The sequence below is a fragment of the Delphinapterus leucas genome, chromosome 20 (assembly GCF_059928025.1).
Source record: "Delphinapterus leucas isolate spDelLeu-1000000601 "Yukka" chromosome 20, BTC_Dleu_Yukka2, whole genome shotgun sequence".
In the NCBI taxonomy this organism is placed as follows: Eukaryota; Metazoa; Chordata; class Mammalia; order Artiodactyla; family Monodontidae; genus Delphinapterus; species Delphinapterus leucas.
Genome location: NC_143148.1, coordinates 22,649,768 through 22,719,869, shown reverse-complemented (window position 1 = coordinate 22,719,869; position 70,102 = coordinate 22,649,768).

The following is a 70,102-nucleotide window of genomic DNA, read 5'->3' as shown; positions in this document are numbered from 1 at the left end:
CCTACCCCAGAGACTCACGGTGCGCAGCCCGATCGGTTGAGATCAGCCCCTTCGGCGTTTCCACGGATGGGACCAACTCGGGAAAGAGCCGTTCAGAAGCTGGGGACCATGGTGGCTTTCACTAGTCTTCACAGCCGGAGCACCCTGAAGGAGAGGAGCTGCTGAAGTCCGCTAGCAAAGTCTTCTAGTCCGGAGAGGAGCCTTTCCTTGAGAGGGGCTTCCGAAGGCCTCGATGCACTTTCGCCGTTATCTAGAGTGGAGGCCTGTCGCCTGGCAGACTCCCCCACGGGCCTGCTTCCCTGGCTGGGATACGGACACGCCGCCTGCTGCAGCCGAAAGGGGCAGCTTGGAGTAAAGATAAAAACCCAGTGCGTAAACGTTCTTGCCTAGCCCTCGCCACGAGCACAAGCGTATAGGCCTCTGGTCAAAGGCTTTCGCCACAAGCCGAACACGTTGGGTCTCATCTAGCCTCTGAAGCCCGAGTTTACCCAGCTACGAATCAAACTTCAGGAAAGGTACTCGGGGTGATGCGGACTGCCAAGCATGTAACCAGGCAGCCCGGATCGAGTACAAATACTTGTGTTTTAAACGGGCAGAAGAAATGGTGTCAAGAGCGCGCCTCCATCTGCCGGGCGACGTACACATTTTCTCCGTGAGATAGATGCAGGCCCTTCCTCCAGTGTGAAAGGCCTCTACGCCTCTTCGCGCTCGCAGCGCAGAGGTGCCACCCGCCCTGAAAACCCTCCAAAGGCACAGGGTCACGCAACGTGTGAACCACCGAGAGCGGGTACAGCACACACCTAGGTCTTCTCGGTCGGCCTGAGAACACCCACGGCACAGGGCTTCTTGGGTGCACACACGTGGTCGCGGTCGGTGATGCCTTCTGCTCCGTGAAACCTTCTCGCGGACACATAGAGTGAGCGCACGTCAGATTAGCCCTACACCTCAGCCCTGTTTCTTGAGTGAGTTGTACTGCTACAAGGCAAAACTCCCTGCTGGAACCTCGGTGTGGCGTAAGTATCCTCCGGGAGGCGATCTCTGCTAGAGACACTGTGCTGCTATCTAGGATAATGGTCTGTGCCTCCACTGCGCTCGCTTGCTGTTGTCTCCAAGCCGTTGGCGAAGGCTTTTCGGGAGAGGTTGCTCACAGTGTCCTTTCTGTAGAGTAAGCCACAGGCGTGCGAGGATACCTGTTCTGTGAAGTTAAATGCTAGGGCGCAGTTTTGTGCAGGAAAGGACCCTCCGCCTTGAAGGGTCTTCCTTCCGGATTGCCACTTGCACTGGCGATGTCTCCTAAATCTCGCAGGCTTTCCGTGCCGTCACAAGGTCCGTATCTCAGGCCTAGAAGGGCAGAGCGTCCGGCAGCCTTGGAAGAGACCTTCGGCGTTCTGGCCTTTGGGCTCCCTCCATGAGGAACCAGCTCCTCAGCACCACGCGTCTTTAGTTCTTTCATGTCAGAACCTCTGCGGGCGACCTCATTCCGCCCCCCCACGTGAGAGGCACACAGACTTGCCATTAGGGGCGGAAGGCTTCAGAGTCCAGAAGGGAGGCTGGCGCTCCCACTCAGCATTCCAACAGGGAACTGAGCCCGGGTGCGTGAGACCGTGAGAGGGGGCAAGACAGGCGTACCGGCGAGCTGTTCACAGTGTACTCTGACGCGTCACCCTTCAAGCTCGCGTTCATCTCATGGAGAGAACACGAGGCCTTGATGCGCTTTCCCGTGGTAAGTAAACTTCGGTTGCGTCCCCTGGTGGGCACATCGGCACAGGGCTGCCCTGTCCCAGAGGCTCAAGGCGTGGAGCCCGATCGCTGGAGATCGGCCTCACGTGGATCTTTCACGGATGAAACCGGCTCGCAGTGGGACCGTTCACAAGCTGGGGACCGTGGTGGCTGTTAGGAGTCGGCACACCCAGAGCACTGCGAGGGAGAGGAGCTGCTGACGTTTGCCAGCACAGTCTCCAATTCCGAATTGCAACCTTTCCCTGTAAGTGGCTCCCGAAAACCTCGACGCACTTTCTCAGCTATGATGGAGGCCAGTCACTTGGCGGACTCCCCCAACGCCCTGCCTCCCAGGCTGCGATACAGACACGCCGACTGCTTCAGCCAACAGGGACAGCTTAGAGTAAAGGTAAGAATCCTACGTGTCAAAGTACTTGCGCGACGCTGGCCAGAAGCACAAACGTTTAGGGCAGGGCATCAAGGCTCGTCGCCGCACGCTGAGCAAGTCTGTTCTCATCTCGCCTCTGAACGCCGAGTTTAACCAGCTAGGAGGCAAACTTCAGGAAAGGTACTCAGGGTGCCAGCGATTCAGAATCCTTTCGCCAGACAGCCCAAATCGTGTACGCCTCTTTGTATTTTCCGTGGGCAGAACAAAATGGTGTCAACCTGCACGCCTCCAGCTGGGGTGGGGTGGGGGTGTGGGTGTGGGCGACGTACACTTTCTCCCTGGGAAACCAGCCCACGCCTTCAGTGTGAAAGGCCTCTACGCCTCTCTGCTTTCGCAGCCCAGGGGTAGCCTCAGCTCTGAAAAGCTTCCAGAGGAGGAAGGTCAGAGAACCCTTGAACCACCCAGCAGGTGCAGCACAGAACAAGGACTTCTCTCTTGGCCTGAGAACACCCACTGCCCAGCGCTCCTTTGTTGTACACACGTGGTGGAGGAAGGGTGCTGGATTCGGCTCCGTGAGAACTTCTCCGGGCCTCGTCGTGTGAACGCAAGTACATGAGCCCTACCTCTCATGCCAGTTTCCTGTGCAAGTTGGACAAGGCAAACTCCCTGCTTGAATCCCTGGGTGGGTTAAGAACCCTCCGGGGAAGGATCGTTGCTTGGGACACGGGGCTGGTATCGAGGTGACTGCTCTGTGCCTCCACTTCGCAGCTGTTCTCTCTCAGCGGCTTCCGAAGGCTCTTCTGAAGAGTTTCCTGAGGGTGCCGGAAACAGGGAAGTAGCCGTCAGGCCCACGGGGACACCAAGCCTCGCAAGCAAGAGGCTGCCAGCCTCAGACGCTTGGGCTCGCTTTCGTACATGAAACCACACTGTGCTTTGAAGGTTCCTGGCACCCAGCTTGCGAACCGCACTTCCACCGTGTCTTAGGGTTCCCAGGGTTTCCATGCCATGCCGTCACAATGTCCAATTGTTAGGCCTCAGACGGCCGGGTGTCCGGCAGCTCTAAAGGAGACCATAGGAAGGCGGGCCTTTTGGCTCCTTCCACCGAGAAACCAGCTCCCCCGGAGCCTCTGTCATCAGCCAGTTGATTTCAGAATACCTGTGCGCACCCTCCATTGCTCCTCGACGTAAGAGACAAACAGAATTGCCATAAAGGGAGGAAGCCTTCTGAGTCCAGCACAGTGGCGGTGTCTCTCACTCAGCATTCCCACAAGAGCTGAGCACCAGGGTATGGGCCCGAGAGAGGGAGAAAGAGAGAGCCGTAAGACCCAGCCTTTCCACAATGTAGTATAGGCATCACCCTTCAAGCCCACGTAAATTTCATAGAGAACACACCAGGCCTCAGTGTGCCTTCTTGTGGGTAAGGAAACTTGGCTTTTCATTCCTTGGGTGGCACACTGGCTCAGGGCTGCCCTACCCCAGAGACTCACGGTGCGCAGCCCGATCGGTTGAGATCAGCCCCTTCGGCGTTTCCACGGATGGGACCAACTCGGGAAAGAGCCGTTCAGAAGCTGGGGACCATGGTGGCTTTCACTAGTCTTCACAGCCGGAGCACCCTGAAGGAGAGGAGCTGCTGAAGTCCGCTAGCAAAGTCTTCTAGTCCGGAGAGGAGCCTTTCCTTGAGAGGGGCTTCCGAAGGCCTCGATGCACTTTCGCCGTTATCTAGAGTGGAGGCCTGTCGCCTGGCAGACTCCCCCACGGGCCTGCTTCCCTGGCTGGGATACGGACACGCCGCCTGCTGCAGCCGAAAGGGGCAGCTTGGAGTAAAGATAAAAACCCAGTGCGTAAACGTTCTTGCCTAGCCCTCGCCACGAGCACAAGCGTATAGGCCTCTGGTCAAAGGCTTTCGCCACAAGCCGAACACGTTGGGTCTCATCTAGCCTCTGAAGCCCGAGTTTACCCAGCTACGAATCAAACTTCAGGAAAGGTACTCGGGGTGATGCGGACTGCCAAGCATGTAACCAGGCAGCCCGGATCGAGTACAAATACTTGTGTTTTAAACGGGCAGAAGAAATGGTGTCAAGAGCGCGCCTCCATCTGCCGGGCGACGTACACATTTTCTCCGTGAGATAGATGCAGGCCCTTCCTCCAGTGTGAAAGGCCTCTACGCCTCTTCGCGCTCGCAGCGCAGAGGTGCCACCCGCCCTGAAAACCCTCCAAAGGCACAGGGTCACGCGGCGTGTGAACCACCGAGAGCGGGTACAGCACACACCTAGGTCTTCTCGGTCGGCCTGAGAACACCCACGGCACAGGGCTTCTTGGGTGCACACACGTGGTCGCGGTCGGTGATGCCTTCTGCTCCGTGAAACCTTCTCGCGGACACATAGAGTGAGCGCACGTCAGATTAGCCCTACACCTCAGCCCTGTTTCTTGAGTGAGTTGTACTGCTACAAGGCAAAACTCCCTGCTGGAACCTCGGTGTGGCGTAAGTATCCTCCGGGAGGCGATCTCTGCTAGAGACACTGTGCTGCTATCTAGGATAATGGTCTGTGCCTCCACTGCGCTCGCTTGCTGTTGTCTCCAAGCCGTTGGCGAAGGCTTTTCGGGAGAGGTTGCTCACAGTGTCCTTTCTGTAGAGTAAGCCACAGGCGTGCGAGGATACCTGTTCTGTGAAGTTAAATGCTAGGGCGCAGTTTTGTGCAGGAAAGGACCCTCCGCCTTGAAGGGTCTTCCTTCCGGATTGCCACTTGCACTGGCGATGTCTCCTAAATCTCGCAGGCTTTCCGTGCCGTCACAAGGTCCGTATCTCAGGCCTAGAAGGGCAGAGCGTCCGGCAGCCTTGGAAGAGACCTTCGGCGTTCTGGCCTTTGGGCTCCCTCCATGAGGAACCAGCTCCTCAGCACCACGCGTCTTTAGTTCTTTCATGTCAGAACCTCTGCGGGCGACCTCATTCCGCCCCCCCACGTGAGAGGCACACAGACTTGCCATTAGGGGCGGAAGGCTTCAGAGTCCAGAAGGGAGGCTGGCGCTCCCACTCAGCATTCCAACAGGGAACTGAGCCCGGGTGCGTGAGACCGTGAGAGGGGGCAAGACAGGCGTACCGGCGAGCTGTTCACAGTGTACTCTGACGCGTCACCCTTCAAGCTCGCGTTCATCTCATGGAGAGAACACGAGGCCTTGATGCGCTTTCCCGTGGTAAGTAAACTTCGGTTGCGTCCCCTGGTGGGCACATCGGCACAGGGCTGCCCTGTCCCAGAGGCTCAAGGCGTGGAGCCCGATCGCTGGAGATCGGCCTCACGTGGATCTTTCACGGATGAAACCGGCTCGCAGTGGGACCGTTCACAAGCTGGGGACCGTGGTGGCTGTTAGGAGTCGGCACACCCAGAGCACTGCGAGGGAGAGGAGCTGCTGACGTTTGCCAGCACAGTCTCCAATTCCGAATTGCAACCTTTCCCTGTAAGTGGCTCCCGAAAACCTCGACGCACTTTCTCAGCTATGATGGAGGCCAGTCACTTGGCGGACTCCCCCAACGCCCTGCCTCCCAGGCTGCGATACAGACACGCCGACTGCTTCAGCCAACAGGGACAGCTTAGAGTAAAGGTAAGAATCCTACGTGTCAAAGTACTTGCGCGACGCTGGCCAGAAGCACAAACGTTTAGGGCAGGGCATCAAGGCTCGTCGCCGCACGCTGAGCAAGTCTGTTCTCATCTCGCCTCTGAACGCCGAGTTTAACCAGCTAGGAGGCAAACTTCAGGAAAGGTACTCAGGGTGCCAGCGATTCAGAATCCTTTCGCCAGACAGCCCAAATCGTGTACGCCTCTTTGTATTTTCCGTGGGCAGAACAAAATGGTGTCAACCTGCACGCCTCCAGCTGGGGTGGGGTGGGGGTGTGGGTGTGGGCGACGTACACTTTCTCCCTGGGAAACCAGCCCACGCCTTCAGTGTGAAAGGCCTCTACGCCTCTCTGCTTTCGCAGCCCAGGGGTAGCCTCAGCTCTGAAAAGCTTCCAGAGGAGGAAGGTCAGAGAACCCTTGAACCACCCAGCAGGTGCAGCACAGAACAAGGACTTCTCTCTTGGCCTGAGAACACCCACTGCCCAGCGCTCCTTTGTTGTACACACGTGGTGGAGGAAGGGTGCTGGATTCGGCTCCGTGAGAACTTCTCCGGGCCTCGTCGTGTGAACGCAAGTACATGAGCCCTACCTCTCATGCCAGTTTCCTGTGCAAGTTGGACAAGGCAAACTCCCTGCTTGAATCCCTGGGTGGGTTAAGAACCCTCCGGGGAAGGATCGTTGCTTGGGACACGGGGCTGGTATCGAGGTGACTGCTCTGTGCCTCCACTTCGCAGCTGTTCTCTCTCAGCGGCTTCCGAAGGCTCTTCTGAAGAGTTTCCTGAGGGTGCCGGAAACAGGGAAGTAGCCGTCAGGCCCACGAGGACACCAAGCCTCGCAAGCAAGAGGCTGCCAGCCTCAGACGCTTGGGCTCGCTTTCGTACATGAAACCACACTGTGCTTTGAAGGTTCCTGGCACCCAGCTTGCGAACCGCACTTCCACCGTGTCTTAGGGTTCCCAGGGTTTCCATGCCATGCCGTCACAATGTCCAATTGTTAGGCCTCAGACGGCCGGGTGTCCGGCAGCTCTAAAGGAGACCATAGGAAGGCGGGCCTTTTGGCTCCTTCCACCGAGAAACCAGCTCCCCCGGAGCCTCTGTCGTCAGCCAGTTGATTTCAGAATACCTGTGCGCACCCTCCATTGCTCCTCGACGTAAGAGACAAACAGAATTGCCATAAAGGGAGGAAGCCTTCTGAGTCCAGCACAGTGGCGGTGTCTCTCACTCAGCATTCCCACAAGAGCTGAGCACCAGGGTATGGGCCCGAGAGAGGGAGAAAGAGAGAGCCGTAAGACCCAGCCTTTCCACAATGTAGTATAGGCATCACCCTTCAAGCCCACGTAAATTTCATAGAGAACACACCGGGCCTCAGTGTGCCTTCTTGTGGGTAAGGAAACTTGGCTTTTCATTCCTTGGGTGGCACACTGGCTCAGGGCTGCCCTACCCCAGAGACTCACGGTGCGCAGCCCGATCGGTTGAGATCAGCCCCTTCGGCGTTTCCACGGATGGGACCAACTCGGGAAAGAGCCGTTCAGAAGCTGGGGACCATGGTGGCTTTCACTAGTCTTCACAGCCGGAGCACCCTGAAGGAGAGGAGCTGCTGAAGTCCGCTAGCAAAGTCTTCTAGTCCGGAGAGGAGCCTTTCCTTGAGAGGGGCTTCCGAAGGCCTCGATGCACTTTCGCCGTTATCTAGAGTGGAGGCCTGTCGCCTGGCAGACTCCCCCACGGGCCTGCTTCCCTGGCTGGGATACGGACACGCCGCCTGCTGCAGCCGAAAGGGGCAGCTTGGAGTAAAGATAAAAACCCAGTGCGTAAACGTTCTTGCCTAGCCCTCGCCACGAGCACAAGCGTATAGGCCTCTGGTCAAAGGCTTTCGCCACAAGCCGAACACGTTGGGTCTCATCTAGCCTCTGAAGCCCGAGTTTACCCAGCTACGAATCAAACTTCAGGAAAGGTACTCGGGGTGATGCGGACTGCCAAGCATGTAACCAGGCAGCCCGGATCGAGTACAAATACTTGTGTTTTAAACGGGCAGAAGAAATGGTGTCAAGAGCGCGCCTCCATCTGCCGGGCGACGTACACATTTTCTCCGTGAGATAGATGCAGGCCCTTCCTCCAGTGTGAAAGGCCTCTACGCCTCTTCGCGCTCGCAGCGCAGAGGTGCCACCCGCCCTGAAAACCCTCCAAAGGCACAGGGTCACGCAGCGTGTGAACCACCGAGAGCGGGTACAGCACACACCTAGGTCTTCTCGGTCGGCCTGAGAACACCCACGGCACAGGGCTTCTTGGGTGCACACACGTGGTCGCGGTCGGTGATGCCTTCTGCTCCGTGAAACCTTCTCGCGGACACATAGAGTGAGCGCACGTCAGATTAGCCCTACACCTCAGCCCTGTTTCTTGAGTGAGTTGTACTGCTACAAGGCAAAACTCCCTGCTGGAACCTCGGTGTGGCGTAAGTATCCTCCGGGAGGCGATCTCTGCTAGAGACACTGTGCTGCTATCTAGGATAATGGTCTGTGCCTCCACTGCGCTCGCTTGCTGTTGTCTCCAAGCCGTTGGCGAAGGCTTTTCGGAAGAGGTTGCTCACAGTGTCCTTTCTGTAGAGTAAGCCACAGGCGTGCGAGGATACCTGTTCTGTGAAGTTAAATGCTAGGGCGCAGTTTTGTGCAGGAAAGGACCCTCCGCCTTGAAGGGTCTTCCTTCCGGATTGCCACTTGCACTGGCGATGTCTCCTAAATCTCGCAGGCTTTCCGTGCCGTCACAAGGTCCGTATCTCAGGCCTAGAAGGGCAGAGCGTCCGGCAGCCTTGGAAGAGACCTTCGGCGTTCTGGCCTTTGGGCTCCCTCCATGAGGAACCAGCTCCTCAGCACCACGCGTCTTTAGTTCTTTCATGTCAGAACCTCTGCGGGCGACCTCATTCCGCCCCCCCACGTGAGAGGCACACAGACTTGCCATTAGGGGCGGAAGGCTTCAGAGTCCAGAAGGGAGGCTGGCGCTCCCACTCAGCATTCCAACAGGGAACTGAGCCCGGGTGCGTGAGACCGTGAGAGGGGGCAAGACAGGCGTACCGGCGAGCTGTTCACAGTGTACTCTGACGCGTCACCCTTCAAGCTCGCGTTCATCTCATGGAGAGAACACGAGGCCTTGATGCGCTTTCCCGTGGTAAGTAAACTTCGGTTGCGTCCCCTGGTGGGCACATCGGCACAGGGCTGCCCTGTCCCAGAGGCTCAAGGCGTGGAGCCCGATCGCTGGAGATCGGCCTCACGTGGATCTTTCACGGATGAAACCGGCTCGCAGTGGGACCGTTCACAAGCTGGGGACCGTGGTGGCTGTTAGGAGTCGGCACACCCAGAGCACTGCGAGGGAGAGGAGCTGCTGACGTTTGCCAGCACAGTCTCCAATTCCGAATTGCAACCTTTCCCTGTAAGTGGCTCCCGAAAACCTCGACGCACTTTCTCAGCTATGATGGAGGCCAGTCACTTGGCGGACTCCCCCAACGCCCTGCCTCCCAGGCTGCGATACAGACACGCCGACTGCTTCAGCCAACAGGGACAGCTTAGAGTAAAGGTAAGAATCCTACGTGTCAAAGTACTTGCGCGACGCTGGCCAGAAGCACAAACGTTTAGGGCAGGGCATCAAGGCTCGTCGCCGCACGCTGAGCAAGTCTGTTCTCATCTCGCCTCTGAACGCCGAGTTTAACCAGCTAGGAGGCAAACTTCAGGAAAGGTACTCAGGGTGCCAGCGATTCAGAATCCTTTCGCCAGACAGCCCAAATCGTGTACGCCTCTTTGTATTTTCCGTGGGCAGAACAAAATGGTGTCAACCTGCACGCCTCCAGCTGGGGTGGGGTGGGGGTGTGGGTGTGGGCGACGTACACTTTCTCCCTGGGAAACCAGCCCACGCCTTCAGTGTGAAAGGCCTCTACGCCTCTCTGCTTTCGCAGCCCAGGGGTAGCCTCAGCTCTGAAAAGCTTCCAGAGGAGGAAGGTCAGAGAACCCTTGAACCACCCAGCAGGTGCAGCACAGAACAAGGACTTCTCTCTTGGCCTGAGAACACCCACTGCCCAGCGCTCCTTTGTTGTACACACGTGGTGGAGGAAGGGTGCTGGATTCGGCTCCGTGAGAACTTCTCCGGGCCTCGTCGTGTGAACGCAAGTACATGAGCCCTACCTCTCATGCCAGTTTCCTGTGCAAGTTGGACAAGGCAAACTCCCTGCTTGAATCCCTGGGTGGGTTAAGAACCCTCCGGGGAAGGATCGTTGCTTGGGACACGGGGCTGGTATCGAGGTGACTGCTCTGTGCCTCCACTTCGCAGCTGTTCTCTCTCAGCGGCTTCCGAAGGCTCTTCTGAAGAGTTTCCTGAGGGTGCCGGAAACAGGGAAGTAGCCGTCAGGCCCACGGGGACACCAAGCCTCGCAAGCAAGAGGCTGCCAGCCTCAGACGCTTGGGCTCGCTTTCGTACATGAAACCACACTGTGCTTTGAAGGTTCCTGGCACCCAGCTTGCGAACCGCACTTCCACCGTGTCTTAGGGTTCCCAGGGTTTCCATGCCATGCCGTCACAATGTCCAATTGTTAGGCCTCAGACGGCCGGGTGTCCGGCAGCTCTAAAGGAGACCATAGGAAGGCGGGCCTTTTGGCTCCTTCCACCGAGAAACCAGCTCCCCCGGAGCCTCTGTCGTCAGCCAGTTGATTTCAGAATACCTGTGCGCACCCTCCATTGCTCCTCGACGTAAGAGACAAACAGAATTGCCATAAAGGGAGGAAGCCTTCTGAGTCCAGCACAGTGGCGGTGTCTCTCACTCAGCATTCCCACAAGAGCTGAGCACCAGGGTATGGGCCCGAGAGAGGGAGAAAGAGAGAGCCGTAAGACCCAGCCTTTCCACAATGTAGTATAGGCATCACCCTTCAAGCCCACGTAAATTTCATAGAGAACACACCGGGCCTCAGTGTGCCTTCTTGTGGGTAAGGAAACTTGGCTTTTCATTCCTTGGGTGGCACACTGGCTCAGGGCTGCCCTACCCCAGAGACTCACGGTGCGCAGCCCGATCGGTTGAGATCAGCCCCTTCGGCGTTTCCACGGATGGGACCAACTCGGGAAAGAGCCGTTCAGAAGCTGGGGACCATGGTGGCTTTCACTAGTCTTCACAGCCGGAGCACCCTGAAGGAGAGGAGCTGCTGAAGTCCGCTAGCAAAGTCTTCTAGTCCGGAGAGGAGCCTTTCCTTGAGAGGGGCTTCCGAAGGCCTCGATGCACTTTCGCCGTTATCTAGAGTGGAGGCCTGTCGCCTGGCAGACTCCCCCACGGGCCTGCTTCCCTGGCTGGGATACGGACACGCCGCCTGCTGCAGCCGAAAGGGGCAGCTTGGAGTAAAGATAAAAACCCAGTGCGTAAACGTTCTTGCCTAGCCCTCGCCACGAGCACAAGCGTATAGGCCTCTGGTCAAAGGCTTTCGCCACAAGCCGAACACGTTGGGTCTCATCTAGCCTCTGAAGCCCGAGTTTACCCAGCTACGAATCAAACTTCAGGAAAGGTACTCGGGGTGATGCGGACTGCCAAGCATGTAACCAGGCAGCCCGGATCGAGTACAAATACTTGTGTTTTAAACGGGCAGAAGAAATGGTGTCAAGAGCGCGCCTCCATCTGCCGGGCGACGTACACATTTTCTCCGTGAGATAGATGCAGGCCCTTCCTCCAGTGTGAAAGGCCTCTACGCCTCTTCGCGCTCGCAGCGCAGAGGTGCCACCCGCCCTGAAAACCCTCCAAAGGCACAGGGTCACGCAGCGTGTGAACCACCGAGAGCGGGTACAGCACACACCTAGGTCTTCTCGGTCGGCCTGAGAACACCCACGGCACAGGGCTTCTTGGGTGCACACACGTGGTCGCGGTCGGTGATGCCTTCTGCTCCGTGAAACCTTCTCGCGGACACATAGAGTGAGCGCACGTCAGATTAGCCCTACACCTCAGCCCTGTTTCTTGAGTGAGTTGTACTGCTACAAGGCAAAACTCCCTGCTGGAACCTCGGTGTGGCGTAAGTATCCTCCGGGAGGCGATCTCTGCTAGAGACACTGTGCTGCTATCTAGGATAATGGTCTGTGCCTCCACTGCGCTCGCTTGCTGTTGTCTCCAAGCCGTTGGCGAAGGCTTTTCGGAAGAGGTTGCTCACAGTGTCCTTTCTGTAGAGTAAGCCACAGGCGTGCGAGGATACCTGTTCTGTGAAGTTAAATGCTAGGGCGCAGTTTTGTGCAGGAAAGGACCCTCCGCCTTGAAGGGTCTTCCTTCCGGATTGCCACTTGCACTGGCGATGTCTCCTAAATCTCGCAGGCTTTCCGTGCCGTCACAAGGTCCGTATCTCAGGCCTAGAAGGGCAGAGCGTCCGGCAGCCTTGGAAGAGACCTTCGGCGTTCTGGCCTTTGGGCTCCCTCCATGAGGAACCAGCTCCTCAGCACCACGCGTCTTTAGTTCTTTCATGTCAGAACCTCTGCGGGCGACCTCATTCCGCCCCCCCACGTGAGAGGCACACAGACTTGCCATTAGGGGCGGAAGGCTTCAGAGTCCAGAAGGGAGGCTGGCGCTCCCACTCAGCATTCCAACAGGGAACTGAGCCCGGGTGCGTGAGACCGTGAGAGGGGGCAAGACAGGCGTACCGGCGAGCTGTTCACAGTGTACTCTGACGCGTCACCCTTCAAGCTCGCGTTCATCTCATGGAGAGAACACGAGGCCTTGATGCGCTTTCCCGTGGTAAGTAAACTTCGGTTGCGTCCCCTGGTGGGCACATCGGCACAGGGCTGCCCTGTCCCAGAGGCTCAAGGCGTGGAGCCCGATCGCTGGAGATCGGCCTCACGTGGATCTTTCACGGATGAAACCGGCTCGCAGTGGGACCGTTCACAAGCTGGGGACCGTGGTGGCTGTTAGGAGTCGGCACACCCAGAGCACTGCGAGGGAGAGGAGCTGCTGACGTTTGCCAGCACAGTCTCCAATTCCGAATTGCAACCTTTCCCTGTAAGTGGCTCCCGAAAACCTCGACGCACTTTCTCAGCTATGATGGAGGCCAGTCACTTGGCGGACTCCCCCAACGCCCTGCCTCCCAGGCTGCGATACAGACACGCCGACTGCTTCAGCCAACAGGGACAGCTTAGAGTAAAGGTAAGAATCCTACGTGTCAAAGTACTTGCGCGACGCTGGCCAGAAGCACAAACGTTTAGGGCAGGGCATCAAGGCTCGTCGCCGCACGCTGAGCAAGTCTGTTCTCATCTCGCCTCTGAACGCCGAGTTTAACCAGCTAGGAGGCAAACTTCAGGAAAGGTACTCAGGGTGCCAGCGATTCAGAATCCTTTCGCCAGACAGCCCAAATCGTGTACGCCTCTTTGTATTTTCCGTGGGCAGAACAAAATGGTGTCAACCTGCACGCCTCCAGCTGGGGTGGGGTGGGGGTGTGGGTGTGGGCGACGTACACTTTCTCCCTGGGAAACCAGCCCACGCCTTCAGTGTGAAAGGCCTCTACGCCTCTCTGCTTTCGCAGCCCAGGGGTAGCCTCAGCTCTGAAAAGCTTCCAGAGGAGGAAGGTCAGAGAACCCTTGAACCACCCAGCAGGTGCAGCACAGAACAAGGACTTCTCTCTTGGCCTGAGAACACCCACTGCCCAGCGCTCCTTTGTTGTACACACGTGGTGGAGGAAGGGTGCTGGATTCGGCTCCGTGAGAACTTCTCCGGGCCTCGTCGTGTGAACGCAAGTACATGAGCCCTACCTCTCATGCCAGTTTCCTGTGCAAGTTGGACAAGGCAAACTCCCTGCTTGAATCCCTGGGTGGGTTAAGAACCCTCCGGGGAAGGATCGTTGCTTGGGACACGGGGCTGGTATCGAGGTGACTGCTCTGTGCCTCCACTTCGCAGCTGTTCTCTCTCAGCGGCTTCCGAAGGCTCTTCTGAAGAGTTTCCTGAGGGTGCCGGAAACAGGGAAGTAGCCGTCAGGCCCACGGGGACACCAAGCCTCGCAAGCAAGAGGCTGCCAGCCTCAGACGCTTGGGCTCGCTTTCGTACATGAAACCACACTGTGCTTTGAAGGTTCCTGGCACCCAGCTTGCGAACCGCACTTCCACCGTGTCTTAGGGTTCCCAGGGTTTCCATGCCATGCCGTCACAATGTCCAATTGTTAGGCCTCAGACGGCCGGGTGTCCGGCAGCTCTAAAGGAGACCATAGGAAGGCGGGCCTTTTGGCTCCTTCCACCGAGAAACCAGCTCCCCCGGAGCCTCTGTCGTCAGCCAGTTGATTTCAGAATACCTGTGCGCACCCTCCATTGCTCCTCGACGTAAGAGACAAACAGAATTGCCATAAAGGGAGGAAGCCTTCTGAGTCCAGCACAGTGGCGGTGTCTCTCACTCAGCATTCCCACAAGAGCTGAGCACCAGGGTATGGGCCCGAGAGAGGGAGAAAGAGAGAGCCGTAAGACCCAGCCTTTCCACAATGTAGTATAGGCATCACCCTTCAAGCCCACGTAAATTTCATAGAGAACACACCGGGCCTCAGTGTGCCTTCTTGTGGGTAAGGAAACTTGGCTTTTCATTCCTTGGGTGGCACACTGGCTCAGGGCTGCCCTACCCCAGAGACTCACGGTGCGCAGCCCGATCGGTTGAGATCAGCCCCTTCGGCGTTTCCACGGATGGGACCAACTCGGGAAAGAGCCGTTCAGAAGCTGGGGACCATGGTGGCTTTCACTAGTCTTCACAGCCGGAGCACCCTGAAGGAGAGGAGCTGCTGAAGTCCGCTAGCAAAGTCTTCTAGTCCGGAGAGGAGCCTTTCCTTGAGAGGGGCTTCCGAAGGCCTCGATGCATTTTCGCCGTTATCTAGAGTGGAGGCCTGTCGCCTGGCAGACTCCCCGACGGGCCTGCTTCCCTGGCTGGGATACGGACACGCCGCCTGCTGCAGCCGAAAGGGGCAGCTTGGAGTAAAGATAAAAACCCAGTGCGTAAACGTTCTTGCCTAGCCCTCGCCACGAGCACAAGCGTATAGGCCTCTGGTCAAAGGCTTTCGCCACAAGCCGAACACGTTGGGTCTCATCTAGCCTCTGAAGCCCGAGTTTACCCAGCTACGAATCAAACTTCAGGAAAGGTACTCGGGGTGATGCGGACTGCCAAGCATGTAACCAGGCAGCCCGGATCGAGTACAAATACTTGTGTTTTAAACGGGCAGAAGAAATGGTGTCAAGAGCGCGCCTCCATCTGCCGGGCGACGTACACATTTTCTCCGTGAGATAGATGCAGGCCCTTCCTCCAGTGTGAAAGGCCTCTACGCCTCTTCGCGCTCGCAGCGCAGAGGTGCCACCCGCCCTGAAAACCCTCCAAAGGCACAGGGTCACGCGGCGTGTGAACCACCGAGAGCGGGTACAGCACACACCTAGGTCTTCTCGGTCGGCCTGAGAACACCCACGGCACAGGGCTTCTTGGGTGCACACACGTGGTCGCGGTCGGTGATGCCTTCTGCTCCGTGAAACCTTCTCGCGGACACATAGAGTGAGCGCACGTCAGAATAGCCCTACACCTCAGCCCTGTTTCTTGAGTGAGTTGTACTGCTACAAGGCAAAACTCCCTGCTGGAACCTCGGTGTGGCGTAAGTATCCTCCGGGAGGCGATCTCTGCTAGAGACACTGTGCTGCTATCTAGGATAATGGTCTGTGCCTCCACTGCGCTCGCTTGCTGTTGTCTCCAAGCCGTTGGCGAAGGCTTTTCGGGAGAGGTTGCTCACAGTGTCCTTTCTGTAGAGTAAGCCACAGGCGTGCGAGGATACCTGTTCTGTGAAGTTAAATGCTAGGGCGCAGTTTTGTGCAGGAAAGGACCCTCCGCCTTGAAGGGTCTTCCTTCCGGATTGCCACTTGCACTGGCGATGTCTCCTAAATCTCGCAGGCTTTCCGTGCCGTCACAAGGTCCGTATCTCAGGCCTAGAAGGGCAGAGCGTCCGGCAGCCTTGGAAGAGACCTTCGGCGTTCTGGCCTTTGGGCTCCCTCCATGAGGAACCAGCTCCTCAGCACCACGCGTCTTTAGTTCTTTCATGTCAGAACCTCTGCGGGCGACCTCATTCCGCCCCCCCACGTGAGCGGCACACAGACTTGCCATTAGGGGCGGAAGGCTTCAGAGTCCAGAAGGGAGGCTGGCGCTCCCACTCAGCATTCCAACAGGGAACTGAGCCCGGGTGCGTGAGACCGTGAGAGGGGGCAAGACAGGCGTACCGGCGAGCTGTTCACAGTGTACTCTGACGCGTCACCCTTCAAGCTCGCGTTCATCTCATGGAGAGAACACGAGGCCTTGATGCGCTTTCCCGTGGTAAGTAAACTTCGGTTGCGTCCCCTGGTGGGCACATCGGCACAGGGCTGCCCTGTCCCAGAGGCTCAAGGCGTGGAGCCCGATCGCTGGAGATCGGCCTCACGTGGATCTTTCACGGATGAAACCGGCTCGCAGTGGGACCGTTCACAAGCTGGGGACCGTGGTGGCTGTTAGGAGTCGGCACACCCAGAGCACTGCGAGGGAGAGGAGCTGCTGACGTTTGCCAGCACAGTCTCCAATTCCGAATTGCAACCTTTCCCTGTAAGTGGCTCCCGAAAACCTCGACGCACTTTCTCAGCTATGATGGAGGCCAGTCACTTGGCGGACTCCCCCAACGCCCTGCCTCCCAGGCTGCGATACAGACACGCCGACTGCTTCAGCCAACAGGGACAGCTTAGAGTAAAGGTAAGAATCCTACGTGTCAAAGTACTTGCGCGACGCTGGCCAGAAGCACAAACGTTTAGGGCAGGGCATCAAGGCTCGTCGCCGCACGCTGAGCAAGTCTGTTCTCATCTCGCCTCTGAACGCCGAGTTTAACCAGCTAGGAGGCAAACTTCAGGAAAGGTACTCAGGGTGCCAGCGATTCAGAATCCTTTCGCCAGACAGCCCAAATCGTGTACGCCTCTTTGTATTTTCCGTGGGCAGAACAAAATGGTGTCAACCTGCACGCCTCCAGCTGGGGTGGGGTGGGGGTGTGGGTGTGGGCGACGTACACTTTCTCCCTGGGAAACCAGCCCACACCTTCAGTGTGAAAGGCCTCTACGCCTCTCTGCTTTCGCAGCCCAGGGGTAGCCTCAGCTCTGAAAAGCTTCCAGAGGAGGAAGGTCAGAGAACCCTTGAACCACCCAGCAGGTGCAGCACAGAACAAGGACTTCTCTCTTGGCCTGAGAACACCCACTGCCCAGCGCTCCTTTGTTGTACACACGTGGTGGAGGAAGGGTGCTGGATTCGGCTCCGTGAGAACTTCTCCGGGCCTCGTCGTGTGAACGCAAGTACATGAGCCCTACCTCTCATGCCAGTTTCCTGTGCAAGTTGGACAAGGCAAACTCCCTGCTTGAATCCCTGGGTGGGTTAAGAACCCTCCGGGGAAGGATCGTTGCTTGGGACACGGGGCTGGTATGGAGGTGACTGCTCTGTGCCTCCACTTCGCAGCTGTTCTCTCTCAGCGGCTTCCGAAGGCTCTTCTGAAGAGTTTCCTGAGGGTGCCGGAAACAGGGAAGTAGCCGTCAGGCCCACGAGGACACCAAGCCTCGCAAGCAAGAGGCTGCCAGCCTCAGACGCTTGGGCTCGCTTTCGTACATGAAACCACACTGTGCTTTGAAGGTTCCTGGCACCCAGCTTGCGAACCGCACTTCCACCGTGTCTTAGGGTTCCCAGGGTTTCCATGCCATGCCGTCACAATGTCCAATTGTTAGGCCTCAGACGGCCGGGTGTCCGGCAGCTCTAAAGGAGACCATAGGAAGGCGGGCCTTTTGGCTCCTTCCACCGAGAAACCAGCTCCCCCGGAGCCTCTGTCGTCAGCCAGTTGATTTCAGAATACCTGTGCGCACCCTCCATTGCTCCTCGACGTAAGAGACAAACAGAATTGCCATAAAGGGAGGAAGCCTTCTGAGTCCAGCACAGTGGCGGTGTCTCTCACTCAGCATTCCCACAAGAGCTGAGCACCAGGGTATGGGCCCGAGAGAGGGAGAAAGAGAGAGCCGTAAGACCCAGCCTTTCCACAATGTAGTATAGGCATCACCCTTCAAGCCCACGTAAATTTCATAGAGAACACACCGGGCCTCAGTGTGCCTTCTTGTGGGTAAGGAAACTTGGCTTTTCATTCCTTGGGTGGCACACTGGCTCAGGGCTGCCCTACCCCAGAGACTCACGGTGCGCAGCCCGATCGGTTGAGATCAGCCCCTTCGGCGTTTCCACGGATGGGACCAACTCGGGAAAGAGCCGTTCAGAAGCTGGGGACCATGGTGGCTTTCACTAGTCTTCACAGCCGGAGCACCCTGAAGGAGAGGAGCTGCTGAAGTCCGCTAGCAAAGTCTTCTAGTCCGGAGAGGAGCCTTTCCTTGAGAGGGGCTTCCGAAGGCCTCGATGCACTTTCGCCGTTATCTAGAGTGGAGGCCTGTCGCCTGGCAGACTCCCCCACGGGCCTGCTTCCCTGGCTGGGATACGGACACGCCGCCTGCTGCAGCCGAAAGGGGCAGCTTGGAGTAAAGATAAAAACCCAGTGCGTAAACGTTCTTGCCTAGCCCTCGCCACGAGCACAAGCGTATAGGCCTCTGGTCAAAGGCTTTCGCCACAAGCCGAACACGTTGGGTCTCATCTAGCCTCTGAAGCCCGAGTTTACCCAGCTACGAATCAAACTTCAGGAAAGGTACTCGGGGTGATGCGGACTGCCAAGCATGTAACCAGGCAGCCCGGATCGAGTACAAATACTTGTGTTTTAAACGGGCAGAAGAAATGGTGTCAAGAGCGCGCCTCCATCTGCCGGGCGACGTACACATTTTCTCCGTGAGATAGATGCAGGCCCTTCCTCCAGTGTGAAAGGCCTCTACGCCTCTTCGCGCTCGCAGCGCAGAGGTGCCACCCGCCCTGAAAACCCTCCAAAGGCACAGGGTCACGCAACGTGTGAACCACCGAGAGCGGGTACAGCACACACCTAGGTCTTCTCGGTCGGCCTGAGAACACCCACGGCACAGGGCTTCTTGGGTGCACACACGTGGTCGCGGTCGGTGATGCCTTCTGCTCCGTGAAACCTTCTCGCGGACACATAGAGTGAGCGCACGTCAGATTAGCCCTACACCTCAGCCCTGTTTCTTGAGTGAGTTGTACTGCTACAAGGCAAAACTCCCTGCTGGAACCTCGGTGTGGCGTAAGTATCCTCCGGGAGGCGATCTCTGCTAGAGACACTGTGCTGCTATCTAGGATAATGGTCTGTGCCTCCACTGCGCTCGCTTGCTGTTGTCTCCAAGCCGTTGGCGAAGGCTTTTCGGAAGAGGTTGCTCACAGTGTCCTTTCTGTAGAGTAAGCCACAGGCGTGCGAGGATACCTGTTCTGTGAAGTTAAATGCTAGGGCGCAGTTTTGTGCAGGAAAGGACCCTCCGCCTTGAAGGGTCTTCCTTCCGGATTGCCACTTGCACTGGCGATGTCTCCTAAATCTCGCAGGCTTTCCGTGCCGTCACAAGGTCCGTATCTCAGGCCTAGAAGGGCAGAGCGTCCGGCAGCCTTGGAAGAGACCTTCGGCGTTCTGGCCTTTGGGCTCCCTCCATGAGGAACCAGCTCCTCAGCACCACGCGTCTTTAGTTCTTTCATGTCAGAACCTCTGCGGGCGACCTCATTCCGCCCCCCCACGTGAGAGGCACACAGACTTGCCATTAGGGGCGGAAGGCTTCAGAGTCCAGAAGGGAGGCTGGCGCTCCCACTCAGCATTCCAACAGGGAACTGAGCCCGGGTGCGTGAGACCGTGAGAGGGGGCAAGACAGGCGTACCGGCGAGCTGTTCACAGTGTACTCTGACGCGTCACCCTTCAAGCTCGCGTTCATCTCATGGAGAGAACACGAGGCCTTGATGCGCTTTCCCGTGGTAAGTAAACTTCGGTTGCGTCCCCTGGTGGGCACATCGGCACAGGGCTGCCCTGTCCCAGAGGCTCAAGGCGTGGAGCCCGATCGCTGGAGATCGGCCTCACGTGGATCTTTCACGGATGAAACCGGCTCGCAGTGGGACCGTTCACAAGCTGGGGACCGTGGTGGCTGTTAGGAGTCGGCACACCCAGAGCACTGCGAGGGAGAGGAGCTGCTGACGTTTGCCAGCACAGTCTCCAATTCCGAATTGCAACCTTTCCCTGTAAGTGGCTCCCGAAAACCTCGACGCACTTTCTCAGCTATGATGGAGGCCAGTCACTTGGCGGACTCCCCCAACGCCCTGCCTCCCAGGCTGCGATACAGACACGCCGACTGCTTCAGCCAACAGGGACAGCTTAGAGTAAAGGTAAGAATCCTACGTGTCAAAGTACTTGCGCGACGCTGGCCAGAAGCACAAACGTTTAGGGCAGGGCATCAAGGCTCGTCGCCGCACGCTGAGCAAGTCTGTTCTCATCTCGCCTCTGAACGCCGAGTTTAACCAGCTAGGAGGCAAACTTCAGGAAAGGTACTCAGGGTGCCAGCGATTCAGAATCCTTTCGCCAGACAGCCCAAATCGTGTACGCCTCTTTGTATTTTCCGTGGGCAGAACAAAATGGTGTCAACCTGCACGCCTCCAGCTGGGGTGGGGTGGGGGTGTGGGTGTGGGCGACGTACACTTTCTCCCTGGGAAACCAGCCCACGCCTTCAGTGTGAAAGGCCTCTACGCCTCTCTGCTTTCGCAGCCCAGGGGTAGCCTCAGCTCTGAAAAGCTTCCAGAGGAGGAAGGTCAGAGAACCCTTGAACCACCCAGCAGGTGCAGCACAGAACAAGGACTTCTCTCTTGGCCTGAGAACACCCACTGCCCAGCGCTCCTTTGTTGTACACACGTGGTGGAGGAAGGGTGCTGGATTCGGCTCCGTGAGAACTTCTCCGGGCCTCGTCGTGTGAACGCAAGTACATGAGCCCTACCTCTCATGCCAGTTTCCTGTGCAAGTTGGACAAGGCAAACTCCCTGCTTGAATCCCTGGGTGGGTTAAGAACCCTCCGGGGAAGGATCGTTGCTTGGGACACGGGGCTGGTATCGAGGTGACTGCTCTGTGCCTCCACTTCGCAGCTGTTCTCTCTCAGCGGCTTCCGAAGGCTCTTCTGAAGAGTTTCCTGAGGGTGCCGGAAACAGGGAAGTAGCCGTCAGGCCCACGGGGACACCAAGCCTCGCAAGCAAGAGGCTGCCAGCCTCAGACGCTTGGGCTCGCTTTCGTACATGAAACCACACTGTGCTTTGAAGGTTCCTGGCACCCAGCTTGCGAACCGCACTTCCACCGTGTCTTAGGGTTCCCAGGGTTTCCATGCCATGCCGTCACAATGTCCAATTGTTAGGCCTCAGACGGCCGGGTGTCCGGCAGCTCTAAAGGAGACCATAGGAAGGCGGGCCTTTTGGCTCCTTCCACCGAGAAACCAGCTCCCCCGGAGCCTCTGTCGTCAGCCAGTTGATTTCAGAATACCTGTGCGCACCCTCCATTGCTCCTCGACGTAAGAGACAAACAGAATTGCCATAAAGGGAGGAAGCCTTCTGAGTCCAGCACAGTGGCGGTGTCTCTCACTCAGCATTCCCACAAGAGCTGAGCACCAGGGTATGGGCCCGAGAGAGGGAGAAAGAGAGAGCCGTAAGGCCCAGCCTTTCCACAATGTAGTATAGGCATCACCCTTCAAGCCCACGTAAATTTCATAGAGAACACACCGGGCCTCAGTGTGCCTTCTTGTGGGTAAGGAAACTTGGCTTTTCATTCCTTGGGTGGCACACTGGCTCAGGGCTGCCCTACCCCAGAGACTCACGGTGCGCAGCCCGATCGGTTGAGATCAGCCCCTTCGGCGTTTCCACGGATGGGACCAACTCGGGAAAGAGCCGTTCAGAAGCTGGGGACCATGGTGGCTTTCACTAGTCTTCACAGCCGGAGCACCCTGAAGGAGAGGAGCTGCTGAAGTCCGCTAGCAAAGTCTTCTAGTCCGGAGAGGAGCCTTTCCTTGAGAGGGGCTTCCGAAGGCCTCGATGCATTTTCGCCGTTATCTAGAGTGGAGGCCTGTCGCCTGGCAGACTCCCCGACGGGCCTGCTTCCCTGGCTGGGATACGGACACGCCGCCTGCTGCAGCCGAAAGGGGCAGCTTGGAGTAAAGATAAAAACCCAGTGCGTAAACGTTCTTGCCTAGCCCTCGCCACGAGCACAAGCGTATAGGCCTCTGGTCAAAGGCTTTCGCCACAAGCCGAACACGTTGGGTCTCATCTAGCCTCTGAAGCCCGAGTTTACCCAGCTACGAATCAAACTTCAGGAAAGGTACTCGGGGTGATGCGGACTGCCAAGCATGTAACCAGGCAGCCCGGATCGAGTACAAATACTTGTGTTTTAAACGGGCAGAAGAAATGGTGTCAAGAGCGCGCCTCCATCTGCCGGGCGACGTACACATTTTCTCCGTGAGATAGATGCAGGCCCTTCCTCCAGTGTGAAAGGCCTCTACGCCTCTTCGCGCTCGCAGCGCAGAGGTGCCACCCGCCCTGAAAACCCTCCAAAGGCACAGGGTCACGCGGCGTGTGAACCACCGAGAGCGGGTACAGCACACACCTAGGTCTTCTCGGTCGGCCTGAGAACACCCACGGCACAGGGCTTCTTGGGTGCACACACGTGGTCGCGGTCGGTGATGCCTTCTGCTCCGTGAAACCTTCTCGCGGACACATAGAGTGAGCGCACGTCAGATTAGCCCTACACCTCAGCTCTGTTTCTTGAGTGAGTTGTACTGCTACAAGGCAAAACTCCCTGCTGGAACCTCGGTGTGGCGTAAGTATCCTCCGGGAGGCGATCTCTGCTAGAGACACTGTGCTGCTATCTAGGATAATGGTCTGTGCCTCCACTGCGCTCGCTTGCTGTTGTCTCCAAGCCGTTGGCGAAGGCTTTTCGGGAGAGGTTGCTCACAGTGTCCTTTCTGTAGAGTAAGCCACAGGCGTGCGAGGATACCTGTTCTGTGAAGTTAAATGCTAGGGCGCAGTTTTGTGCAGGAAAGGACCCTCCGCCTTGAAGGGTCTTCCTTCCGGATTGCCACTTGCACTGGCGATGTCTCCTAAATCTCGCAGGCTTTCCGTGCCGTCACAAGGTCCGTATCTCAGGCCTAGAAGGGCAGAGCGTCCGGCAGCCTTGGAAGAGACCTTCGGTGTTCTGGCCTTTGGGCTCCCTCCATGAGGAACCAGCTCCTCAGCACCACGCGTCTTTAGTTCTTTCATGTCAGAACCTCTGCGGGCGACCTCATTCCGCCCCCCCACGTGAGCGGCACACAGACTTGCCATTAGGGGCGGAAGGCTTCAGAGTCCAGAAGGGAGGCTGGCGCTCCCACTCAGCATTCCAACAGGGAACTGAGCCCGGGTGCGTGAGACCGTGAGAGGGGGCAAGACAGGCGTACCGGCGAGCTGTTCACAGTGTACTCTGACGCGTCACCCTTCAAGCTCGCGTTCATCTCATGGAGAGAACACGAGGCCTTGATGCGCTTTCCCGTGGTAAGTAAACTTCGGTTGCGTCCCCTGGTGGGCACATCGGCACAGGGCTGCCCTGTCCCAGAGGCTCAAGGCGTGGAGCCCGATCGCTGGAGATCGGCCTCACGTGGATCTTTCACGGATGAAACCGGCTCGCAGTGGGACCGTTCACAAGCTGGGGACCGTGGTGGCTGTTAGGAGTCGGCACACCCAGAGCACTGCGAGGGAGAGGAGCTGCTGACGTTTGCCAGCACAGTCTCCAATTCCGAATTGCAACCTTTCCCTGTAAGTGGCTCCCGAAAACCTCGACGCACTTTCTCAGCTATGATGGAGGCCAGTCACTTGGCGGACTCCCCCAACGCCCTGCCTCCCAGGCTGCGATACAGACACGCCGACTGCTTCAGCCAACAGGGACAGCTTAGAGTAAAGGTAAGAATCCTACGTGTCAAAGTACTTGCGCGACGCTGGCCAGAAGCACAAACGTTTAGGGCAGGGCATCAAGGCTCGTCGCCGCACGCTGAGCAAGTCTGTTCTCATCTCGCCTCTGAACGCCGAGTTTAACCAGCTAGGAGGCAAACTTCAGGAAAGGTACTCAGGGTGCCAGCGATTCAGAATCCTTTCGCCAGACAGCCCAAATCGTGTACGCCTCTTTGTATTTTCCGTGGGCAGAACAAAATGGTGTCAACCTGCACGCCTCCAGCTGGGGTGGGGTGGGGGTGTGGGTGTGGGCGACGTACACTTTCTCCCTGGGAAACCAGCCCACACCTTCAGTGTGAAAGGCCTCTACGCCTCTCTGCTTTCGCAGCCCAGGGGTAGCCTCAGCTCTGAAAAGCTTCCAGAGGAGGAAGGTCAGAGAACCCTTGAACCACCCAGCAGGTGCAGCACAGAACAAGGACTTCTCTCTTGGCCTGAGAACACCCACTGCCCAGCGCTCCTTTGTTGTACACACGTGGTGGAGGAAGGGTGCTGGATTCGGCTCCGTGAGAACTTCTCCGGGCCTCGTCGTGTGAACGCAAGTACATGAGCCCTACCTCTCATGCCAGTTTCCTGTGCAAGTTGGACAAGGCAAACTCCCTGCTTGAATCCCTGGGTGGGTTAAGAACCCTCCGGGGAAGGATCGTTGCTTGGGACACGGGGCTGGTATGGAGGTGACTGCTCTGTGCCTCCACTTCGCAGCTGTTCTCTCTCAGCGGCTTCCGAAGGCTCTTCTGAAGAGTTTCCTGAGGGTGCCGGAAACAGGGAAGTAGCCGTCAGGCCCACGAGGACACCAAGCCTCGCAAGCAAGAGGCTGCCAGCCTCAGACGCTTGGGCTCGCTTTCGTACATGAAACCACACTGTGCTTTGAAGGTTCCTGGCACCCAGCTTGCGAACCGCACTTCCACCGTGTCTTAGGGTTCCCAGGGTTTCCATGCCATGCCGTCACAATGTCCAATTGTTAGGCCTCAGACGGCCGGGTGTCCGGCAGCTCTAAAGGAGACCATAGGAAGGCGGGCCTTTTGGCTCCTTCCACCGAGAAACCAGCTCCCCCGGAGCCTCTGTCGTCAGCCAGTTGATTTCAGAATACCTGTGCGCACCCTCCATTGCTCCTCGACGTAAGAGACAAACAGAATTGCCATAAAGGGAGGAAGCCTTCTGAGTCCAGCACAGTGGCGGTGTCTCTCACTCAGCATTCCCACAAGAGCTGAGCACCAGGGTATGGGCCCGAGAGAGGGAGAAAGAGAGAGCCGTAAGACCCAGCCTTTCCACAATGTAGTATAGGCATCACCCTTCAAGCCCACGTAAATTTCATAGAGAACACACCGGGCCTCAGTGTGCCTTCTTGTGGGTAAGGAAACTTGGCTTTTCATTCCTTGGGTGGCACACTGGCTCAGGGCTGCCCTACCCCAGAGACTCACGGTGCGCAGCCCGATCGGTTGAGATCAGCCCCTTCGGCGTTTCCACGGATGGGACCAACTCGGGAAAGAGCCGTTCAGAAGCTGGGGACCATGGTGGCTTTCACTAGTCTTCACAGCCGGAGCACCCTGAAGGAGAGGAGCTGCTGAAGTCCGCTAGCAAAGTCTTCTAGTCCGGAGAGGAGCCTTTCCTTGAGAGGGGCTTCCGAAGGCCTCGATGCACTTTCGCCGTTATCTAGAGTGGAGGCCTGTCGCCTGGCAGACTCCCCCACGGGCCTGCTTCCCTGGCTGGGATACGGACACGCCGCCTGCTGCAGCCGAAAGGGGCAGCTTGGAGTAAAGATAAAAACCCAGTGCGTAAACGTTCTTGCCTAGCCCTCGCCACGAGCACAAGCGTATAGGCCTCTGGTCAAAGGCTTTCGCCACAAGCCGAACACGTTGGGTCTCATCTAGCCTCTGAAGCCCGAGTTTACCCAGCTACGAATCAAACTTCAGGAAAGGTACTCGGGGTGATGCGGACTGCCAAGCATGTAACCAGGCAGCCCGGATCGAGTACAAATACTTGTGTTTTAAACGGGCAGAAGAAATGGTGTCAAGAGCGCGCCTCCATCTGCCGGGCGACGTACACATTTTCTCCGTGAGATAGATGCAGGCCCTTCCTCCAGTGTGAAAGGCCTCTACGCCTCTTCGCGCTCGCAGCGCAGAGGTGCCACCCGCCCTGAAAACCCTCCAAAGGCACAGGGTCACGCAACGTGTGAACCACCGAGAGCGGGTACAGCACACACCTAGGTCTTCTCGGTCGGCCTGAGAACACCCACGGCACAGGGCTTCTTGGGTGCACACACGTGGTCGCGGTCGGTGATGCCTTCTGCTCCGTGAAACCTTCTCGCGGACACATAGAGTGAGCGCACGTCAGATTAGCCCTACACCTCAGCCCTGTTTCTTGAGTGAGTTGTACTGCTACAAGGCAAAACTCCCTGCTGGAACCTCGGTGTGGCGTAAGTATCCTCCGGGAGGCGATCTCTGCTAGAGACACTGTGCTGCTATCTAGGATAATGGTCTGTGCCTCCACTGCGCTCGCTTGCTGTTGTCTCCAAGCCGTTGGCGAAGGCTTTTCGGAAGAGGTTGCTCACAGTGTCCTTTCTGTAGAGTAAGCCACAGGCGTGCGAGGATACCTGTTCTGTGAAGTTAAATGCTAGGGCGCAGTTTTGTGCAGGAAAGGACCCTCCGCCTTGAAGGGTCTTCCTTCCGGATTGCCACTTGCACTGGCGATGTCTCCTAAATCTCGCAGGCTTTCCGTGCCGTCACAAGGTCCGTATCTCAGGCCTAGAAGGGCAGAGCGTCCGGCAGCCTTGGAAGAGACCTTCGGCGTTCTGGCCTTTGGGCTCCCTCCATGAGGAACCAGCTCCTCAGCACCACGCGTCTTTAGTTCTTTCATGTCAGAACCTCTGCGGGCGACCTCATTCCGCCCCCCCACGTGAGAGGCACACAGACTTGCCATTAGGGGCGGAAGGCTTCAGAGTCCAGAAGGGAGGCTGGCGCTCCCACTCAGCATTCCAACAGGGAACTGAGCCCGGGTGCGTGAGACCGTGAGAGGGGGCAAGACAGGCGTACCGGCGAGCTGTTCACAGTGTACTCTGACGCGTCACCCTTCAAGCTCGCGTTCATCTCATGGAGAGAACACGAGGCCTTGATGCGCTTTCCCGTGGTAAGTAAACTTCGGTTGCGTCCCCTGGTGGGCACATCGGCACAGGGCTGCCCTGTCCCAGAGGCTCAAGGCGTGGAGCCCGATCGCTGGAGATCGGCCTCACGTGGATCTTTCACGGATGAAACCGGCTCGCAGTGGGACCGTTCACAAGCTGGGGACCGTGGTGGCTGTTAGGAGTCGGCACACCCAGAGCACTGCGAGGGAGAGGAGCTGCTGACGTTTGCCAGCACAGTCTCCAATTCCGAATTGCAACCTTTCCCTGTAAGTGGCTCCCGAAAACCTCGATGCACTTTCTCAGCTATGATGGAGGCCAGTCACTTGGCGGACTCCCCCAACGCCCTGCCTCCCAGGCTGCGATACAGACACGCCGACTGCTTCAGCCAACAGGGACAGCTTAGAGTAAAGGTAAGAATCCTACGTGTCAAAGTACTTGCGCGACGCTGGCCAGAAGCACAAACGTTTAGGGCAGGGCATCAAGGCTCATCGCCGCACGCTGAGCAAGTCTGTTCTCATCTCGCCTCTGAACGCCGAGTTTAACCAGCTAGGAGGCAAACTTCAGGAAAGGTACTCAGGGTGCCAGCGATTCAGAATCCTTTCGCCAGACAGCCCAAATCGTGTACGCCTCTTTGTATTTTCCGTGGGCAGAACAAAATGGTGTCAACCTGCACGCCTCCAGCTGGGGTGGGGTGGGGGTGTGGGTGTGGGCGACGTACACTTTCTCCCTGGGAAACCAGCCCACGCCTTCAGTGTGAAAGGCCTCTACGCCTCTCTGCTTTCGCAGCCCAGGGGTAGCCTCAGCTCTGAAAAGCTTCCAGAGGAGGAAGGTCAGAGAACCCTTGAACCACCCAGCAGGTGCAGCACAGAACAAGGACTTCTCTCTTGGCCTGAGAACACCCACTGCCCAGCGCTCCTTTGTTGTACACACGTGGTGGAGGAAGGGTGCTGGATTCGGCTCCGTGAGAACTTCTCCGGGCCTCGTCGTGTGAACGCAAGTACATGAGCCCTACCTCTCATGCCAGTTTCCTGTGCAAGTTGGACAAGGCAAACTCCCTGCTTGAATCCCTGGGTGGGTTAAGAACCCTCCGGGGAAGGATCGTTGCTTGGGACACGGGGCTGGTATCGAGGTGACTGCTCTGTGCCTCCACTTCGCAGCTGTTCTCTCTCAGCGGCTTCCGAAGGCTCTTCTGAAGAGTTTCCTGAGGGTGCCGGAAACAGGGAAGTAGCCGTCAGGCCCACGGGGACACCAAGCCTCGCAAGCAAGAGGCTGCCAGCCTCAGACGCTTGGGCTCGCTTTCGTACATGAAACCACACTGTGCTTTGAAGGTTCCTGGCACCCAGCTTGCGAACCGCACTTCCACCGTGTCTTAGGGTTCCCAGGGTTTCCATGCCATGCCGTCACAATGTCCAATTGTTAGGCCTCAGACGGCCGGGTGTCCGGCAGCTCTAAAGGAGACCATAGGAAGGCGGGCCTTTTGGCTCCTTCCACCGAGAAACCAGCTCCCCCGGAGCCTCTGTCGTCAGCCAGTTGATTTCAGAATACCTGTGCGCACCCTCCATTGCTCCTCGACGTAAGAGACAAACAGAATTGCCATAAAGGGAGGAAGCCTTCTGAGTCCAGCACAGTGGCGGTGTCTCTCACTCAGCATTCCCACAAGAGCTGAGCACCAGGGTATGGGCCCGAGAGAGGGAGAAAGAGAGAGCCGTAAGACCCAGCCTTTCCACAATGTAGTATAGGCATCACCCTTCAAGCCCACGTAAATTTCATAGAGAACACACCGGGCCTCAGTGTGCCTTCTTGTGGGTAAGGAAACTTGGCTTTTCATTCCTTGGGTGGCACACTGGCTCAGGGCTGCCCTACCCCAGAGACTCACGGTGCGCAGCCCGATCGGTTGAGATCAGCCCCTTCGGCGTTTCCACGGATGGGACCAACTCGGGAAAGAGCCGTTCAGAAGCTGGGGACCATGGTGGCTTTCACTAGTCTTCACAGCCGGAGCACCCTGAAGGAGAGGAGCTGCTGAAGTCCGCTAGCAAAGTCTTCTAGTCCGGAGAGGAGCCTTTCCTTGAGAGGGGCTTCCGAAGGCCTCAATGCATTTTCGCCGTTATCTAGAGTGGAGGCCTGTCGCCTGGCAGACTCCCCGACGGGCCTGCTTCCCTGGCTGGGATACGGACACGCCGCCTGCTGCAGCCGAAAGGGGCAGCTTGGAGTAAAGATAAAAACCCAGTGCGTAAACGTTCTTGCCTAGCCCTCGCCACGAGCACAAGCGTATAGGCCTCTGGTCAAAGGCTTTCGCCACAAGCCGAACACGTTGGGTCTCATCTAGCCTCTGAAGCCCGAGTTTACCCAGCTACGAATCAAACTTCAGGAAAGGTACTCGGGGTGATGCGGACTGCCAAGCATGTAACCAGGCAGCCCGGATCGAGTACAAATACTTGTGTTTTAAACGGGCAGAAGAAATGGTGTCAAGAGCGCGCCTCCATCTGCCGGGCGACGTACACATTTTCTCCGTGAGATAGATGCAGGCCCTTCCTCCAGTGTGAAAGGCCTCTACGCCTCTTCGCGCTCGCAGCGCAGAGGTGCCACCCGCCCTGAAAACCCTCCAAAGGCACAGGGTCACGCGGCGTGTGAACCACCGAGAGCGGGTACAGCACACACCTAGGTCTTCTCGGTCGGCCTGAGAACACCCACGGCACAGGGCTTCTTGGGTGCACACACGTGGTCGCGGTCGGTGATGCCTTCTGCTCCGTGAAACCTTCTCGCGGACACATAGAGTGAGCGCACGTCAGATTAGCCCTACACCTCAGCTCTGTTTCTTGAGTGAGTTGTACTGCTACAAGGCAAAACTCCCTGCTGGAACCTCGGTGTGGCGTAAGTATCCTCCGGGAGGCGATCTCTGCTAGAGACACTGTGCTGCTATCTAGGATAATGGTCTGTGCCTCCACTGCGCTCGCTTGCTGTTGTCTCCAAGCCGTTGGCGAAGGCTTTTCGGGAGAGGTTGCTCACAGTGTCCTTTCTGTAGAGTAAGCCACAGGCGTGCGAGGATACCTGTTCTGTGAAGTTAAATGCTAGGGCGCAGTTTTGTGCAGGAAAGGACCCTCCGCCTTGAAGGGTCTTCCTTCCGGATTGCCACTTGCACTGGCGATGTCTCCTAAATCTCGCAGGCTTTCCGTGCCGTCACAAGGTCCGTATCTCAGGCCTAGAAGGGCAGAGCGTCCGGCAGCCTTGGAAGAGACCTTCGGCGTTCTGGCCTTTGGGCTCCCTCCATGAGGAACCAGCTCCTCAGCACCACGCGTCTTTAGTTCTTTCATGTCAGAACCTCTGCGGGCGACCTCATTCCGCCCCCCCACGTGAGCGGCACACAGACTTGCCATTAGGGGCGGAAGGCTTCAGAGTCCAGAAGGGAGGCTGGCGCTCCCACTCAGCATTCCAACAGGGAACTGAGCCCGGGTGCGTGAGACCGTGAGAGGGGGCAAGACAGGCGTACCGGCGAGCTGTTCACAGTGTACTCTGACGCGTCACCCTTCAAGCTCGCGTTCATCTCATGGAGAGAACACGAGGCCTTGATGCGCTTTCCCGTGGTAAGTAAACTTCGGTTGCGTCCCCTGGTGGGCACATCGGCACAGGGCTGCCCTGTCCCAGAGGCTCAAGGCGTGGAGCCCGATCGCTGGAGATCGGCCTCACGTGGATCTTTCACGGATGAAACCGGCTCGCAGTGGGACCGTTCACAAGCTGGGGACCGTGGTGGCTGTTAGGAGTCGGCACACCCAGAGCACTGCGAGGGAGAGGAGCTGCTGACGTTTGCCAGCACAGTCTCCAATTCCGAATTGCAACCTTTCCCTGTAAGTGGCTCCCGAAAACCTCGACGCACTTTCTCAGCTATGATGGAGGCCAGTCACTTGGCGGACTCCCCCAACGCCCTGCCTCCCAGGCTGCGATACAGACACGCCGACTGCTTCAGCCAACAGGGACAGCTTAGAGTAAAGGTAAGAATCCTACGTGTCAAAGTACTTGCGCGACGCTGGCCAGAAGCACAAACGTTTAGGGCAGGGCATCAAGGCTCGTCGCCGCACGCTGAGCAAGTCTGTTCTCATCTCGCCTCTGAACGCCGAGTTTAACCAGCTAGGAGGCAAACTTCAGGAAAGGTACTCAGGGTGCCAGCGATTCAGAATCCTTTCGCCAGACAGCCCAAATCGTGTACGCCTCTTTGTATTTTCCGTGGGCAGAACAAAATGGTGTCAACCTGCACGCCTCCAGCTTGGGTGGGGTGGGGGTGTGGGTGTGGGCGACGTACACTTTCTCCCTGGGAAACCAGCCCACACCTTCAGTGTGAAAGGCCTCTACGCCTCTCTGCTTTCGCAGCCCAGGGGTAGCCTCAGCTCTGAAAAGCTTCCAGAGGAGGAAGGTCAGAGAACCCTTGAACCACCCAGCAGGTGCAGCACAGAACAAGGACTTCTCTCTTGGCCTGAGAACACCCACTGCCCAGCGCTCCTTTGTTGTACACACGTGGTGGAGGAAGGGTGCTGGATTCGGCTCCGTGAGAACTTCTCCGGGCCTCGTCGTGTGAACGCAAGTACATGAGCCCTACCTCTCATGCCAGTTTCCTGTGCAAGTTGGACAAGGCAAACTCCCTGCTTGAATCCCTGGGTGGGTTAAGAACCCTCCGGGGAAGGATCGTTGCTTGGGACACGGGGCTGGTATGGAGGTGACTGCTCTGTGCCTCCACTTCGCAGCTGTTCTCTCTCAGCGGCTTCCGAAGGCTCTTCTGAAGAGTTTCCTGAGGGTGCCGGAAACAGGGAAGTAGCCGTCAGGCCCACGAGGACACCAAGCCTCGCAAGCAAGAGGCTGCCAGCCTCAGACGCTTGGGCTCGCTTTCGTACATGAAACCACACTGTGCTTTGAAGGTTCCTGGCACCCAGCTTGCGAACCGCACTTCCACCGTGTCTTAGGGTTCCCAGGGTTTCCATGCCATGCCGTCACAATGTCCAATTGTTAGGCCTCAGACGGCCGGGTGTCCGGCAGCTCTAAAGGAGACCATAGGAAGGCGGGCCTTTTGGCTCCTTCCACCGAGAAACCAGCTCCCCCGGAGCCTCTGTCGTCAGCCAGTTGATTTCAGAATACCTGTGCGCACCCTCCATTGCTCCTCGACGTAAGAGACAAACAGAATTGCCATAAAGGGAGGAAGCCTTCTGAGTCCAGCACAGTGGCGGTGTCTCTCACTCAGCATTCCCACAAGAGCTGAGCACCAGGGTATGGGCCCGAGAGAGGGAGAAAGAGAGAGCCGTAAGACCCAGCCTTTCCACAATGTAGTATAGGCATCACCCTTCAAGCCCACGTAAATTTCATAGAGAACACACCGGGCCTCAGTGTGCCTTCTTGTGGGTAAGGAAACTTGGCTTTTCATTCCTTGGGTGGCACACTGGCTCAGGGCTGCCCTACCCCAGAGACTCACGGTGCGCAGCCCGATCGGTTGAGATCAGCCCCTTCGGCGTTTCCACGGATGGGACCAACTCGGGAAAGAGCCGTTCAGAAGCTGGGGACCATGGTGGCTTTCACTAGTCTTCACAGCCGGAGCACCCTGAAGGAGAGGAGCTGCTGAAGTCCGCTAGCAAAGTCTTCTAGTCCGGAGAGGAGCCTTTCCTTGAGAGGGGCTTCCGAAGGCCTCGATGCACTTTCGCCGTTATCTAGAGTGGAGGCCTGTCGCCTGGCAGACTCCCCCACGGGCCTGCTTCCCTGGCTGGGATACGGACACGCCGCCTGCTGCAGCCGAAAGGGGCAGCTTGGAGTAAAGATAAAAACCCAGTGCGTAAACGTTCTTGCCTAGCCCTCGCCACGAGCACAAGCGTATAGGCCTCTGGTCAAAGGCTTTCGCCACAAGCCGAACACGTTGGGTCTCATCTAGCCTCTGAAGCCCGAGTTTACCCAGCTACGAATCAAACTTCAGGAAAGGTACTCGGGGTGATGCGGACTGCCAAGCATGTAACCAGGCAGCCCGGATCGAGTACAAATACTTGTGTTTTAAACGGGCAGAAGAAATGGTGTCAAGAGCGCGCCTCCATCTGCCGGGCGACGTACACATTTTCTCCGTGAGATAGATGCAGGCCCTTCCTCCAGTGTGAAAGGCCTCTACGCCTCTTCGCGCTCGCAGCGCAGAGGTGCCACCCGCCCTGAAAACCCTCCAAAGGCACAGGGTCACGCAACGTGTGAACCACCGAGAGCGGGTACAGCACACACCTAGGTCTTCTCGGTCGGCCTGAGAACACCCACGGCACAGGGCTTCTTGGGTGCACACACGTGGTCGCGGTCGGTGATGCCTTCTGCTCCGTGAAACCTTCTCGCGGACACATAGAGTGAGCGCACGTCAGATTAGCCCTACACCTCAGCCCTGTTTCTTGAGTGAGTTGTACTGCTACAAGGCAAAACTCCCTGCTGGAACCTCGGTGTGGCGTAAGTATCCTCCGGGAGGCGATCTCTGCTAGAGACACTGTGCTGCTATCTAGGATAATGGTCTGTGCCTCCACTGCGCTCGCTTGCTGTTGTCTCCAAGCCGTTGGCGAAGGCTTTTCGGAAGAGGTTGCTCACAGTGTCCTTTCTGTAGAGTAAGCCACAGGCGTGCGAGGATACCTGTTCTGTGAAGTTAAATGCTAGGGCGCAGTTTTGTGCAGGAAAGGACCCTCCGCCTTGAAGGGTCTTCCTTCCGGATTGCCACTTGCACTGGCGATGTCTCCTAAATCTCGCAGGCTTTCCGTGCCGTCACAAGGTCCGTATCTCAGGCCTAGAAGGGCAGAGCGTCCGGCAGCCTTGGAAGAGACCTTCGGCGTTCTGGCCTTTGGGCTCCCTCCATGAGGAACCAGCTCCTCAGCACCACGCGTCTTTAGTTCTTTCATGTCAGAACCTCTGCGGGCGACCTCATTCCGCCCCCCCACGTGAGAGGCACACAGACTTGCCATTAGGGGCGGAAGGCTTCAGAGTCCAGAAGGGAGGCTGGCGCTCCCACTCAGCATTCCAACAGGGAACTGAGCCCGGGTGCGTGAGACCGTGAGAGGGGGCAAGACAGGCGTACCGGCGAGCTGTTCACAGTGTACTCTGACGCGTCACCCTTCAAGCTCGCGTTCATCTCATGGAGAGAACACGAGGCCTTGATGCGCTTTCCCGTGGTAAGTAAACTTCGGTTGCGTCCCCTGGTGGGCACATCGGCACAGGGCTGCCCTGTCCCAGAGGCTCAAGGCGTGGAGCCCGATCGCTGGAGATCGGCCTCACGTGGATCTTTCACGGATGAAACCGGCTCGCAGTGGGACCGTTCACAAGCTGGGGACCGTGGTGGCTGTTAGGAGTCGGCACACCCAGAGCACTGCGAGGGAGAGGAGCTGCTGACGTTTGCCAGCACAGTCTCCAATTCCGAATTGCAACCTTTCCCTGTAAGTGGCTCCCGAAAACCTCGACGCACTTTCTCAGCTATGATGGAGGCCAGTCACTTGGCGGACTCCCCCAACGCCCTGCCTCCCAGGCTGCGATACAGACACGCCGACTGCTTCAGCCAACAGGGACAGCTTAGAGTAAAGGTAAGAATCCTACGTGTCAAAGTACTTGCGCGACGCTGGCCAGAAGCACAAACGTTTAGGGCAGGGCATCAAGGCTCGTCGCCGCACGCTGAGCAAGTCTGTTCTCATCTCGCCTCTGAACGCCGAGTTTAACCAGCTAGGAGGCAAACTTCAGGAAAGGTACTCAGGGTGCCAGCGATTCAGAATCCTTTCGCCAGACAGCCCAAATCGTGTACGCCTCTTTGTATTTTCCGTGGGCAGAACAAAATGGTGTCAACCTGCACGCCTCCAGCTGGGGTGGGGTGGGGGTGTGGGTGTGGGCGACGTACACTTTCTCCCTGGGAAACCAGCCCACGCCTTCAGTGTGAAAGGCCTCTACGCCTCTCTGCTTTCGCAGCCCAGGGGTAGCCTCAGCTCTGAAAAGCTTCCAGAGGAGGAAGGTCAGAGAACCCTTGAACCACCCAGCAGGTGCAGCACAGAACAAGGACTTCTCTCTTGGCCTGAGAACACCCACTGCCCAGCGCTCCTTTGTTGTACACACGTGGTGGAGGAAGGGTGCTGGATTCGGCTCCGTGAGAACTTCTCCGGGCCTCGTCGTGTGAACGCAAGTACATGAGCCCTACCTCTCATGCCAGTTTCCTGTGCAAGTTGGACAAGGCAAACTCCCTGCTTGAATCCCTGGGTGGGTTAAGAACCCTCCGGGGAAGGATCGTTGCTTGGGACACGGGGCTGGTATCGAGGTGACTGCTCTGTGCCTCCACTTCGCAGCTGTTCTCTCTCAGCGGCTTCCGAAGGCTCTTCTGAAGAGTTTCCTGAGGGTGCCGGAAACAGGGAAGTAGCCGTCAGGCCCACGGGGACACCAAGCCTCGCAAGCAAGAGGCTGCCAGCCTCAGACGCTTGGGCTCGCTTTCGTACATGAAACCACACTGTGCTTTGAAGGTTCCTGGCACCCAGCTTGCGAACCGCACTTCCACCGTGTCTTAGGGTTCCCAGGGTTTCCATGCCATGCCGTCACAATGTCCAATTGTTAGGCCTCAGACGGCCGGGTGTCCGGCAGCTCTAAAGGAGACCATAGGAAGGCGGGCCTTTTGGCTCCTTCCACCGAGAAACCAGCTCCCCCGGAGCCTCTGTCGTCAGCCAGTTGATTTCAGAATACCTGTGCGCACCCTCCATTGCTCCTCGACGTAAGAGACAAACAGAATTGCCATAAAGGGAGGAAGCCTTCTGAGTCCAGCACAGTGGCGGTGTCTCTCACTCAGCATTCCCACAAGAGCTGAGCACCAGGGTATGGGCCCGAGAGAGGGAGAAAGAGAGAGCCGTAAGACCCAGCCTTTCCACAATGTAGTATAGGCATCACCCTTCAAGCCCACGTAAATTTCATAGAGAACACACCGGGCCTCAGTGTGCCTTCTTGTGGGTAAGGAAACTTGGCTTTTCATTCCTTGGGTGGCACACTGGCTCAGGGCTGCCCTACCCCAGAGACTCACGGTGCGCAGCCCGATCGGTTGAGATCAGCCCCTTCGGCGTTTCCACGGATGGGACCAACTCGGGAAAGAGCCGTTCAGAAGCTGGGGACCATGGTGGCTTTCACTAGTCTTCACAGCCGGAGCACCCTGAAGGAGAGGAGCTGCTGAAGTCCGCTAGCAAAGTCTTCTAGTCCGGAGAGGAGCCTTTCCTTGAGAGGGGCTTCCGAAGGCCTCGATGCATTTTCGCCGTTATCTAGAGTGGAGGCCTGTCGCCTGGCAGACTCCCCGACGGGCCTGCTTCCCTGGCTGGGATACGGACACGCCGCCTGCTGCAGCCGAAAGGGGCAGCTTGGAGTAAAGATAAAAACCCAGTGCGTAAACGTTCTTGCCTAGCCCTCGCCACGAGCACAAGCGTATAGGCCTCTGGTCAAAGGCTTTCGCCACAAGCCGAACACGTTGGGTCTCATCTAGCCTCTGAAGCCCGAGTTTACCCAGCTACGAATCAAACTTCAGGAAAGGTACTCGGGGTGATGCGGACTGCCAAGCATGTAACCAGGCAGCCCGGATCGAGTACAAATACTTGTGTTTTAAACGGGCAGAAGAAATGGTGTCAAGAGCGCGCCTCCATCTGCCGGGCGACGTACACATTTTCTCCGTGAGATAGATGCAGGCCCTTCCTCCAGTGTGAAAGGCCTCTACGCCTCTTCGCGCTCGCAGCGCAGAGGTGCCACCCGCCCTGAAAACCCTCCAAAGGCACAGGGTCACGCGGCGTGTGAACCACCGAGAGCGGGTACAGCACACACCTAGGTCTTCTCGGTCGGCCTGAGAACACCCACGGCACAGGGCTTCTTGGGTGCACACACGTGGTCGCGGTCGGTGATGCCTTCTGCTCCGTGAAACCTTCTCGCGGACACATAGAGTGAGCGCACGTCAGATTAGCCCTACACCTCAGCTCTGTTTCTTGAGTGAGTTGTACTGCTACAAGGCAAAACTCCCTGCTGGAACCTCGGTGTGGCGTAAGTATCCTCCGGGAGGCGATCTCTGCTAGAGACACTGTGCTGCTATCTAGGATAATGGTCTGTGCCTCCACTGCGCTCGCTTGCTGTTGTCTCCAAGCCGTTGGCGAAGGCTTTTCGGGAGAGGTTGCTCACAGTGTCCTTTCTGTAGAGTAAGCCACAGGCGTGCGAGGATACCTGTTCTGTGAAGTTAAATGCTAGGGCGCAGTTTTGTGCAGGAAAGGACCCTCCGCCTTGAAGGGTCTTCCTTCCGGATTGCCACTTGCACTGGCGATGTCTCCTAAATCTCGCAGGCTTTCCGTGCCGTCACAAGGTCCGTATCTCAGGCCTAGAAGGGCAGAGCGTCCGGCAGCCTTGGAAGAGACCTTCGGCGTTCTGGCCTTTGGGCTCCCTCCATGAGGAACCAGCTCCTCAGCACCACGCGTCTTTAGTTCTTTCATGTCAGAACCTCTGCGGGCGACCTCATTCCGCCCCCCCACGTGAGAGGCACACAGACTTGCCATTAGGGGCGGAAGGCTTCAGAGTCCAGAAGGGAGGCTGGCGCTCCCACTCAGCATTCCAACAGGGAACTGAGCCCGGGTGCGTGAGACCGTGAGAGGGGGCAAGACAGGCGTACCGGCGAGCTGTTCACAGTGTACTCTGACGCGTCACCCTTCAAGCTCGCGTTCATCTCATGGAGAGAACACGAGGCCTTGATGCGCTTTCCCGTGGTAAGTAAACTTCGGTTGCGTCCCCTGGTGGGCACATCGGCACAGGGCTGCCCTGTCCCAGAGGCTCAAGGCGTGGAGCCCGATCGCTGGAGATCGGCCTCACGTGGATCTTTCACGGATGAAACCGGCTCGCAGTGGGACCGTTCACAAGCTGGGGACCGTGGTGGCTGTTAGGAGTCGGCACACCCAGAGCACTGCGAGGGAGAGGAGCTGCTGACGTTTGCCAGCACAGTCTCCAATTCCGAATTGCAACCTTTCCCTGTAAGTGGCTCCCGAAAACCTCGACGCACTTTCTCAGCTATGATGGAGGCCAGTCACTTGGCGGACTCCCCCAACGCCCTGCCTCCCAGGCTGCGATACAGACACGCCGACTGCTTCAGCCAACAGGGACAGCTTAGAGTAAAGGTAAGAATCCTACGTGTCAAAGTACTTGCGCGACGCTGGCCAGAAGCACAAACGTTTAGGGCAGGGCATCAAGGCTCGTCGCCGCACGCTGAGCAAGTCTGTTCTCATCTCGCCTCTGAACGCCGAGTTTAACCAGCTAGGAGGCAAACTTCAGGAAAGGTACTCAGGGTGCCAGCGATTCAGAATCCTTTCGCCAGACAGCCCAAATCGTGTACGCCTCTTTGTATTTTCCGTGGGCAGAACAAAATGGTGTCAACCTGCACGCCTCCAGCTGGGGTGGGGTGGGGGTGTGGGTGTGGGCGACGTACACTTTCTCCCTGGGAAACCAGCCCACGCCTTCAGTGTGAAAGGCCTCTACGCCTCTCTGCTTTCGCAGCCCAGGGGTAGCCTCAGCTCTGAAAAGCTTCCAGAGGAGGAAGGTCAGAGAACCCTTGAACCACCCAGCAGGTGCAGCACAGAACAAGGACTTCTCTCTTGGCCTGAGAACACCCACTGCCCAGCGCTCCTTTGTTGTACACACGTGGTGGAGGAAGGGTGCTGGATTCGGCTCCGTGAGAACTTCTCCGGGCCTCGTCGTGTGAACACAAGTACATGAGCCCTACCTCTCATGCCAGTTTCCTGTGCAAGTTGGACAAGGCAAACTCCCTGCTTGAATCCCTGGGTGGGTTAAGAACCCTCCGGGGAAGGATCGTTGCTTGGGACACGGGGCTGGTATGGAGGTGACTGCTCTGTGCCTCCACTTCGCAGCTGTTCTCTCTCAGCGGCTTCCGAAGGCTCTTCTGAAGAGTTTCCTGAGGGTGCCGGAAACAGGGAAGTAGCCGTCAGGCCCACGAGGACACCAAGCCTCGCAAGCAAGAGGCTGCCAGCCTCAGACGCTTGGGCTCGCTTTCGTACATGAAACCACACTGTGCTTTGAAGGTTCCTGGCACCCAGCTTGCGAACCGCACTTCCACCGTGTCTTAGGGTTCCCAGGGTTTCCATGCCATGCCGTCACAATGTCCAATTGTTAGGCCTCAGACGGCCGGGTGTCCGGCAGCTCTAAAGGAGACCATAGGAAGGCGGGCCTTTTGGCTCCTTCCACCGAGAAACCAGCTCCCCCGGAGCCTCTGTCGTCAGCCAGTTGATTTCAGAATACCTGTGCGCACCCTCCATTGCTCCTCGACGTAAGAGACAAACAGAATTGCCATAAAGGGAGGAAGCCTTCTGAGTCCAGCACAGTGGCGGTGTCTCTCACTCAGCATTCCCACAAGAGCTGAGCACCAGGGTATGGGCCCGAGAGAGGGAGAAAGAGAGAGCCGTAAGACCCAGCCTTTCCACAATGTAGTATAGGCATCACCCTTCAAGCCCACGTAAATTTCATAGAGAACACACCGGGCCTCAGTGTGCCTTCTTGTGGGTAAGGAAACTTGGCTTTTCATTCCTTGGGTGGCACACTGGCTCAGGGCTGCCCTACCCCAGAGACTCACGGTGCGCAGCCCGATCGGTTGAGATCAGCCCCTTCGGCGTTTCCACGGATGGGACCAACTCGGGAAAGAGCCGTTCAGAAGCTGGGGACCATGGTGGCTTTCACTAGTCTTCACAGCCGGAGCACCCTGAAGGAGAGGAGCTGCTGAAGTCCGCTAGCAAAGTCTTCTAGTCCGGAGAGGAGCCTTTCCTTGAGAGGGGCTTCCGAAGGCCTCGATGCACTTTCGCCGTTATCTAGAGTGGAGGCCTGTCGCCTGGCAGACTCCCCCACGGGCCTGCTTCCCTGGCTGGGATACGGACACGCCGCCTGCTGCAGCCGAAAGGGGCAGCTTGGAGTAAAGATAAAAACCCAGTGCGTAAACGTTCTTGCCTAGCCCTCGCCACGAGCACAAGCGTATAGGCCTCTGGTCAAAGGCTTTCGCCACAAGCCGAACACGTTGGGTCTCATCTAGCCTCTGAAGCCCGAGTTTACCCAGCTACGAATCAAACTTCAGGAAAGGTACTCGGGGTGATGCGGACTGCCAAGCATGTAACCAGGCAGCCCGGATCGAGTACAAATACTTGTGTTTTAAACGGGCAGAAGAAATGGTGTCAAGAGCGCGCCTCCATCTGCCGGGCGACGTACACATTTTCTCCGTGAGATAGATGCAGGCCCTTCCTCCAGTGTGAAAGGCCTCTACGCCTCTTCGCGCTCGCAGCGCAGAGGTGCCACCCGCCCTGAAAACCCTCCAAAGGCACAGGGTCACGCAACGTGTGAACCACCGAGAGCGGGTACAGCACACACCTAGGTCTTCTCGGTCGGCCTGAGAACACCCACGGCACAGGGCTTCTTGGGTGCACACACGTGGTCGCGGTCGGTGATGCCTTCTGCTCCGTGAAACCTTCTCGCGGACACATAGAGTGAGCGCACGTCAGATTAGCCCTACACCTCAGCCCTGTTTCTTGAGTGAGTTGTACTGCTACAAGGCAAAACTCCCTGCTGGAACCTCGGTGTGGCGTAAGTATCCTCCGGGAGGCGATCTCTGCTAGAGACACTGTGCTGCTATCTAGGATAATGGTCTGTGCCTCCACTGCGCTCGCTTGCTGTTGTCTCCAAGCCGTTGGCGAAGGCTTTTCGGAAGAGGTTGCTCACAGTGTCCTTTCTGTAGAGTAAGCCACAGGCGTGCGAGGATACCTGTTCTGTGAAGTTAAATGCTAGGGCGCAGTTTTGTGCAGGAAAGGACCCTCCGCCTTGAAGGGTCTTCCTTCCGGATTGCCACTTGCACTGGCGATGTCTCCTAAATCTCGCAGGCTTTCCGTGCTGTCACAAGGTCCGTATCTCAGGCCTAGAAGGGCAGAGCGTCCGGCAGCCTTGGAAGAGACCTTCGGCGTTCTGGCCTTTGGGCTCCCTCCATGAGGAACCAGCTCCTCAGCACCACGCGTCTTTAGTTCTTTCATGTCAGAACCTCTGCGGGCGACCTCATTCCGCCCCCCCACGTGAGAGGCACACAGACTTGCCATTAGGGGCGGAAGGCTTCAGAGTCCAGAAGGGAGGCTGGCGCTCCCACTCAGCATTCCAACAGGGAACTGAGCCCGGGTGCGTGAGACCGTGAGAGGGGGCAAGACAGGCGTACCGGCGAGCTGTTCACAGTGTACTCTGACGCGTCACCCTTCAAGCTCGCGTTCATCTCATGGAGAGAACACGAGGCCTTGATGCGCTTTCCCGTGGTAAGTAAACTTCGGTTGCGTCCCCTGGTGGGCACATCGGCACAGGGCTGCCCTGTCCCAGAGGCTCAAGGCGTGGAGCCCGATCGCTGGAGATCGGCCTCACGTGGATCTTTCACGGATGAAACCGGCTCGCAGTGGGACCGTTCACAAGCTGGGGACCGTGGTGGCTGTTAGGAGTCGGCACACCCAGAGCACTGCGAGGGAGAGGAGCTGCTGACGTTTGCCAGCACAGTCTCCAATTCCGAATTGCAACCTTTCCCTGTAAGTGGCTCCCGAAAACCTCGACGCACTTTCTCAGCTATGATGGAGGCCAGTCACTTGGCGGACTCCCCCAACGCCCTGCCTCCCAGGCTGCGATACAGACACGCCGACTGCTTCAGCCAACAGGGACAGCTTAGAGTAAAGGTAAGAATCCTACGTGTCAAAGTACTTGCGCGACGCTGGCCAGAAGCACAAACGTTTAGGGCAGGGCATCAAGGCTCGTCGCCGCACGCTGAGCAAGTCTGTTCTCATCTCGCCTCTGAACGCCGAGTTTAACCAGCTAGGAGGCAAACTTCAGGAAAGGTACTCAGGGTGCCAGCGATTCAGAATCCTTTCGCCAGACAGCCCAAATCGTGTACGCCTCTTTGTATTTTCCGTGGGCAGAACAAAATGGTGTCAACCTGCACGCCTCCAGCTGGGGTGGGGTGGGGGTGTGGGTGTGGGCGACGTACACTTTCTCCCTGGGAAACCAGCCCACACCTTCAGTGTGAAAGGCCTCTACGCCTCTCTGCTTTCGCAGCCCAGGGGTAGCCTCAGCTCTGAAAAGCTTCCAGAGGAGGAAGGTCAGAGAACCCTTGAACCACCCAGCAGGTGCAGCACAGAACAAGGACTTCTCTCTTGGCCTGAGAACACCCACTGCCCAGCGCTCCTTTGTTGTACACACGTGGTGGAGGAAGGGTGCTGGATTCGGCTCCGTGAGAACTTCTCCGGGCCTCGTCGTGTGAACGCAAGTACATGAGCCCTACCTCTCATGCCAGTTTCCTGTGCAAGTTGGACAAGGCAAACTCCCTGCTTGAATCCCTGGGTGGGTTAAGAACCCTCCGGGGAAGGATCGTTGCTTGGGACACGGGGCTGGTATGGAGGTGACTGCTCTGTGCCTCCACTTCGCAGCTGTTCTCTCTCAGTGGCTTCCGAAGGCTCTTCTGAAGAGTTTCCTGAGGGTGCCGGAAACAGGGAAGTAGCCGTCAGGCCCACGAGGACACCAAGCCTCGCAAGCAAGAGGCTGCCAGCCTCAGACGCTTGGGCTCGCTTTCGTACATGAAACCACACTGTGCTTTGAAGGTTCCTGGCACCCAGCTTGCGAACCGCACTTCCACCGTGTCTTAGGGTTCCCAGGGTTTCCATGCCATGCCGTCACAATGTCCAATTGTTAGGCCTCAGACGGCCGGGTGTCCGGCAGCTCTAAAGGAGACCATAGGAAGGCGGGCCTTTTGGCTCCTTCCACCGAGGAACCAGCTCCCCCGGAGCCTCTGTCGTCAGCCAGTTGATTTCAGAATACCTGTGCGCACCCTCCATTGCTCCTCGACGTAAGAGACAAACAGAATTGCCATAAAGGGAGGAAGCCTTCTGAGTCCAGCACAGTGGCGGTGTCTCTCACTCAGCATTCCCACAAGAGCTGAGCACCAGGGTATGGGCCCGAGAGAGGGAGAAAGAGAGAGCCGTAAGACCCAGCCTTTCCACAATGTAGTATAGGCATCACCCTTCAAGCCCACGTAAATTTCATAGAGAACACACCGGGCCTCAGTGTGCCTTCTTGTGGGTAAGGAAACTTGGCTTTTCATTCCTTGGGTGGCACACTGGCTCAGGGCTGCCCTACCCCAGAGACTCACGGTGCGCAGCCCGATCGGTTGAGATCAGCCCCTTCGGCGTTTCCACGGATGGGACCAACTCGGGAAAGAGCCGTTCAGAAGCTGGGGACCATGGTGGCTTTCACTAGTCTTCACAGCCGGAGCACCCTGAAGGAGAGGAGCTGCTGAAGTCCGCTAGCAAAGTCTTCTAGTCCGGAGAGGAGCCTTTCCTTGAGAGGGGCTTCCGAAGGCCTCGATGCACTTTCGCCGTTATCTAGAGTGGAGGCCTGTCGCCTGGCAGACTCCCCCACGGGCCTGCTTCCCTGGCTGGGATACGGACACGCCGCCTGCTGCAGCCGAAAGGGGCAGCTTGGAGTAAAGATAAAAACCCAGTGCGTAAACGTTCTTGCCTAGCCCTCGCCACGAGCACAAGCGTATAGGCCTCTGGTCAAAGGCTTTCGCCACAAGCCGAACACGTTGGGTCTCATCTAGCCTCTGAAGCCCGAGTTTACCCAGCTACGAATCAAACTTCAGGAAAGGTACTCGGGGTGATGCGGACTGCCAAGCATGTAACCAGGCAGCCCGGATCGAGTACAAATACTTGTGTTTTAAACGGGCAGAAGAAATGGTGTCAAGAGCGCGCCTCCATCTGCCGGGCGACGTACACATTTTCTCCGTGAGATAGATGCAGGCCCTTCCTCCAGTGTGAAAGGCCTCTACGCCTCTTCGCGCTCGCAGCGCAGAGGTGCCACCCGCCCTGAAAACCCTCCAAAGGCACAGGGTCACGCAACGTGTGAACCACCGAGAGCGGGTACAGCACACACCTAGGTCTTCTCGGTCGGCCTGAGAACACCCACGGCACAGGGCTTCTTGGGTGCACACACGTGGTCGCGGTCGGTGATGCCTTCTGCTCCGTGAAACCTTCTCGCGGACACATAGAGTGAGCGCACGTCAGATTAGCCCTACACCTCAGCCCTGTTTCTTGAGTGAGTTGTACTGCTACAAGGCAAAACTCCCTGCTGGAACCTCGGTGTGGCGTAAGTATCCTCCGGGAGGCGATCTCTGCTAGAGACACTGTGCTGCTATCTAGGATAATGGTCTGTGCCTCCACTGCGCTCGCTTGCTGTTGTCTCCAAGCCGTTGGCGAAGGCTTTTCGGAAGAGGTTGCTCACAGTGTCCTTTCTGTAGAGTAAGCCACAGGTGTGCGAGGATACCTGTTCTGTGAAGTTAAATGCTAGGGCGCAGTTTTGTGCAGGAAAGGACCCTCCGCCTTGAAGGGTCTTCCTTCCGGATTGCCACTTGCACTGGCGATGTCTCCTAAATCTCGCAGGCTTTCCGTGCCGTCACAAGGTCCGTATCTCAGGCCTAGAAGGGCAGAGCGTCCGGCAGCCTTGGAAGAGACCTTCGGCGTTCTGGCCTTTGGGCTCCCTCCATGAGGAACCAGCTCCTCAGCACCACGCGTCTTTAGTTCTTTCATGTCAGAACCTCTGCGGGCGACCTCATTCCGCCCCCCCACGTGAGAGGCACACAGACTTGCCATTAGGGGCGGAAGGCTTCAGAGTCCAGAAGGGAGGCTGGCGCTCCCACTCAGCATTCCAACAGGGAACTGAGCCCGGGTGCGTGAGACCGTGAGAGGGGGCAAGACAGGCGTACCGGCGAGCTGTTCACAGTGTACTCTGACGCGTCACCCTTCAAGCTCGCGTTCATCTCATGGAGAGAACACGAGGCCTTGATGCGCTTTCCCGTGGTAAGTAAACTTCGGTTGCGTCCCCTGGTGGGCACATCGGCACAGGGCTGCCCTGTCCCAGAGGCTCAAGGCGTGGAGCCCGATCGCTGGAGATCGGCCTCACGTGGATCTTTCACGGATGAAACCGGCTCGCAGTGGGACCGTTCACAAGCTGGGGACCGTGGTGGCTGTTAGGAGTCGGCACACCCAGAGCACTGCGAGGGAGAGGAGCTGCTGACGTTTGCCAGCACAGTCTCCAATTCCGAATTGCAACCTTTCCCTGTAAGTGGCTCCCGAAAACCTCGACGCACTTTCTCAGCTATGATGGAGGCCAGTCACTTGGCGGACTCCCCCAACGCCCTGCCTCCCAGGCTGCGATACAGACACGCCGACTGCTTCAGCCAACAGGGACAGCTTAGAGTAAAGGTAAGAATCCTACGTGTCAAAGTACTTGCGCGACGCTGGCCAGAAGCACAAACGTTTAGGGCAGGGCATCAAGGCTCGTCGCCGCACGCTGAGCAAGTCTGTTCTCATCTCGCCTCTGAACGCCGAGTTTAACCAGCTAGGAGGCAAACTTCAGGAAAGGTACTCAGGGTGCCAGCGATTCAGAATCCTTTCGCCAGACAGCCCAAATCGTGTACGCCTCTTTGTATTTTCCGTGGGCAGAACAAAATGGTGTCAACCTGCACGCCTCCAGCTGGGGTGGGGTGGGGGTGTGGGTGTGGGCGACGTACACTTTCTCCCTGGGAAACCAGCCCACACCTTCAGTGTGAAAGGCCTCTACGCCTCTCTGCTTTCGCAGCCCAGGGGTAGCCTCAGCTCTGAAAAGCTTCCAGAGGAGGAAGGTCAGAGAACCCTTGAACCACCCAGCAGGTGCAGCACAGAACAAGGACTTCTCTCTTGGCCTGAGAACACCCACTGCCCAGCGCTCCTTTGTTGTACACACGTGGTGGAGGAAGGGTGCTGGATTCGGCTCCGTGAGAACTTCTCCGGGCCTCGTCGTGTGAACGCAAGTACATGAGCCCTACCTCTCATGCCAGTTTCCTGTGCAAGTTGGACAAGGCAAACTCCCTGCTTGAATCCCTGGGTGGGTTAAGAACCCTCCGGGGAAGGATCGTTGCTTGGGACACGGGGCTGGTATCGAGGTGACTGCTCTGTGCCTCCACTTCGCAGCTGTTCTCTCTCAGCGGCTTCCGAAGGCTCTTCTGAAGAGTTTCCTGAGGGTGCCGGAAACAGGGAAGTAGCCGTCAGGCCCACGGGGACACCAAGCCTCGCAAGCAAGAGGCTGCCAGCCTCAGACGCTTGGGCTCGCTTTCGTACATGAAACCACACTGTGCTTTGAAGGTTCCTGGCACCCAGCTTGCGAACCGCACTTCCACCGTGTCTTAGGGTTCCCAGGGTTTCCATGCCATGCCGTCACAATGTCCAATTGTTAGGCCTCAGACGGCCGGGTGTCCGGCAGCTCTAAAGGAGACCATAGGAAGGCGGGCCTTTTGGCTCCTTCCACCGAGAAACCAGCTCCCCCGGAGCCTCTGTCGTCAGCCAGTTGATTTCAGAATACCTGTGCGCACCCTCCATTGCTCCTCGACGTAAGAGACAAACAGAATTGCCATAAAGGGAGGAAGCCTTCTGAGTCCAGCACAGTGGCGGTGTCTCTCACTCAGCATTCCCACAAGAGCTGAGCACCAGGGTATGGGCCCGAGAGAGGGAGAAAGAGAGAGCCGTAAGACCCAGCCTTTCCACAATGTAGTATAGGCATCACCCTTCAAGCCCACGTAAATTTCATAGAGAACACACCGGGCCTCAGTGTGCCTTCTTGTGGGTAAGGAAACTTGGCTTTTCATTCCTTGGGTGGCACACTGGCTCAGGGCTGCCCTACCCCAGAGACTCACGGTGCGCAGCCCGATCGGTTGAGATCAGCCCCTTCGGCGTTTCCACGGATGGGACCAACTCGGGAAAGAGCCGTTCAGAAGCTGGGGACCATGGTGGCTTTCACTAGTCTTCACAGCCGGAGCACCCTGAAGGAGAGGAGCTGCTGAAGTCCGCTAGCAAAGTCTTCTAGTCCGGAGAGGAGCCTTTCCTTGAGAGGGGCTTCCGAAGGCCTCGATGCACTTTCGCCGTTATCTAGAGTGGAGGCCTGTCGCCTGGCAGACTCCCCCACGGGCCTGCTTCCCTGGCTGGGATACGGACACGCCGCCTGCTGCAGCCGAAAGGGGCAGCTTGGAGTAAAGATAAAAACCCAGTGCGTAAACGTTCTTGCCTAGCCCTCGCCACGAGCACAAGCGTATAGGCCTCTGGTCAAAGGCTTTCGCCACAAGCCGAACACGTTGGGTCTCATCTAGCCTCTGAAGCCCGAGTTTACCCAGCTACGAATCAAACTTCAGGAAAGGTACTCGGGGTGATGCGGACTGCCAAGCATGTAACCAGGCAGCCCGGATCGAGTACAAATACTTGTGTTTTAAACGGGCAGAAGAAATGGTGTCAAGAGCGCGCCTCCATCTGCCGGGCGACGTACACATTTTCTCCGTGAGATAGATGCAGGCCCTTCCTCCAGTGTGAAAGGCCTCTACGCCTCTTCGCGCTCGCAGCGCAGAGGTGCCACCCACCCTGAAAACCCTCCAAAGGCACAGGGTCACGCAACGTGTGAACCACCGAGAGCGGGTACAGCACACACCTAGGTCTTCTCGGTCGGCCTGAGAACACCCACGGCACAGGGCTTCTTGGGTGCACACACGTGGTCGCGGTCGGTGATGCCTTCTGCTCCGTGAAACCTTCTCGCGGACACATAGAGTGAGCGCACGTCAGATTAGCCCTACACCTCAGCCCTGTTTCTTGAGTGAGTTGTACTGCTACAAGGCAAAACTCCCTGCTGGAACCTCGGTGTGGCGTAAGTATCCTCCGGGAGGCGATCTCTGCTAGAGACACTGTGCTGCTATCTAGGATAATGGTCTGTGCCTCCACTGCGCTCGCTTGCTGTTGTCTCCAAGCCGTTGGCGAAGGCTTTTCGGAAGAGGTTGCTCACAGTGTCCTTTCTGTAGAGTAAGCCACAGGCGTGCGAGGATACCTGTTCTGTGAAGTTAAATGCTAGGGCGCAGTTTTGTGCAGGAAAGGACCCTCCGCCTTGAAGGGTCTTCCTTCCGGATTGCCACTTGCACTGGCGATGTCTCCTAAATCTCGCAGGCTTTCCGTGCTGTCACAAGGTCCGTATCTCAGGCCTAGAAGGGCAGAGCGTCCGGCAGCCTTGGAAGAGACCTTCGGCGTTCTGGCCTTTGGGCTCCCTCCATGAGGAACCAGCTCCTCAGCACCACGCGTCTTTAGTTCTTTCATGTCAGAACCTCTGCGGGCGACCTCATTCCGCCCCCCCACGTGAGAGGCACACAGACTTGCCATTAGGGGCGGAAGGCTTCAGAGTCCAGAAGGGAGGCTGGCGCTCCCACTCAGCATTCCAACAGGGAACTGAGCCCGGGTGCGTGAGACCGTGAGAGGGGGCAAGACAGGCGTACCGGCGAGCTGTTCACAGTGTACTCTGACGCGTCACCCTTCAAGCTCGCGTTCATCTCATGGAGAGAACACGAGGCCTTGATGCGCTTTCCCGTGGTAAGTAAACTTCGGTTGCGTCCCCTGGTGGGCACATCGGCACAGGGCTGCCCTGTCCCAGAGGCTCAAGGCGTGGAGCCCGATCGCTGGAGATCGGCCTCACGTGGATCTTTCACGGATGAAACCGGCTCGCAGTGGGACCGTTCACAAGCTGGGGACCGTGGTGGCTGTTAGGAGTCGGCACACCCAGAGCACTGCGAGGGAGAGGAGCTGCTGACGTTTGCCAGCACAGTCTCCAATTCCGAATTGCAACCTTTCCCTGTAAGTGGCTCCCGAAAACCTCGACGCACTTTCTCAGCTATGATGGAGGCCAGTCACTTGGCGGACTCCCCCAACGCCCTGCCTCCCAGGCTGCGATACAGACACGCCGACTGCTTCAGCCAACAGGGACAGCTTAGAGTAAAGGTAAGAATCCTACGTGTCAAAGTACTTGCGCGACGCTGGCCAGAAGCACAAACGTTTAGGGCAGGGCATCAAGGCTCGTCGCCGCACGCTGAGCAAGTCTGTTCTCATCTCGCCTCTGAACGCCGAGTTTAACCAGCTAGGAGGCAAACTTCAGGAAAGGTACTCAGGGTGCCAGCGATTCAGAATCCTTTCGCCAGACAGCCCAAATCGTGTACGCCTCTTTGTATTTTCCGTGGGCAGAACAAAATGGTGTCAACCTGCACGCCTCCAGCTGGGGTGGGGTGGGGGTGTGGGTGTGGGCGACGTACACTTTCTCCCTGGGAAACCAGCCCACGCCTTCAGTGTGAAAGGCCTCTACGCCTCTCTGCTTTCGCAGCCCAGGGGTAGCCTCAGCTCTGAAAAGCTTCCAGAGGAGGAAGGTCAGAGAACCCTTGAACCACCCAGCAGGTGCAGCACAGAACAAGGACTTCTCTCTTGGCCTGAGAACACCCACTGCCCAGCGCTCCTTTGTTGTACACACGTGGTGGAGGAAGGGTGCTGGATTCGGCTCCGTGAGAACTTCTCCGGGCCTCGTCGTGTGAACGCAAGTACATGAGCCCTACCTCTCATGCCAGTTTCCTGTGCAAGTTGGACAAGGCAAACTCCCTGCTTGAATCCCTGGGTGGGTTAAGAACCCTCCGGGGAAGGATCGTTGCTTGGGACACGGGGCTGGTATCGAGGTGACTGCTCTGTGCCTCCACTTCGCAGCTGTTCTCTCTCAGCGGCTTCCGAAGGCTCTTCTGAAGAGTTTCCTGAGGGTGCCGGAAACAGGGAAGTAGCCGTCAGGCCCACGGGGACACCAAGCCTCGCAAGCAAGAGGCTGCCAGCCTCAGACGCTTGGGCTCGCTTTCGTACATGAAACCACACTGTGCTTTGAAGGTTCCTGGCACCCAGCTTGCGAACCGCACTTCCACCGTGTCTTAGGGTTCCCAGGGTTTCCATGCCATGCCGTCACAATGTCCAATTGTTAGGCCTCAGACGGCCGGGTGTCCGGCAGCTCTAAAGGAGACCATAGGAAGGCGGGCCTTTTGGCTCCTTCCACCGAGAAACCAGCTCCCCCGGAGCCTCTGTCGTCAGCCAGTTGATTTCAGAATACCTGTGCGCACCCTCCATTGCTCCTCGACGTAAGAGACAAACAGAATTGCCATAAAGGGAGGAAGCCTTCTGAGTCCAGCACAGTGGCGGTGTCTCTCACTCAGCATTCCCACAAGAGCTGAGCACCAGGGTATGGGCCCGAGAGAGGGAGAAAGAGAGAGCCGTAAGACCCAGCCTTTCCACAATGTAGTATAGGCATCACCCTTCAAGCCCACGTAAATTTCATAGAGAACACACCGGGCCTCAGTGTGCCTTCTTGTGGGTAAGGAAACTTGGCTTTTCATTCCTTGGGTGGCACACTGGCTCAGGGCTGCCCTACCCCAGAGACTCACGGTGCGCAGCCCGATCGGTTGAGATCAGCCCCTTCGGCGTTTCCACGGATGGGACCAACTCGGGAAAGAGCCGTTCAGAAGCTGGGGACCATGGTGGCTTTCACTAGTCTTCACAGCCGGAGCACCCTGAAGGAGAGGAGCTGCTGAAGTCCGCTAGCAAAGTCTTCTAGTCCGGAGAGGAGCCTTTCCTTGAGAGGGGCTTCCGAAGGCCTCGATGCATTTTCGCCGTTATCTAGAGTGGAGGCCTGTCGCCTGGCAGACTCCCCGACGGGCCTGCTTCCCTGGCTGGGATACGGACACGCCGCCTGCTGCAGCCGAAAGGGGCAGCTTGGAGTAAAGATAAAAACCCAGTGCGTAAACGTTCTTGCCTAGCCCTCGCCACGAGCACAAGCGTATAGGCCTCTGGTCAAAGGCTTTCGCCACAAGCCGAACACGTTGGGTCTCATCTAGCCTCTGAAGCCCGAGTTTACCCAGCTACGAATCAAACTTCAGGAAAGGTACTCGGGGTGATGCGGACTGCCAAGCATGTAACCAGGCAGCCCGGATCGAGTACAAATACTTGTGTTTTAAACGGGCAGAAGAAATGGTGTCAAGAGCGCGCCTCCATCTGCCGGGCGACGTACACATTTTCTCCGTGAGATAGATGCAGGCCCTTCCTCCAGTGTGAAAGGCCTCTACGCCTCTTCGCGCTCGCAGCGCAGAGGTGCCACCCGCCCTGAAAACCCTCCAAAGGCACAGGGTCACGCGGCGTGTGAACCACCGAGAGCGGGTACAGCACACACCTAGGTCTTCTCGGTCGGCCTGAGAACACCCACGGCACAGGGCTTCTTGGGTGCACACACGTGGTCGCGGTCGGTGATGCCTTCTGCTCCGTGAAACCTTCTCGCGGACACATAGAGTGAGCGCACGTCAGATTAGCCCTACACCTCAGCTCTGTTTCTTGAGTGAGTTGTACTGCTACAAGGCAAAACTCCCTGCTGGAACCTCGGTGTGGCGTAAGTATCCTCCGGGAGGCGATCTCTGCTAGAGACACTGTGCTGCTATCTAGGATAATGGTCTGTGCCTCCACTGCGCTCGCTTGCTGTTGTCTCCAAGCCGTTGGCGAAGGCTTTTCGGGAGAGGTTGCTCACAGTGTCCTTTCTGTAGAGTAAGCCACAGGCGTGCGAGGATACCTGTTCTGTGAAGTTAAATGCTAGGGCGCAGTTTTGTGCAGGAAAGGACCCTCCGCCTTGAAGGGTCTTCCTTCCGGATTGCCACTTGCACTGGCGATGTCTCCTAAATCTCGCAGGCTTTCCGTGCCGTCACAAGGTCCGTATCTCAGGCCTAGAAGGGCAGAGCGTCCGGCAGCCTTGGAAGAGACCTTCGGCGTTCTGGCCTTTGGGCTCCCTCCATGAGGAACCAGCTCCTCAGCACCACGCGTCTTTAGTTCTTTCATGTCAGAACCTCTGCGGGCGACCTCATTCCGCCCCCCCACGTGAGCGGCACACAGACTTGCCATTAGGGGCGGAAGGCTTCAGAGTCCAGAAGGGAGGCTGGCGCTCCCACTCAGCATTCCAACAGGGAACTGAGCCCGGGTGCGTGAGACCGTGAGAGGGGGCAAGACAGGCGTACCGGCGAGCTGTTCACAGTGTACTCTGACGCGTCACCCTTCAAGCTCGCGTTCATCTCATGGAGAGAACACGAGGCCTTGATGCGCTTTCCCGTGGTAAGTAAACTTCGGTTGCGTCCCCTGGTGGGCACATCGGCACAGGGCTGCCCTGTCCCAGAGGCTCAAGGCGTGGAGCCCGATCGCTGGAGATCGGCCTCACGTGGATCTTTCACGGATGAAACCGGCTCGCAGTGGGACCGTTCACAAGCTGGGGACCGTGGTGGCTGTTAGGAGTCGGCACACCCAGAGCACTGCGAGGGAGAGGAGCTGCTGACGTTTGCCAGCACAGTCTCCAATTCCGAATTGCAACCTTTCCCTGTAAGTGGCTCCCGAAAACCTCGACGCACTTTCTCAGCTATGATGGAGGCCAGTCACTTGGCGGACTCCCCCAACGCCCTGCCTCCCAGGCTGCGATACAGACACGCCGACTGCTTCAGCCAACAGGGACAGCTTAGAGTAAAGGTAAGAATCCTACGTGTCAAAGTACTTGCGCGACGCTGGCCAGAAGCACAAACGTTTAGGGCAGGGCATCAAGGCTCGTCGCCGCACGCTGAGCAAGTCTGTTCTCATCTCGCCTCTGAACGCCGAGTTTAACCAGCTAGGAGGCAAACTTCAGGAAAGGTACTCAGGGTGCCAGCGATTCAGAATCCTTTCGCCAGACAGCCCAAATCGTGTACGCCTCTTTGTATTTTCCGTGGGCAGAACAAAATGGTGTCAACCTGCACGCCTCCAGCTGGGGTGGGGTGGGGGTGTGGGTGTGGGCGACGTACACTTTCTCCCTGGGAAACCAGCCCACACCTTCAGTGTGAAAGGCCTCTACGCCTCTCTGCTTTCGCAGCCCAGGGGTAGCCTCAGCTCTGAAAAGCTTCCAGAGGAGGAAGGTCAGAGAACCCTTGAACCACCCAGCAGGTGCAGCACAGAACAAGGACTTCTCTCTTGGCCTGAGAACACCCACTGCCCAGCGCTCCTTTGTTGTACACACGTGGTGGAGGAAGGGTGCTGGATTCGGCTCCGTGAGAACTTCTCCGGGCCTCGTCGTGTGAACGCAAGTACATGAGCCCTACCTCTCATGCCAGTTTCCTGTGCAAGTTGGACAAGGCAAACTCCCTGCTTGAATCCCTGGGTGGGTTAAGAACCCTCCGGAGAAGGATCGTTGCTTGGGACACGGGGCTGGTATGGAGGTGACTGCTCTGTGCCTCCACTTCGCAGCTGTTCTCTCTCAGCGGCTTCCGAAGGCTCTTCTGAAGAGTTTCCTGAGGGTGCCGGAAACAGGGAAGTAGCCGTCAGGCCCACGAGGACACCAAGCCTCGCAAGCAAGAGGCTGCCAGCCTCAGACGCTTGGGCTCGCTTTCGTACATGAAACCACACTGTGCTTTGAAGGTTCCTGGCACCCAGCTTGCGAACCGCACTTCCACCGTGTCTTAGGGTTCCCAGGGTTTCCATGCCATGCCGTCACAATGTCCAATTGTTAGGCCTCAGACGGCCGGGTGTCCGGCAGCTCTAAAGGAGACCATAGGAAGGCGGGCCTTTTGGCTCCTTCCACCGAGAAACCAGCTCCCCCGGAGCCTCTGTCGTCAGCCAGTTGATTTCAGAATACCTGTGCGCACCCTCCATTGCTCCTCGACGTAAGAGACAAACAGAATTGCCATAAAGGGAGGAAGCCTTCTGAGTCCAGCACAGTGGCGGTGTCTCTCACTCAGCATTCCCACAAGAGCTGAGCACCAGGGTATGGGCCCGAGAGAGGGAGAAAGAGAGAGCCGTAAGACCCAGCCTTTCCACAATGTAGTATAGGCATCACCCTTCAAGCCCACGTAAATTTCATAGAGAACACACCGGGCCTCAGTGTGCCTTCTTGTGGGTAAGGAAACTTGGCTTTTCATTCCTTGGGTGGCACACTGGCTCAGGGCTGCCCTACCCCAGAGACTCACGGTGCGCAGCCCGATCGGTTGAGATCAGCCCCTTCGGCGTTTCCACGGATGGGACCAACTCGGGAAAGAGCCGTTCAGAAGCTGGGGACCATGGTGGCTTTCACTAGTCTTCACAGCCGGAGCACCCTGAAGGAGAGGAGCTGCTGAAGTCCGCTAGCAAAGTCTTCTAGTCCGGAGAGGAGCCTTTCCTTGAGAGGGGCTTCCGAAGGCCTCGATGCACTTTCGCCGTTATCTAGAGTGGAGGCCTGTCGCCTGGCAGACTCCCCCACGGGCCTGCTTCCCTGGCTGGGATACGGACACGCCGCCTGCTGCAGCCGAAAGGGGCAGCTTGGAGTAAAGATAAAAACCCAGTGCGTAAACGTTCTTGCCTAGCCCTCGCCACGAGCACAAGCGTATAGGCCTCTGGTCAAAGGCTTTCGCCACAAGCCGAACACGTTGGGTCTCATCTAGCCTCTGAAGCCCGAGTTTACCCAGCTACGAATCAAACTTCAGGAAAGGTACTCGGGGTGATGCGGACTGCCAAGCATGTAACCAGGCAGCCCGGATCGAGTACAAATACTTGTGTTTTAAACGGGCAGAAGAAATGGTGTCAAGAGCGCGCCTCCATCTGCCGGGCGACGTACACATTTTCTCCGTGAGATAGATGCAGGCCCTTCCTCCAGTGTGAAAGGCCTCTACGCCTCTTCGCGCTCGCAGCGCAGAGGTGCCACCCGCCCTGAAAACCCTCCAAAGGCACAGGGTCACGCAACGTGTGAACCACCGAGAGCGGGTACAGCACACACCTAGGTCTTCTCGGTCGGCCTGAGAACACCCACGGCACAGGGCTTCTTGGGTGCACACACGTGGTCGCGGTCGGAGATGCCTTCTGCTCCGTGAAACCTTCTCGCGGACACATAGAGTGAGCGCACGTCAGATTAGCCCTACACCTCAGCCCTGTTTCTTGAGTGAGTTGTACTGCTACAAGGCAAAACTCCCTGCTGGAACCTCGGTGTGGCGTAAGTATCCTCCGGGAGGCGATCTCTGCTAGAGACACTGTGCTGCTATCTAGGATAATGGTCTGTGCCTCCACTGCGCTCGCTTGCTGTTGTCTCCAAGCCGTTGGCGAAGGCTTTTCGGAAGAGGTTGCTCACAGTGTCCTTTCTGTAGAGTAAGCCACAGGCGTGCGAGGATACCTGTTCTGTGAAGTTAAATGCTAGGGCGCAGTTTTGTGCAGGAAAGGACCCTCCGCCTTGAAGGGTCTTCCTTCCGGATTGCCACTTGCACTGGCGATGTCTCCTAAATCTCGCAGGCTTTCCGTGCCGTCACAAGGTCCGTATCTCAGGCCTAGAAGGGCAGAGCGTCCGGCAGCCTTGGAAGAGACCTTCGGCGTTCTGGCCTTTGGGCTCCCTCCATGAGGAACCAGCTCCTCAGCACCACGCGTCTTTAGTTCTTTCATGTCAGAACCTCTGCGGGCGACCTCATTCCGCCCCCCCACGTGAGAGGCACACAGACTTGCCATTAGGGGCGGAAGGCTTCAGAGTCCAGAAGGGAGGCTGGCGCTCCCACTCAGCATTCCAACAGGGAACTGAGCCCGGGTGCGTGAGACCATGAGAGGGGGCAAGACAGGCGTACCGGCGAGCTGTTCACAGTGTACTCTGACGCGTCACCCTTCAAGCTCGCGTTCATCTCATGGAGAGAACACGAGGCCTTGATGCGCTTTCCCGTGGTAAGTAAACTTCGGTTGCGTCCCCTGGTGGGCACATCGGCACAGGGCTGCCCTGTCCCAGAGGCTCAAGGCGTGGAGCCCGATCGCTGGAGATCGGCCTCACGTGGATCTTTCACGGATGAAACCGGCTCGCAGTGGGACCGTTCACAAGCTGGGGACCGTGGTGGCTGTTAGGAGTCGGCACACCCAGAGCACTGCGAGGGAGAGGAGCTGCTGACGTTTGCCAGCACAGTCTCCAATTCCGAATTGCAACCTTTCCCTGTAAGTGGCTCCCGAAAACCTCGACGCACTTTCTCAGCTATGATGGAGGCCAGTCACTTGGCGGACTCCCCCAACGCCCTGCCTCCCAGGCTGCGATACAGACACGCCGACTGCTTCAGCCAACAGGGACAGCTTAGAGTAAAGGTAAGAATCCTACGTGTCAAAGTACTTGCGCGACGCTGGCCAGAAGCACAAACGTTTAGGGCAGGGCATCAAGGCTCGTCGCCGCACGCTGAGCAAGTCTGTTCTCATCTCGCCTCTGAACGCCGAGTTTAACCAGCTAGGAGGCAAACTTCAGGAAAGGTACTCAGGGTGCCAGCGATTCAGAATCCTTTCGCCAGACAGCCCAAATCGTGTACGCCTCTTTGTATTTTCCGTGGGCAGAACAAAATGGTGTCAACCTGCACGCCTCCAGCTGGGGTGGGGTGGGGGTGTGGGTGTGGGCGACGTACACTTTCTCCCTGGGAAACCAGCCCACGCCTTCAGTGTGAAAGGCCTCTACGCCTCTCTGCTTTCGCAGCCCAGGGGTAGCCTCAGCTCTGAAAAGCTTCCAGAGGAGGAAGGTCAGAGAACCCTTGAACCACCCAGCAGGTGCAGCACAGAACAAGGACTTCTCTCTTGGCCTGAGAACACCCACTGCCCAGCGCTCCTTTGTTGTACACACGTGGTGGAGGAAGGGTGCTGGATTCGGCTCCGTGAGAACTTCTCCGGGCCTCGTCGTGTGAACGCAAGTACATGAGCCCTACCTCTCATGCCAGTTTCCTGTGCAAGTTGGACAAGGCAAACTCCCTGCTTGAATCCCTGGGTGGGTTAAGAACCCTCCGGGGAAGGATCGTTGCTTGGGACACGGGGCTGGTATGGAGGTGACTGCTCTGTGCCTCCACTTCGCAGCTGTTCTCTCTCAGCGGCTTCCGAAGGCTCTTCTGAAGAGTTTCCTGAGGGTGCCGGAAACAGGGAAGTAGCCGTCAGGCCCACGAGGACACCAAGCCTCGCAAGCAAGAGGCTGCCAGCCTCAGACGCTTGGGCTCGCTTTCGTACATGAAACCACACTGTGCTTTGAAGGTTCCTGGCACCCAGCTTGCGAACCGCACTTCCACCGTGTCTTAGGGTTCCCAGGGTTTCCATGCCATGCCGTCACAATGTCCAATTGTTAGGCCTCAGACGGCCGGGTGTCCGGCAGCTCTAAAGGAGACCATAGGAAGGCGGGCCTTTTGGCTCCTTCCACCGAGAAACCAGCTCCCCCGGAGCCTCTGTCGTCAGCCAGTTGATTTCAGAATACCTGTGCGCACCCTCCATTGCTCCTCGACGTAAGAGACAAACAGAATTGCCATAAAGGGAGGAAGCCTTCTGAGTCCAGCACAGTGGCGGTGTCTCTCACTCAGCATTCCCACAAGAGCTGAGCACCAGGGTATGGGCCCGAGAGAGGGAGAAAGAGAGAGCCGTAAGACCCAGCCTTTCCACAATGTAGTATAGGCATCACCCTTCAAGCCCACGTAAATTTCATAGAGAACACACCGGGCCTCAGTGTGCCTTCTTGTGGGTAAGGAAACTTGGCTTTTCATTCCTTGGGTGGCACACTGGCTCAGGGCTGCCCTACCCCAGAGACTCACGGTGCGCAGCCCGATCGGTTGAGATCAGCCCCTTCGGCGTTTCCACGGATGGGACCAACTCGGGAAAGAGCCGTTCAGAAGCTGGGGACCATGGTGGCTTTCACTAGTCTTCACAGCCGGAGCACCCTGAAGGAGAGGAGCTGCTGAAGTCCGCTAGCAAAGTCTTCTAGTCCGGAGAGGAGCCTTTCCTTGAGAGGGGCTTCCGAAGGCCTCGATGCATTTTCGCCGTTATCTAGAGTGGAGGCCTGTCGCCTGGCAGACTCCCCGACGGGCCTGCTTCCCTGGCTGGGATACGGACACGCCGCCTGCTGCAGCCGAAAGGGGCAGCTTGGAGTAAAGATAAAAACCCAGTGCGTAAACGTTCTTGCCTAGCCCTCGCCACGAGCACAAGCGTATAGGCCTCTGGTCAAAGGCTTTCGCCACAAGCCGAACACGTTGGGTCTCATCTAGCCTCTGAAGCCCGAGTTTACCCAGCTACGAATCAAACTTCAGGAAAGGTACTCGGGGTGATGCGGACTGCCAAGCATGTAACCAGGCAGCCCGGATCGAGTACAAATACTTGTGTTTTAAACGGGCAGAAGAAATGGTGTCAAGAGCGCGCCTCCATCTGCCGGGCGACGTACACATTTTCTCCGTGAGATAGATGCAGGCCCTTCCTCCAGTGTGAAAGGCCTCTACGCCTCTTCGCGCTCGCAGCGCAGAGGTGCCACCCGCCCTGAAAACCCTCCAAAGGCACAGGGTCACGCGGCGTGTGAACCACCGAGAGCGGGTACAGCACACACCTAGGTCTTCTCGGTCGGCCTGAGAACACCCACGGCACAGGGCTTCTTGGGTGCACACACGTGGTCGCGGTCGGTGATGCCTTCTGCTCCGTGAAACCTTCTCGCGGACACATAGAGTGAGCGCACGTCAGATTAGCCCTACACCTCAGCTCTGTTTCTTGAGTGAGTTGTACTGCTACAAGGCAAAACTCCCTGCTGGAACCTCGGTGTGGCGTAAGTATCCTCCGGGAGGCGATCTCTGCTAGAGACACTGTGCTGCTATCTAGGATAATGGTCTGTGCCTCCACTGCGCTCGCTTGCTGTTGTCTCCAAGCCGTTGGCGAAGGCTTTTCGGGAGAGGTTGCTCACAGTGTCCTTTCTGTAGAGTAAGCCACAGGCGTGCGAGGATACCTGTTCTGTGAAGTTAAATGCTAGGGCGCAGTTTTGTGCAGGAAAGGACCCTCCGCCTTGAAGGGTCTTCCTTCCGGATTGCCACTTGCACTGGCGATGTCTCCTAAATCTCGCAGGCTTTCCGTGCCGTCACAAGGTCCGTATCTCAGGCCTAGAAGGGCAGAGCGTCCGGCAGCCTTGGAAGAGACCTTCGGCGTTCTGGCCTTTGGGCTCCCTCCATGAGGAACCAGCTCCTCAGCACCACGCGTCTTTAGTTCTTTCATGTCAGAACCTCTGCGGGCGACCTCATTCCGCCCCCCCACGTGAGCGGCACACAGACTTGCCATTAGGGGCGGAAGGCTTCAGAGTCCAGAAGGGAGGCTGGCGCTCCCACTCAGCATTCCAACAGGGAACTGAGCCCGGGTGCGTGAGACCGTGAGAGGGGGCAAGACAGGCGTACCGGCGAGCTGTTCACAGTGTACTCTGACGCGTCACCCTTCAAGCTCGCGTTCATCTCATGGAGAGAACACGAGGCCTTGATGCGCTTTCCCGTGGTAAGTAAACTTCGGTTGCGTCCCCTGGTGGGCACATCGGCACAGGGCTGCCCTGTCCCAGAGGCTCAAGGCGTGGAGCCCGATCGCTGGAGATCGGCCTCACGTGGATCTTTCACGGATGAAACCGGCTCGCAGTGGGACCGTTCACAAGCTGGGGACCGTGGTGGCTGTTAGGAGTCGGCACACCCAGAGCACTGCGAGGGAGAGGAGCTGCTGACGTTTGCCAGCACAGTCTCCAATTCCGAATTGCAACCTTTCCCTGTAAGTGGCTCCCGAAAACCTCGACGCACTTTCTCAGCTATGATGGAGGCCAGTCACTTGGCGGACTCCCCCAACGCCCTGCCTCCCAGGCTGCGATACAGACACGCCGACTGCTTCAGCCAACAGGGACAGCTTAGAGTAAAGGTAAGAATCCTACGTGTCAAAGTACTTGCGCGACGCTGGCCAGAAGCACAAACGTTTAGGGCAGGGCATCAAGGCTCGTCGCCGCACGCTGAGCAAGTCTGTTCTCATCTCGCCTCTGAACGCCGAGTTTAACCAGCTAGGAGGCAAACTTCAGGAAAGGTACTCAGGGTGCCAGCGATTCAGAATCCTTTCGCCAGACAGCCCAAATCGTGTACGCCTCTTTGTATTTTCCGTGGGCAGAACAAAATGGTGTCAACCTGCACGCCTCCAGCTGGGGTGGGGTGGGGGTGTGGGTGTGGGCGACGTACACTTTCTCCCTGGGAAACCAGCCCACGCCTTCAGTGTGAAAGGCCTCTACGCCTCTCTGCTTTCGCAGCCCAGGGGTAGCCTCAGCTCTGAAAAGCTTCCAGAGGAGGAAGGTCAGAGAACCCTTGAACCACCCAGCAGGTGCAGCACAGAACAAGGACTTCTCTCTTGGCCTGAGAACACCCACTGCCCAGCGCTCCTTTGTTGTACACACGTGGTGGAGGAAGGGTGCTGGATTCGGCTCCGTGAGAACTTCTCCGGGCCTCGTCGTGTGAACGCAAGTACATGAGCCCTACCTCTCATGCCAGTTTCCTGTGCAAGTTGGACAAGGCAAACTCCCTGCTTGAATCCCTGGGTGGGTTAAGAACCCTCCGGGGAAGGATCGTTGCTTGGGACACGGGGCTGGTATGGAGGTGACTGCTCTGTGCCTCCACTTCGCAGCTGTTCTCTCTCAGCGGCTTCCGAAGGCTCTTCTGAAGAGTTTCCTGAGGGTGCCGGAAACAGGGAAGTAGCCGTCAGGCCCACGAGGACACCAAGCCTCGCAAGCAAGAGGCTGCCAGCCTCAGACGCTTGGGCTCGCTTTCGTACATGAAACCACACTGTGCTTTGAAGGTTCCTGGCACCCAGCTTGCGAACCGCACTTCCACCGTGTCTTAGGGTTCCCAGGGTTTCCATGCCATGCCGTCACAATGTCCAATTGTTAGGCCTCAGACGGCCGGGTGTCCGGCAGCTCTAAAGGAGACCATAGGAAGGCGGGCCTTTTGGCTCCTTCCACCGAGAAACCAGCTCCCCCGGAGCCTCTGTCGTCAGCCAGTTGATTTCAGAATACCTGTGCGCACCCTCCATTGCTCCTCGACGTAAGAGACAAACAGAATTGCCATAAAGGGAGGAAGCCTTCTGAGTCCAGCACAGTGGCGGTGTCTCTCACTCAGCATTCCCACAAGAGCTGAGCACCAGGGTATGGGCCCGAGAGAGGGAGAAAGAGAGAGCCGTAAGACCCAGCCTTTCCACAATGTAGTATAGGCATCACCCTTCAAGCCCACGTAAATTTCATAGAGAACACACCGGGCCTCAGTGTGCCTTCTTGTGGGTAAGGAAACTTGGCTTTTCATTCCTTGGGTGGCACACTGGCTCAGGGCTGCCCTACCCCAGAGACTCACGGTGCGCAGCCCGATCGGTTGAGATCAGCCCCTTCGGCGTTTCCACGGATGGGACCAACTCGGGAAAGAGCCGTTCAGAAGCTGGGGACCATGGTGGCTTTCACTAGTCTTCACAGCCGGAGCACCCTGAAGGAGAGGAGCTGCTGAAGTCCGCTAGCAAAGTCTTCTAGTCCGGAGAGGAGCCTTTCCTTGAGAGGGGCTTCCGAAGGCCTCGATGCACTTTCGCCGTTATCTAGAGTGGAGGCCTGTCGCCTGGCAGACTCCCCCACGGGCCTGCTTCCCTGGCTGGGATACGGACACGCCGCCTGCTGCAGCCGAAAGGGGCAGCTTGGAGTAAAGATAAAAACCCAGTGCGTAAACGTTCTTGCCTAGCCCTCGCCACGAGCACAAGCGTATAGGCCTCTGGTCAAAGGCTTTCGCCACAAGCCGAACACGTTGGGTCTCATCTAGCCTCTGAAGCCCGAGTTTACCCAGCTACGAATCAAACTTCAGGAAAGGTACTCGGGGTGATGCGGACTGCCAAGCATGTAACCAGGCAGCCCGGATCGAGTACAAATACTTGTGTTTTAAACGGGCAGAAGAAATGGTGTCAAGAGCGCGCCTCCATCTGCCGGGCGACGTACACATTTTCTCCGTGAGATAGATGCAGGCCCTTCCTCCAGTGTGAAAGGCCTCTACGCCTCTTCGCGCTCGCAGCGCAGAGGTGCCACCCGCCCTGAAAACCCTCCAAAGGCACAGGGTCACGCAACGTGTGAACCACCGAGAGCGGGTACAGCACACACCTAGGTCTTCTCGGTCGGCCTGAGAACACCCACGGCACAGGGCTTCTTGGGTGCACACACGTGGTCGCGGTCGGTGATGCCTTCTGCTCCGTGAAACCTTCTCGCGGACACATAGAGTGAGCGCACGTCAGATTAGCCCTACACCTCAGCCCTGTTTCTTGAGTGAGTTGTACTGCTACAAGGCAAAACTCCCTGCTGGAACCTCGGTGTGGCGTAAGTATCCTCCGGGAGGCGATCTCTGCTAGAGACACTGTGCTGCTATCTAGGATAATGGTCTGTGCCTCCACTGCGCTCGCTTGCTGTTGTCTCCAAGCCGTTGGCGAAGGCTTTTCGGAAGAGGTTGCTCACAGTGTCCTTTCTGTAGAGTAAGCCACAGGCGTGCGAGGATACCTGTTCTGTGAAGTTAAATGCTAGGGCGCAGTTTTGTGCAGGAAAGGACCCTCCGCCTTGAAGGGTCTTCCTTCCGGATTGCCACTTGCACTGGCGATGTCTCCTAAATCTCGCAGGCTTTCCGTGCCGTCACAAGGTCCGTATCTCAGGCCTAGAAGGGCAGAGCGTCCGGCAGCCTTGGAAGAGACCTTCGGCGTTCTGGCCTTTGGGCTCCCTCCATGAGGAACCAGCTCCTCAGCACCACGCGTCTTTAGTTCTTTCATGTCAGAACCTCTGCGGGCGACCTCATTCCGCCCCCCCACGTGAGAGGCACACAGACTTGCCATTAGGGGCGGAAGGCTTCAGAGTCCAGAAGGGAGGCTGGCGCTCCCACTCAGCATTCCAACAGGGAACTGAGCCCGGGTGCGTGAGACCGTGAGAGGGGGCAAGACAGGCGTACCGGCGAGCTGTTCACAGTGTACTCTGACGCGTCACCCTTCAAGCTCGCGTTCATCTCATGGAGAGAACACGAGGCCTTGATGCGCTTTCCCGTGGTAAGTAAACTTCGGTTGCGTCCCCTGGTGGGCACATCGGCACAGGGCTGCCCTGTCCCAGAGGCTCAAGGCGTGGAGCCCGATCGCTGGAGATCGGCCTCACGTGGATCTTTCACGGATGAAACCGGCTCGCAGTGGGACCGTTCACAAGCTGGGGACCGTGGTGGCTGTTAGGAGTCGGCACACCCAGAGCACTGCGAGGGAGAGGAGCTGCTGACGTTTGCCAGCACAGTCTCCAATTCCGAATTGCAACCTTTCCCTGTAAGTGGCTCCCGAAAACCTCGACGCACTTTCTCAGCTATGATGGAGGCCAGTCACTTGGCGGACTCCCCCAACGCCCTGCCTCCCAGGCTGCGATACAGACACGCCGACTGCTTCAGCCAACAGGGACAGCTTAGAGTAAAGGTAAGAATCCTACGTGTCAAAGTACTTGCGCGACGCTGGCCAGAAGCACAAACGTTTAGGGCAGGGCATCAAGGCTCGTCGCCGCACGCTGAGCAAGTCTGTTCTCATCTCGCCTCTGAACGCCGAGTTTAACCAGCTAGGAGGCAAACTTCAGGAAAGGTACTCAGGGTGCCAGCGATTCAGAATCCTTTCGCCAGACAGCCCAAATCGTGTACGCCTCTTTGTATTTTCCGTGGGCAGAACAAAATGGTGTCAACCTGCACGCCTCCAGCTGGGGTGGGGTGGGGGTGTGGGTGTGGGCGACGTACACTTTCTCCCTGGGAAACCAGCCCACGCCTTCAGTGTGAAAGGCCTCTACGCCTCTCTGCTTTCGCAGCCCAGGGGTAGCCTCAGCTCTGAAAAGCTTCCAGAGGAGGAAGGTCAGAGAACCCTTGAACCACCCAGCAGGTGCAGCACAGAACAAGGACTTCTCTCTTGGCCTGAGAACACCCACTGCCCAGCGCTCCTTTGTTGTACACACGTGGTGGAGGAAGGGTGCTGGATTCGGCTCCGTGAGAACTTCTCCGGGCCTCGTCGTGTGAACGCAAGTACATGAGCCCTACCTCTCATGCCAGTTTCCTGTGCAAGTTGGACAAGGCAAACTCCCTGCTTGAATCCCTGGGTGGGTTAAGAACCCTCCGGGGAAGGATCGTTGCTTGGGACACGGGGCTGGTATGGAGGTGACTGCTCTGTGCCTCCACTTCGCAGCTGTTCTCTCTCAGCGGCTTCCGAAGGCTCTTCTGAAGAGTTTCCTGAGGGTGCCGGAAACAGGGAAGTAGCCGTCAGGCCCACGAGGACACCAAGCCTCGCAAGCAAGAGGCTGCCAGCCTCAGACGCTTGGGCTCGCTTTCGTACATGAAACCACACTGTGCTTTGAAGGTTCCTGGCACCCAGCTTGCGAACCGCACTTCCACCGTGTCTTAGGGTTCCCAGGGTTTCCATGCCATGCCGTCACAATGTCCAATTGTTAGGCCTCAGACGGCCGGGTGTCCGGCAGCTCTAAAGGAGACCATAGGAAGGCGGGCCTTTTGGCTCCTTCCACCGAGAAACCAGCTCCCCCGGAGCCTCTGTCGTCAGCCAGTTGATTTCAGAATACCTGTGCGCACCCTCCATTGCTCCTCGACGTAAGAGACAAACAGAATTGCCATAAAGGGAGGAAGCCTTCTGAGTCCAGCACAGTGGCGGTGTCTCTCACTCAGCATTCCCACAAGAGCTGAGCACCAGGGTATGGGCCCGAGAGAGGGAGAAAGAGAGAGCCGTAAGACCCAGCCTTTCCACAATGTAGTATAGGCATCACCCTTCAAGCCCACGTAAATTTCATAGAGAACACACCGGGCCTCAGTGTGCCTTCTTGTGGGTAAGGAAACTTGGCTTTTCATTCCTTGGGTGGCACACTGGCTCAGGGCTGCCCTACCCCAGAGACTCACGGTGCGCAGCCCGATCGGTTGAGATCAGCCCCTTCGGCGTTTCCACGGATGGGACCAACTCGGGAAAGAGCCGTTCAGAAGCTGGGGACCATGGTGGCTTTCACTAGTCTTCACAGCCGGAGCACCCTGAAGGAGAGGAGCTGCTGAAGTCCGCTAGCAAAGTCTTCTAGTCCGGAGAGGAGCCTTTCCTTGAGAGGGGCTTCCGAAGGCCTCGATGCACTTTCGCCGTTATCTAGAGTGGAGGCCTGTCGCCTGGCAGACTCCCCCACGGGCCTGCTTCCCTGGCTGGGATACGGACACGCCGCCTGCTGCAGCCGAAAGGGGCAGCTTGGAGTAAAGATAAAAACCCAGTGCGTAAACGTTCTTGCCTAGCCCTCGCCACGAGCACAAGCGTATAGGCCTCTGGTCAAAGGCTTTCGCCACAAGCCGAACACGTTGGGTCTCATCTAGCCTCTGAAGCCCGAGTTTACCCAGCTACGAATCAAACTTCAGGAAAGGTACTCGGGGTGATGCGGACTGCCAAGCATGTAACCAGGCAGCCCGGATCGAGTACAAATACTTGTGTTTTAAACGGGCAGAAGAAATGGTGTCAAGAGCGCGCCTCCATCTGCCGGGCGACGTACACATTTTCTCCGTGAGATAGATGCAGGCCCTTCCTCCAGTGTGAAAGGCCTCTACGCCTCTTCGCGCTCGCAGCGCAGAGGTGCCACCCGCCCTGAAAACCCTCCAAAGGCACAGGGTCACGCAACGTGTGAACCACCGAGAGCGGGTACAGCACACACCTAGGTCTTCTCGGTCGGCCTGAGAACACCCACGGCACAGGGCTTCTTGGGTGCACACACGTGGTCGCGGTCGGTGATGCCTTCTGCTCCGTGAAACCTTCTCGCGGACACATAGAGTGAGCGCACGTCAGATTAGCCCTACACCTCAGCCCTGTTTCTTGAGTGAGTTGTACTGCTACAAGGCAAAACTCCCTGCTGGAACCTCGGTGTGGCGTAAGTATCCTCCGGGAGGCGATCTCTGCTAGAGACACTGTGCTGCTATCTAGGATAATGGTCTGTGCCTCCACTGCGCTCGCTTGCTGTTGTCTCCAAGCCGTTGGCGAAGGCTTTTCGGAAGAGGTTGCTCACAGTGTCCTTTCTGTAGAGTAAGCCACAGGCGTGCGAGGATACCTGTTCTGTGAAGTTAAATGCTAGGGCGCAGTTTTGTGCAGGAAAGGACCCTCCGCCTTGAAGGGTCTTCCTTCCGGATTGCCACTTGCACTGGCGATGTCTCCTAAATCTCGCAGGCTTTCCGTGCCGTCACAAGGTCCGTATCTCAGGCCTAGAAGGGCAGAGCGTCCGGCAGCCTTGGAAGAGACCTTCGGCGTTCTGGCCTTTGGGCTCCCTCCATGAGGAACCAGCTCCTCAGCACCACGCGTCTTTAGTTCTTTCATGTCAGAACCTCTGCGGGCGACCTCATTCCGCCCCCCCACGTGAGAGGCACACAGACTTGCCATTAGGGGCGGAAGGCTTCAGAGTCCAGAAGGGAGGCTGGCGCTCCCACTCAGCATTCCAACAGGGAACTGAGCCCGGGTGCGTGAGACCGTGAGAGGGGGCAAGACAGGCGTACCGGCGAGCTGTTCACAGTGTACTCTGACGCGTCACCCTTCAAGCTCGCGTTCATCTCATGGAGAGAACACGAGGCCTTGATGCGCTTTCCCGTGGTAAGTAAACTTCGGTTGCGTCCCCTGGTGGGCACATCGGCACAGGGCTGCCCTGTCCCAGAGGCTCAAGGCGTGGAGCCCGATCGCTGGAGATCGGCCTCACGTGGATCTTTCACGGATGAAACCGGCTCGCAGTGGGACCGTTCACAAGCTGGGGACCGTGGTGGCTGTTAGGAGTCGGCACACCCAGAGCACTGCGAGGGAGAGGAGCTGCTGACGTTTGCCAGCACAGTCTCCAATTCCGAATTGCAACCTTTCCCTGTAAGTGGCTCCCGAAAACCTCGACGCACTTTCTCAGCTATGATGGAGGCCAGTCACTTGGCGGACTCCCCCAACGCCCTGCCTCCCAGGCTGCGATACAGACACGCCGACTGCTTCAGCCAACAGGGACAGCTTAGAGTAAAGGTAAGAATCCTACGTGTCAAAGTACTTGCGCGACGCTGGCCAGAAGCACAAACGTTTAGGGCAGGGCATCAAGGCTCGTCGCCGCACGCTGAGCAAGTCTGTTCTCATCTCGCCTCTGAACGCCGAGTTTAACCAGCTAGGAGGCAAACTTCAGGAAAGGTACTCAGGGTGCCAGCGATTCAGAATCCTTTCGCCAGACAGCCCAAATCGTGTACGCCTCTTTGTATTTTCCGTGGGCAGAACAAAATGGTGTCAACCTGCACGCCTCCAGCTGGGGTGGGGTGGGGGTGTGGGTGTGGGCGACGTACACTTTCTCCCTGGGAAACCAGCCCACGCCTTCAGTGTGAAAGGCCTCTACGCCTCTCTGCTTTCGCAGCCCAGGGGTAGCCTCAGCTCTGAAAAGCTTCCAGAGGAGGAAGGTCAGAGAACCCTTGAACCACCCAGCAGGTGCAGCACAGAACAAGGACTTCTCTCTTGGCCTGAGAACACCCACTGCCCAGCGCTCCTTTGTTGTACACACGTGGTGGAGGAAGGGTGCTGGATTCGGCTCCGTGAGAACTTCTCCGGGCCTCGTCGTGTGAACGCAAGTACATGAGCCCTACCTCTCATGCCAGTTTCCTGTGCAAGTTGGACAAGGCAAACTCCCTGCTTGAATCCCTGGGTGGGTTAAGAACCCTCCGGGGAAGGATCGTTGCTTGGGACACGGGGCTGGTATCGAGGTGACTGCTCTGTGCCTCCACTTCGCAGCTGTTCTCTCTCAGCGGCTTCCGAAGGCTCTTCTGAAGAGTTTCCTGAGGGTGCCGGAAACAGGGAAGTAGCCGTCAGGCCCACGAGGACACCAAGCCTCGCAAGCAAGAGGCTGCCAGCCTCAGACGCTTGGGCTCGCTTTCGTACATGAAACCACACTGTGCTTTGAAGGTTCCTGGCACCCAGCTTGCGAACCGCACTTCCACCGTGTCTTAGGGTTCCCAGGGTTTCCATGCCATGCCGTCACAATGTCCAATTGTTAGGCCTCAGACGGCCGGGTGTCCGGCAGCTCTAAAGGAGACCATAGGAAGGCGGGCCTTTTGGCTCCTTCCACCGAGAAACCAGCTCCCCCGGAGCCTCTGTCGTCAGCCAGTTGATTTCAGAATACCTGTGCGCACCCTCCATTGCTCCTCGACGTAAGAGACAAACAGAATTGCCATAAAGGGAGGAAGCCTTCTGAGTCCAGCACAGTGGCGGTGTCTCTCACTCAGCATTCCCACAAGAGCTGAGCACCAGGGTATGGGCCCGAGAGAGGGAGAAAGAGAGAGCCGTAAGACCCAGCCTTTCCACAATGTAGTATAGGCATCACCCTTCAAGCCCACGTAAATTTCATAGAGAACACACCGGGCCTCAGTGTGCCTTCTTGTGGGTAAGGAAACTTGGCTTTTCATTCCTTGGGTGGCACACTGGCTCAGGGCTGCCCTACCCCAGAGACTCACGGTGCGCAGCCCGATCGGTTGAGATCAGCCCCTTCGGCGTTTCCACGGATGGGACCAACTCGGGAAAGAGCCGTTCAGAAGCTGGGGACCATGGTGGCTTTCACTAGTCTTCACAGCCGGAGCACCCTGAAGGAGAGGAGCTGCTGAAGTCCGCTAGCAAAGTCTTCTAGTCCGGAGAGGAGCCTTTCCTTGAGAGGGGCTTCCGAAGGCCTTGATGCACTTTCGCCGTTATCTAGAGTGGAGGCCTGTCGCCTGGCAGACTCCCCCACGGGCCTGCTTCCCTGGCTGGGATACGGACACGCCGCCTGCTGCAGCCGAAAGGGGCAGCTTGGAGTAAAGATAAAAACCCAGTGCGTAAACGTTCTTGCCTAGCCCTCGCCACGAGCACAAGCGTATAGGCCTCTGGTCAAAGGCTTTCGCCACAAGCCGAACACGTTGGGTCTCATCTAGCCTCTGAAGCCCGAGTTTACCCAGCTACGAATCAAACTTCAGGAAAGGTACTCGGGGTGATGCGGACTGCCAAGCATGTAACCAGGCAGCCCGGATCGAGTACAAATACTTGTGTTTTAAACGGGCAGAAGAAATGGTGTCAAGAGCGCGCCTCCATCTGCCGGGCGACGTACACATTTTCTCCGTGAGATAGATGCAGGCCCTTCCTCCAGTGTGAAAGGCCTCTACGCCTCTTCGCGCTCGCAGCGCAGAGGTGCCACCCGCCCTGAAAACCCTCCAAAGGCACAGGGTCACGCAACGTGTGAACCACCGAGAGCGGGTACAGCACACACCTAGGTCTTCTCGGTCGGCCTGAGAACACCCACGGCACAGGGCTTCTTGGGTGCACACACGTGGTCGCGGTCGGTGATGCCTTCTGCTCCGTGAAACCTTCTCGCGGACACATAGAGTGAGCGCACGTCAGATTAGCCCTACACCTCAGCCCTGTTTCTTGAGTGAGTTGTACTGCTACAAGGCAAAACTCCCTGCTGGAACCTCGGTGTGGCGTAAGTATCCTCCGGGAGGCGATCTCTGCTAGAGACACTGTGCTGCTATCTAGGATAATGGTCTGTGCCTCCACTGCGCTCGCTTGCTGTTGTCTCCAAGCCGTTGGCGAAGGCTTTTCGGAAGAGGTTGCTCACAGTGTCCTTTCTGTAGAGTAAGCCACAGGCGTGCGAGGATACCTGTTCTGTGAAGTTAAATGCTAGGGCGCAGTTTTGTGCAGGAAAGGACCCTCCGCCTTGAAGGGTCTTCCTTCCGGATTGCCACTTGCACTGGCGATGTCTCCTAAATCTCGCAGGCTTTCCGTGCCGTCACAAGGTCCGTATCTCAGGCCTAGAAGGGCAGAGCGTCCGGCAGCCTTGGAAGAGACCTTCGGCGTTCTGGCCTTTGGGCTCCCTCCATGAGGAACCAGCTCCTCAGCACCACGCGTCTTTAGTTCTTTCATGTCAGAACCTCTGCGGGCGACCTCATTCCGCCCCCCCACGTGAGAGGCACACAGACTTGCCATTAGGGGCGGAAGGCTTCAGAGTCCAGAAGGGAGGCTGGCGCTCCCACTCAGCATTCCAACAGGGAACTGAGCCCGGGTGCGTGAGACCGTGAGAGGGGGCAAGACAGGCGTACCGGCGAGCTGTTCACAGTGTACTCTGACGCGTCACCCTTCAAGCTCGCGTTCATCTCATGGAGAGAACACGAGGCCTTGATGCGCTTTCCCGTGGTAAGTAAACTTCGGTTGCGTCCCCTGGTGGGCACATCGGCACAGGGCTGCCCTGTCCCAGAGGCTCAAGGCGTGGAGCCCGATCGCTGGAGATCGGCCTCACGTGGATCTTTCACGGATGAAACCGGCTCGCAGTGGGACCGTTCACAAGCTGGGGACCGTGGTGGCTGTTAGGAGTCGGCACACCCAGAGCACTGCGAGGGAGAGGAGCTGCTGACGTTTGCCAGCACAGTCTCCAATTCCGAATTGCAACCTTTCCCTGTAAGTGGCTCCCGAAAACCTCGACGCACTTTCTCAGCTATGATGGAGGCCAGTCACTTGGCGGACTCCCCCAACGCCCTGCCTCCCAGGCTGCGATACAGACACGCCGACTGCTTCAGCCAACAGGGACAGCTTAGAGTAAAGGTAAGAATCCTACGTGTCAAAGTACTTGCG